Source organism: Callorhinus ursinus, unplaced genomic scaffold, assembly GCF_003265705.2.
Source record: "Callorhinus ursinus isolate GAN/ISIS: 27379988/994484 unplaced genomic scaffold, GSC_fseal_2.0 scaffold6, whole genome shotgun sequence".
NCBI classification, from domain to species: Eukaryota; Metazoa; Chordata; class Mammalia; order Carnivora; family Otariidae; genus Callorhinus; species Callorhinus ursinus.
This window is the reverse complement of record NW_027397068.1, coordinates 6940597-7012685: the sequence shown is the minus strand read 5'-3', so window position 1 is coordinate 7012685 and position 72089 is coordinate 6940597.

Sequence of the window (72089 nt, the reverse complement as noted above, 5' to 3'; positions counted from 1 at the left end):
AAATTTTCATATGGCTTCCATATTACATTTTTCTAAACATTCCTAAGGACGACTACTGACTTGGTAAGATACTTTCTCAGTGGATTGTGATTCTGAAGGAAATGTGTTTTGTGGTCCATAACACATCACTATGCCATCCTCTTCCCGTTTCTGGTAGCCCCTCCCTTAGATGTCCATCATCTTCTTCACTCCAGCAGCTGATTTGTGTCCAGACTCTCTCTCCACTCTGTACCTTTACAGCATTCTTCCTGGCTCTCCCATCTTGTTGAAGATCCTCATAACTCCTCTATTTCCTTGCCTTCAATAGCCTTTATTTTTATTATCTCAGCCACTCAACAGTACAGCTATGCGTGGGATCTAGAACTGACCTATCTTGCTAACATCTCAAGTGCTGAATCCTACCTCTCCAACCTAAATCTCTTATCCTCTTAGGTATTTCTTCCTTTGGTCTCATCAGTTGTTCTGGTCACATGACTTCCAGTCCCTTTTCCCAAATTCCCTCTGACTTAATGTGTCACCTGGCACCTTGTGCCTCACTGTTCATCTTTCTACAGTTCTTTAGCAAGCCCCTAGATTCACATATCCCCTTGACATTCACAATATCCCCTTTGCCAATGTGGTTAAAGCCTACTTTTCTTCTACATCACTTTTTCAGGTAGGGGGAAAAAAATCACATTTTCTAGTATTGAGTTCATTCCAAAGCCAAGTACCCTCCGTTAAGAGCGTGCAGGGGTGGGAATGGGGGTGGGGGTGGTGGGCAGTGCAAAAGTGGGGGATCTCATTGCTGCTGACCAAGCCTTTTATTCTTCTCTGCTAGAATTGTTTGGATTTCCCCACTGCAGCTGCTATAAATGTTGTTTTCTTTTCTTTTCTTTTCTTTTCAGGCCTCCAAACTTTTCTCTTTGACCCTTAGCAGGCAGCCTCACCTCTGGTTGGCATAAGCTATGTCACCTAATCCAGTAGTTCTAGACCTTGGCTGATGTGATCACTTTGGAAGCTTTAAAAATAAAATGCTCATGCTTAGGTTCCATTTTTAAAGATACTGATTTAACTGGCCTAGGATGTAGCCTGGCCACTGGGAATTTTTAAATCTCTCCAGGTGAGTCTAAGTGCAGCCAAAGGTGAGAACCATTGCTCTGGTCTTATCACTCCTTATCTCCTCCGGATTCATCGTAGTCTTAAGGAATTATGAATTCTCTGTTTTTCTTCCTTCTTTTCAAGGTTATATCCTCACTGTGATCTTGAACCTCTCCCTTCCCTTCATGAAAAGGGATTAACCTTGGTTAATCAATCATTCTCCCTCTCCCTCCTCACCTCCCCAATTCCTGTAATCCTCTCTTCTTCATCTACTAGTTCAATAATAGATGGTTCCTGTCCTCAGGAGCTTGACCATCAGAACTTAGTGATACCATCAGTCTTCCTCATTCAGGGGGAGAACTTTGGAGTCATACTCTACTCTAACCCATCTCCACACCCCTGACATCTATTCATTTAATTATTAAATCCTATTGATTAGGGGCGCCTGGGTGGCTCGGTCATTAAGTGTCTGCCTTCGGCTCAGGTCATGGTCCCGGGGTCCTGGGATGGAGCCCCACATCGGGCTCCCTGCTCGGCGGGAAGCCTGCTTCTCCCTCTCCCACTCCCCCTGCTTGTGTTCCCTCTCTCGCTGTGTCTCTCTCTGTCCAATAAATAAATAAATAAAATCTTAAAAAAAAATCCTATTGATTATATGCTCAAAAATGGATCTTGCCTGTGTTCTCTCCATACTTTCAATACTATTTTTCAGCATCTTATTATATACCTTCCACAGAATCTCTAGGCATCCTATTTATATGCTTTGCTTACATTTGCTTCTACTTCAGCCTTTCTCAAGTTCTTCTCAGCTTCTGACAGGTATTTTTATTGTTGCATTCTCAAGGTAAATAATCTTTATATTGAGCTCTATACTCATAGGTAAGTCCTCAATACTTGTATATAAGTTGATCCTAAGAGTAAAAAATAAATCAATGGCATTTGTATTTTATGACTATGCAAATATCCTTAATCACCATATCAAGTAACATCGGTGTATTTTCTTTCTAATAACTTATTATTCTTTTTCCTAGATTTCTAGTGTCCTTTTTTTACCATCCCTTGCATTATACACCTTTATCATATCCTTAACATTTTTCTGATGTTTCTAGTATGTCCTCTAAATTTGGACTTTACATTGTTTTTCCTCCAGAGACTTCTATTGTCCTCTCCTCTTGCTAACTAACTGCCTTCTAGTTCTTGCTAAGACTAACTCTTGCTGAGGACTAACTGACTTCTAGTTCTTCTGTGCATTGGTCAGTCATTTTTAGACTCCTTTCACTGCATTCTTGGTAGAATCTACTATTTACTGGAGCTCATACTTTCCTCTTTCCTGGTTTAGTAACAGACTCAATAAAGGGTTCTTGGGAGGTACACTTTCTGAGTTCTGCAAGTCATTATTCTGGCTTCACAATTAACTGATAGCTTGGCTGGTTCGCCATCAGGTTGAAAATAGCTTTCCCTCAAAACTTTAAAGACATTGCTTCTAGCACTCACTGCTGGTTGTAGCATATGGTTTACATGGATATGGTTATCTAATACTAGCTTGATTCTCATCCTTTAAAAAGTAATGTGGTTAAATTTCTCCTTTAAGCTATGGGAAGTTTCTTTTATCATTTCTCCATTCTGTCAATTCTCTCCTAAAATCCAGTTCTTCAAATGTTGGATCTCATGAATTACTCTTCTGTAATAGCATTTTCTCTCATGTTTTTGACCTGATTCCAGTGAAGTCTTCTCTAACTACCCAAAACTTCCATCTCCCACATAACTAATCTCCCTTTCCTGGTTTACTTTTCTCCTAATCACTCATCTCTTTCTAGTTTACTGTATGAGCCAAGTTTAAAAGTATATATTTATTCTATTTTTATTCCTACTCCTAGAGCACACTGTGTAGTCCTCTCGGTTAGATGTGGTGTGGTTCCTTGTGTCCATCAACTTAGAACAAAAAGACATGATATCTGCCATCCCTACCCCACCCTGCCACAAACGCATCTCCAATACCCAATGCTGAGGCAAAGACGGTTGGCCTGAAATAAAACTCCCATTTGGAAAAGGGAAGAAAAACCTGGAATGTACACAGCAGCCCACTGGTCCATGACAGTGACAAATCCTGCTGGCGAGACGTTACGAAGGTGTTGCAGTTTTTGAATAATGTCAAGGTCAGTAATGACCCAGGTGAAAAGGTAGGGGAAAGACGGATCTCTAGAAGAGAGGAGTTCAGGTCACTGAGAGACCCTAGTAGTGCAGGCATCATACACCTCGGTAATGCTGTAAAAAACACCAGCCAGAAAATCTTTTAAAATAAGCTCCTTTCAGGGACGCCTGGGTGGCTCAGTTGGTTAAGCATCTTCCTTCGGCTCAGGTCATGATCCCAGCGTCCTGGGATCCAGCCCCACGTCGGGCTCCCTGCTCAGTGGGGAGCCTGCTTCTCCCTGTCCTGCTGCAGCTCCCCTTGCTTGTGCTAGCTCACGCTCTCTGTCCAACAAATAAATAAATAAAATCTTTTAAAAAAGAAGCTGCCTTGGGGCGCCTGGGTGGCTCAGTTGGTTAAGCGACTGCCTTCGGCTCAGGTCATGATCCTGGAGTCCCGGGATCGAGTCCCACATCGGGCTCCCTGCTCAGCAGGGAGTCTGCTTCTCCCTCTGACCCTCTTCCCTCTCGTGCTCTCTCTCATTCTCTCTCTCTCTCAAATAAATAAATAAAATCTTTAAAAAAAAAAAAAAAGAAGCTGCCTTCATTATCCACGTGAACAAATAGCCCAAGTGTATATGAGGCACAACATTCAGAGTGCCTATGAGCATGTGTCCCCCAACTGCTATAAAAAAGAGAATCCTCAAGAGAAAGAAACTCATGGATCCTTTGCTATTTTCTATTGTAGTTTCTGTTGCATCACAAATTATCTAGCATTCCCTGTCTTTAGACTTGAAGCTCTTTGAGGCAAACATACCATATTCATGCCTTCTTCATTCTGGTATTCCCAGACTGAGTATCATATTAGGTGTCTAATAAACATGTGCTGGGGACTCAAGTAAAAATCCATGACAAAGGGTAACTCTAGCAACCCTTGCATCATCAATATAAGAAACTTACACCAAAATAATTTACCACAAGATCATGCAGATTTTAGAAAGATATTTAGAGGGGGATATTCCTCTAGTAATGGATATGTGAAATGAAGAGATCTCCCCATTTACATTACTTTGTTTTAACTTACTTTCTCTGTGTTTAGAACAGTTCCAAATCTTACTAATATGTGAATCCAGTTGTCACAATAGCCAGGGACCGTGTGTTGAAATGTCATGTGATTCCAAAATGTCTTACTCTTGCTTCCCAATGAGAAGTGTTCAAAACTGCTTTAATGCCAATTGGACCCAGTTATATTTTAATTTGCTATTTCTATGAGGGGCAGGTTCTTAGCAGCCGAACTTTTGCTAATATGAATGCTGTTGATTTCAGCAGTGTCCTGTTCAACCTGTGTGAATGCTATAGAAGGTAGGGCACTGCTTAGGTATGCTCATCTAGAATCCCAGCTGCCACCCACCGGGCTCTTCTTCTGGAACATTCTCGCTCTGCCCACCCAGATGCTCCTGGTCTCTCAGACTCTGCCCCACTCATTTCATAATGGGTTCCTGGTTTCTCCATTACTTTACAATGGTCTCTACAAAGTAGAAAGGAAGAGTTGGCAATGCCCCATTTAAAACAATCACTCTAGATAATTGGGATCTTGCTTGTATTTTCTTTCTTGGGGGGAAAGTTTACATGTAGGTGAAGGTTAGCTATACCAGAGACTACAGATTTATCTGAGACTCTTTTACATAGGAAGATTAAAAAGTAAAGTTCATAGTCTGGTTGTTGTCTTTTGAATATATTATGAAAAATAACTTCTCTTTTCTCACTTTATTGCATTTAATAGCTGGCCTGAATTATATAACTTGAGTGTCAGTTGTCCACATCACACTTCAAAATATTACTCTAGCCTAAAAATCAAATGCTGTTCTCATAATATTTGTCAAGACATCTGCAGAGGGAATTTTTCATCTTTCCTAATCTATCACCAAATATGAGCCTAGGGTTTAACATTCCCTGAGCTCAGCTTGTCCCAGGTGCCTGGACATTAGTGGTCATTTACTTCACTCTCTTCATTCAGCAGTTGAGGAAACCAAGGCCTAGGAAAGATGTCGGACTTGTCCTCCATCATACAACTGTTGGGTATTGGAACTGGGACCCTGTCATTCTACTTTTTCCAGCAGACTCACAATATGAATGCTTAGTTTTCTAGGCAAGCCCCCTTGAAACATGATGATGGGCCCTAATTTAATTATTTAAGTGATCTCGCCATACTTCATTTCTAATAACTACAGCCCAAGTCCTACCACTCATCTAGAACTCTCTAACCTGCAACATGCTTTCCAGGCCCCTCTCCGGGGGAAAAGCTGGGGCAGGGCACTACACAAATAAACAGAACAACACTGGCAGCCTTTGGAGCTCTGCCTCAAGCTAAGCGCAGCCAGGAGTGAAAGTCATTAAAGGCCCTTTGCAAAGGTTGTTAAGAAATGTGTAAACAGCCGTATAAACAACACCAGGTCAGGTCATGGAAGGAGACTGGCAACTGGGGAGGCCCAAGGAGAGCCTGCCAAAGTGTGAAATTCCCAGCAGGGAGAAGACATTTGGAAAAACAACTCCATCAAGTTTTATCAACACAAATCATTTCCTAAGTGGTATATTTTATTTAGAGTATGTGTGGCCTAAATTTAACAAGGGAAGCTTTTATCAGTCGTAGTTTTTTATCACTTCCAGATATCTTGGTTTCTGAATTACTGGCAACGTTTATGGTGTGCTCATTTTTCTAGGTTTTCCTGTCTAAACATACCACGGGTGATGCTCTCCGTGTGGAGAGTGGTGATGCCCTCCACACGCGCTTCCTGTTGGCCGTGCCGTGTGGTTCAGGCCCTGCACATGCTAAACTGTAAACAAACTTGGGCCTGGTGTTCTCATTTTAAGCCTTAGAGGAAACAGACATATTAATAATCACAGTGGTAGAGAAACACCCACAAATAGACTCGGTTATGAAATACCACTTTCTCTGCCATAGTAAAGCCTTTGGCATTTCCTTTTTGAGGGGGTTGATGCTGGAAGAAAATGATTTCACCTGTAACTTCCTTGACCTTCTCAGGAATAGCACCAACAGCCACAAACATTCAAGGGGGGTGCGTTGGATGCAGAAAAGTGGTTTCTCCATGTCCGTGACTTTGTCCACATGTGGAGAGCAATTACATGAAGATGAGCGGAGAAGTCTTATTATGCAGACTTAGGCCAGTCTGAATTCTCCTGCTTTCCCATCCAGATCCTTTCTTCCCTGGCCATTCAAGAAATTCTTTCTGTTTGGCCTAGTTTCTCTTCTTCTTCTGCCAGTGTTTTCTTCTTCTGCTTCCTTTGTTCACCAACAAAGCCCGTCTACACAGCCTGGTTGTTCAGATTTTGCCCTAATGTAGGAGGGCTGACTCTCTGAGTCCACTCATGTGGACTCCGAAAGCCCCAGACATACATGGAAGTTTCTTCCATAGCAGTTTCCCTATTGTTTATCAGAGCGAATACAAAGTGAATACATAGTGAATAAAAAGACAAAGAAGTCTTTTTAAATATCCATAAATTGAAATTTCTATGTCTCCTGAAAATAGTTGGAGAAACTTGTACCAAATTTAGAGGATGTGTTTGAGCTGCTCTGCTTTAAAATATAGACTGTGTATCCTATGAAGAATTGCCCTGTGGATATACCTCAAAGAGACATGCTGTCACCCTTCAGGACAGCTGAAAACAGAGTTCATTGAGGGGCCAGGCAATTATGGATGCCCTGGAAAGAGATATAAATTATGGTCAGGTCTTCACCATGAACCCCTGACTGGAAGTCACAATGGCAGATTTTCAGAAAAGAAGGCATTACTTTGTAACCACACTGCTTCTCACAAGTGCAAATCTGTGTGGCATTTACCAGAGTTGGAACATCAGAAATGTGTTTGTTTAGTGATGGCTTTTTATTCACCTAAGTAATACAAGGAAGGGCCAACATTTTACAAGTATAGCCCATATGGCATATCATGTTTTCTTTCCCTTCTAACTTGGCACAGAGACTGCTCACTCTTCCAGAAACCCATACGAAGTGTCAGTAAAATACTCTATGAATTATTTCCCCTGCAGAAATTTAGTTGTTTTTTTTTCCTTTGTGTTTCTTTTCTTAATGATATAATGATAGAATAAATCTATTCCAACTAATGATAACAACAAGTAACATTTGCTGAGCACTTAATATTTGTTAGGCAATGCCAAGCCTCCGACACCCCGCAACTACCAATCATCTTTGTGTTTCTATGTTTCTATGGATTTGCTATTCTGTACATGTCATACAAATGGAATCATATAATATGTGGCCTTTTGTGCCTGCCTTATTTCACTTAGTATAGTATTTTTAAAGTTCATTCATGTCATAGCATGTATCAATACTTTCTTACAGCTGAATAATACTTCATTGTATGAATACACACACCCATTAACCAACAAGTGACATTGGTTTGTTTCTACCGTCTTGGCTATTTGGGATAGTGCTGGTGAAGATTTGTGTACAAATCTTCCTGTGGTTATATGTTTTGTTGGGTTTTTTTTTTTCTCCTCTTGGCTATATATCTAGGTGTGGAACTGTTGAATTGTATAATACTATTTAACTTTTTGAGAAACTGCCAATCTTTTTTTCCAAAGATGCTGCACCATTTTACAATCCACCTGTAATATATGAGGGTTCTGGTTTCTCCACACCCTCTCTAATAGTTGTTACTGTCTATTTGGTTATAGCCATCCTAATCTATGTGAAGTGATATCACATTGTGATTTTGATCTGCATTACTCTAATTACTAAAGGTGTTGAGCATCGTTTTATGTGATTATTGGCCATTTGTGTATATTTTTGGAGAAATGTCTATACAAATCCTTTACCTATATTTTAATTAGGTACTTGTCTTTTTTATTGTTGAGCCATTGGAATTCTTTATATACTTTGGATACAAGTTCTTTGTCAGATATATGATTTGCAAATATTTTTTTCTCATTCCATGGGTTGTCATTTCATGATCTGGATGGTATCATTAGCTGCACAAAAGTTTTTTTAATTTTGGTAAGCTACAGTTTATCTACTTTTTCTTTTGTTGCCTGTGCTTTTGATGTCTAAAAAACTATACAATTTCAGAAATATTTCACTTGTGTATTCTCTTCTAAGAGTTTTATAGTTTTAGCTCTTATATAGGAGGTCTATTTTAGGTTTAAATAGTTCATCTTAGATTCATTTTTGTGTGTGGTGTGAGGTAGGAATCCAACTTCTTTATTTTACATGTGGAAAAGCACCATTTGTCTCAGCACTATTTGTTTAAAAGACCATTCTTCAACCACTGGCTTCTCTTGTCATCCATATTGAAAATCAGTTTGCTATGAATGTGTTTTAGACTCTCAATTCTATTTTCAATTCTGTTGATCAATATTCTGTTCTTATCCCAGTACTATTCTGCATTGATTATGATTCTCTGGAAGTGTGACTCTTCCAACTTTGTTCCTTGTTTTCACAATTGCTTTGTCTATTCTGGGTCCCTTTCATTTCTATTTTCATTTTAGGATTAACTTGTCATTTTCTGCATAAAGTCAGCTGGGATTTTGATAGGGATTGAGTTGAATCTGTCAATTAATTTGGCAAGTATTATTGTCTTAAAAATAGTTAAGTCTTCTGATCCATAAACACAGAATGTCTTTCCATTTACTTAGCTCTTCTTTAATTTCTTCAACAATGCTTTATAGTTTTTAGTGTACACGTCTCACACTTATCTTTGTTTATTTCTAGGTATTTTATTATTTTTATGCTATTGTAAATGGAACTGTTTTCTTAATTTCATTTTTAGATTTTTCATTGTAAGTGTATTGAAATGTAGTAGTTTTTGCATATTGATCTTGTATCTTACAAACTTACTGATCTCATTTATTAACTTAAATATGTGTTCATGTGAGTATGTGTATGTTCCTTGGAATTTTCTATATACAAGGCAATAGAAAATAGTTTTACTTCTTCCTTTCCAGTCTTGATATCTTTTATTTATTTTTCCTGCCTAATTGCCCTGGCTAAAATCTCCAGTATATGGAGCACCTGGCTTAGTCCATAGAGCACGTGACTCTTAAACTCAGGGTCATGAGTTCAAGCCCAGCACTGGGCGTGGAGCCTACTTTAAAATAAAATAAAATAAAATCTCCAGTTTAATATCAAATGGAAGTTGTAAAATTGAACATCCTAGCTTTGTTCATGATATTAAAAGGAAAGCTGGTCTTTCACCATTAAGTATGGTGTTAGTGTGAGTTGTTGCTAGAGGCCCCTTATCAGAATGATGAAATTCTCTTCCATGTCTCATCTATAGAGAGTATTTATCTTGAAAGGGTGTTGGAATTTGTAGATGCTTATTTTGCAATTATTGAGATGCCCATGTGGGTTTTGTGTTTTATTGTATTAAGATGATGTATTGTATCAATTGATTTTCAAATGTTAAACAACCTCCTCTTCCTGAGGTAAATACCACATGGTCATAGGTGTATAATCCTTTACATATGATGTTGGATTTGGTTTGATAATACTATGTTGAAGAATTTTGTATTTTATACAAGTATCCCTTGCTTTTTGAAAGTTTGTGTTATGCCACTTTGCTCTTTTGAAAGACTTACATTAGTACCTGGTTACAGAAACAGCGAAAATCGTGTTCAGCATTTGTTTTGCAGTGACCTGTTACAGAGGCAGTGCACACCCCAAGGAGAGAGAATGGCACCACCAAGCTCCTTCCTCAGGAACTGCACTCGGTGACTCGGCAGGCATCAAGCTGCTTTAGCTTTGAAGTGGTCTATGAGCATCTGTGCTTTATCTTGATTTATTTTGCACATCTGTTAGCAAGATATGTCCTAAGGTATCAGAAAAGCCTAAGAGAGGTTATTTTGGAGGTCTGAGAATGCTCAAAATTTTTTCCATATAAATTAATGGTAATTGCTTATTTACTTTATGTCATTTCAGCTTACAGAAGGTTTCATAGGAATGTTCTACTTTCTGATAGCAAGGGAAACCTGAATTCATAAGGAATATTGGTCTTTGGTTTTTAAATTTTTTTGTGTGTGATACCTTTGTCTTATTTTGGCTTCGAGGTAATAGTGGCCTCATACAATGTGTTGGGAAGTGTTCCCACCTTTTGTGTTTTTTGGAAGAGTTTGTGAATGTTAATTCTTCCGTAAATGTTTGGTAGAATTCATCAGTGCAGCCTTTCTTTTTATGGGAAATTTTATGACTACTAATTCAATCACTCCACTTGGTTATGGGTCTTCAGATTTTCTTTTTCTTTTTGAGTCAGTTTCAACAACGTATGTTTTTTTCTAGAAATTTGTCCATTTCAACTATATTATCTAATTTGTTGACGTGATGATTTATAGTATTCCCTTATAATTTTTTTTGTAAGGTGTGTATTAATGTTTTCTCTTTCATTTCTGACTTTAGTAATTTGAATCTTCTCTCTTTTCTTGGTCAGTCTGGCTAAAGCTTAATCAATTTTGTTGATATTTTTCAAAGGACTAACTTCGGACTTCATTAATTTTTTGTTGTTTTTCTTTATTTTGTTTATTCCTGTCTAATCTTTATTATTATTTTCTTTTTGCTTGGATTAGGTATAGTTTGTTCTTCTTTTTTAGCTTCTTAAGGTGGAAGAATAGGTTATAAATTGGAATCTTTCTTATTTTTTAATATAAGAATTTGTAGCTATACTTTCCCTCTAAGCACTATTTTAGCTGCGTCTCCTAAGTCTTGGTATGTTGTATTTACATTTTCCTTCTTCTCAAAGTATTTTCTATATTCTCATATGATTTCTTCTTTGACTCATTGGTTATTTAGGCGTGTTTAGTTTAATTTCCACTATTTGTGATTTTTCAGATTTTCTTCTGTTACTGATTTCTGATTCCATTCCATCTGTTCAGAGAACATACTTTGTGATTTCAGTCCTTTCAGATTTTTTGAGACTTGTTTTATGGCCTGACTTGTGGTCTGTCCTGAAAAATGTTCCATGGGCACTTGAGAATAATGTGTATTCTACTGCTATTGGTTAAGATATGTTATAGATGCCTGTTACGTCTAGTTGATTTATAGTGTTCAAGTCTTTTATTTTTTTTTCAATCTTTTATCTAGTTGTTGTATCTATTATTGAAAGTGGGGTTTGAAATCTCTTTTATAGCTGCATTGTCCGTTTCTCCCTTAAACTGTCAGATTTTGTTTTATGAATTTTGGAGTTCTGTTGTTTCATGCATATATGTCTACAATTATTGTATCTTCTTGATGGATTGTCCTTTTTATCATTATAAAATGTCCTTCTTTCTCTAGCAATATTTTAAAAAAGATTTTATTATTTATTTATTTGACAGAGAGAAAGAGAGAGAGAGCACAAACCAGGGGAGAAGAAGAGGGAGAAGCAGGCTCCTCACTGAGCAGGGAGCCCAGTGCAGAGCTCTATCCCAGGATCCTGGGATCATGACCTGGGCTGAAGGCAGACGCTTAACCAACTGAGCCACCCAGGTGACTCTCTCTAACAATAATTTTTGTCTTAAAGTCTATTTTATGTCTATTAGTATAGGCACTGACGCTGTCTTTTACTTACTGTTTGTAGGGCATATGTTTTATCCTTTTATTTTCAACCCATTTGTGTCTTTGAACTTAAGGCAAATCTCATGTGGACAGCATATAGTTAGGTCATATTTTTTAATTATTCTGCCAATCTCTGCCTTTTGATTGAAGTGTTAATTTGCATTTAATGTAATTAATGATAAGGTAAGATTTACATCTGCCATTTGCAGTTTATTTTACACATAAGTCTTATGAAGTTTTTGTTCCTCTATTGCTTTTTACTACCTCTTTTCCTTAAATGGATATTTTTTTAGTTTACCATTTTTATTCCCTTGACATTATTTTATTTTTGAGTTATTTTCTTATATATTACTTTATTTTTATATTTTGAGTTATTTTCTTAGTAATTTCCTAAGTGATTAACATTTTATAACAATCTAGTTCAGATTAATAACAACTTTATTTCAATAACATTCAAAAACTTTGCTTCTAAATAACTCCATTGCCTGCCTCCTCTCTAGTGCTATTATATTTATACAAATAACATCTTTATACAGCCTATGCCCATCGACATAGATTTTTAATTATTTCTTTTGGCAGTTGTCTTTTAGGTAGGAGAAAAATAAGAGTCACATAAAAAACATACATTTATGCTGTTATTGTCTTTGTCCTTTGACCACTCGATTATGATGTGCCTAAAGGAGGATCTCTTTGAGTTTATCGTACTTGGATTTAGCTGAGCTTCTTGGATATATAGATTATTGCTGTCATCAAATTTGGGGAGTTTTAACCATTATTTCTTCAAATATTCTTTCTGTGCCCTTATCTCTCCCCTTTGTTTCTGGAACTCCAATTATATGTTTGGTATGCTCCAGTGTTTCATAGGTTGGTGTTCTATGGGTCATTATAGGCTCTGTTTAATTTTCTTCATCTTTCTTCTTTTTGTTCCACAGACTTGATAATCTCAATTGACCTGCCTTTAAATTCGTTGATTCTTTCTTCTTCCAGCTCAAATCTGTTTTTAAGCCCCATTGAATTTTCATTTGAATTATTATTATTCTTTCAAACTCCACAATACCTACTTGATTTGTTTTTACTTCTTTCTCTTTGTTGGCATTCTCTGTTTGGTGAGACATCATTCTCATACTTTCCTTTTATTCTTGGGACATAATTTCCTTTGGTTCTTTTTTTTTTTAAAGATTTATTTATTTGAGAGAGCAAGAATGAAAGAGAGAGAGTTCATGAGAGGGGGGAGGGTCAGAGGGAGAAGCAGGCTCCTCGCTGAGCAGGGAGCCCGATGCGGGACTCGATCCTGGGACTCCGCGATCATGACCTGAGCTGAAGGCAGTCGCTTAACCAACTGAGCCACCCAGGCGCCCTCCTTTGGTCTTAAACATGTTTAAGATAGTTGATTTAAAATCTTTGTTTATCAAGTCCAGCTTCTGGGCTTCCTCAGGGACAGCTTCTACTGACTACATCTTTTCCGTTATTAGCCAATCTTTCTCGTTTTCTTCCATTTGTTTTGTTGTAGTTGAAAACTGGACATTTTAAATAATAAATGGGGCTGGAAAACAGATCCCCCCACCTTCAGGATTTGTTGTTGCTGCTGTTGCCATTGTTGTTGCTACCGTTTGTTTATCTAGTGAATTTTCTCAACTAATTCTGTAAGTCTGCATTCTTTTTCATGCATGGCCATTTGAAGTCTGTGTTCAGTTGCAATAGTGGTCAGCTAATGATTGAACAGAGATTTCCTTAAATACCTGGAATCGGTAAGACTTCCAGCCTTTGCCAAGGGTCTCTGAGGTTTTAGGGGGCACACATTCAACACTCAGAATGGCAGTTTGAAATTCTGCCTGGACTTTCACTTCCTGTTTGTGTGGCACCTCAAAGTCAACCAGAGGGACAGCTTAGGACTTTCTCGGGCCTTTCCCGGGCATGTGCATAGCCCTACACATGCATATGGCCTTCTAGATTTCCAGGAATAGTCAGACCTATTTAAAACCCTTTATGGACATCTCATTCTTCAATTTTTCCTTCTAAGATTTTTGGCCAGATTCTTGTTTGCTCCAACTATTATCACTGTCCCAGGCAGTGGCACTGTTGAAAAATTTTTGCTGATTGTTTTTGACAAATGCTCCCAGGGAAATATGCTGTTCACCCTGAGTAAGAACAAGCCCTTTGAGTGGGGGTTTCCAGGGAACTATCAGACAGGTCAAATAGTGACAGTTCTCTGAGACTCGTGCTTTTGGGGAGCTCCAAAGCTCCTAGGCTGCGAGACTACTGTTTTTCACAGCAACCATGGTTGTGAGACTGCTGCTGGCTTTCAAGGCTGTCACAGAGTTGAGAAGAGCATCATGGGAACAGGGCAAATTCAAACATCGCAAAGTCTGCTGTTTTCACCTAGATTCAGATTTTTTTTTAAAGAAACCCTCTTTGGAGAATTGTACACCTTTGGTTAATTTCCAGAATTCTGAAGAAGTTGATTTGGACAATTCATGTCAATGTTTTACTTGCTTTTATGATGGAGCAGCCCCTTGGAGGTCCTTACTCCATCATTCCCACTGATGTCATTCTCTTATTGCCTTATCATAAAATATTCTTGACCTAAAATTGTTGTTTAAATAAATCCTGACCATGAAGCTTTTAAATTATTTGCAAACAATTTTTGCCTAATCATTCAGTGTAACTGTATTATTTTTCTGTTTTGCCAAGTTATCCTTTGATTGTTTTTCCCTACGAAATGTAGTTTTTCTTTTTCTCTCCAGCATTCTGCAACCATTTAAGGATGACTAAAAACAACAAAAAGAACTAATAACATTTGCTTTGTGCCAAGCACTAAGACACTTCACAAATACTAACTCATAAGATCCTATGCTATAGGTGTTATAATTACCCTTGTTGTAGACCTGAAAAAAACCTAGGCATAGCAAGGTTAAATAATGTGTCCAAGGTCACACAGCTAGCAATGGGGATAGCTGAGACTTGAGCTGAAGCCACCTTAGCTCTTAGTGCTTCACCAGGACACTATACTGAAGACAAATCAACTAGCCTAAAGTTGATGTTCAGATTTTTTAAATACAATGCTATTAACTTGTGTTATTTTTAGGACTGCAACGACTTTGGCTGAACAAAAGGAAACGTAGATGTATTTGCTTCTTCCACATCACAGGCCTATAAAAATGTCCTCTGTGGAAAATGTAACGAAGGAGCAACATCAGCCTACTGATGTTATCTAAGATGTGATTGTGTTATGTGATCCAGTGTAAGCATACGCTATACACATTTTTTCAAAAACAATAAGAAGTCAAAGTTACAGATACAAACTTTGGCATTTGAATCTTGAATCTATTCCAGTCTTTTCACTTTATAAAGATATGTAGTGCCAGACCCATTCTGAATCTGTGTGTAAAATTCTACATGCTGCAGTGAGATTAATATTTTTTAAAGAGTGATTTTATAGAAAGTTGGCACCAGAAAATAAGGTTCTGTTTCATTATTTTGACATATAAAAGTTTATTGAGGTCACAACGTATTCTCTTTTGGAAAAAAATCATTAGCACATGGTGAAATACACAATTTATTGGCAAAGTCACAGTAGCACTTTTTCTGTGTAAATTTCTCACAGCCCATCCAAAATGTATTTGAGACGACTTCTAAATACAGCTAACTGATGAATAGATTAACATGAATAAAGTTCTTCATGCCAGTCTTTAAGTTTCTTGTTCTCAAATAACATCACTAATCATTTAGCCACATAGGGCCTGCTTTATTTTTTGAATTCCTCTAAACATACTTTGCAATCAACACTTCCCTTTCAAAGGCCTTGTTCTACTCCCTTTATTAAAATGCCCTGTATGTGATGGCTCACTAAGGATTTTCCAACCTCCCAAGCCTTTTCTCTTTAGAAGAGGGTCCACTGTACCTTTTTTTCCATCAGTACTAACAACATAATGGAAGTGTTGATGTTTTTCAAACACTAAAATTGAGCAAGTCTTGAAATAACTGATCTACAGTTGATTTTGGCCAACCAAGTAATTTACAGCTTACCTCTCTAGCTTGGTGTTAACTCACCATAAACCTCAAGGATCTTTTGGGTAGGGAGGCAAACCTGGAAAAATATTTGCACTTATAAGTTAAGTCAAAATTTGTACTCCCAGAGCCCCTCCCTTTGAGGAAACCCAGAAGTTTTACCAATGTCAACTTTATTTGTATGCAAGGATTATAGTAACTTACACCTGAGAAGGGCTTTATCCTCTAGTTCAAGGTCTATTGAAAAATGAGGAAACTGAAGGCCAGGGAGGTGAATGACTTGCCCATGTTTACACAATTCAGTCACACTTGGAATATGGGTGTCTGGGGCTAGCTGCCTAGGACACCTTTAGAAGCCATGAAGGCAACATTCCTCTGCTTTAATCATCCCAGGGCCAGCTACCAGGCAAGTAGAGATCACCCCTATAACCCAAAGGCTACCGAAATTATTCAAACCAGCCAACTCCACACTGCTCACTCTGCCCTCCTTGCCTTTCCCAAGAAAACTCCACTATGGGTCATGGCCTTAGCTCTCCCCCTTGTTTTTGTCTTTTGCCTCCTGATCACCCTGGGGTTTTTCCAGGTGGTCCTGTGTAGTGTGCCATGCCTCCTATCTCTAGGACCTGTGAGTAAAATACATTTTGTTTTTTCCTGAGCCTCTCCTCTGTCTCCTCTTGTGGCCACACGTGAATGGCCATCTCATACAAGAATACAAAACACAGTGTTTGCTTCTTAAAGATAGCATTTGCTGGAGTCAGTGGTTACATGTCTTCCTTTCGCCACTCATTTCCCCTTTCCCCAAGGGTCAAAAAGATAACGTGTTCATGCTCTCTGGCTCTGGGACCTGCTCACAGTTGTCATGATAGACCAGAAGTGAGAGTGGAGTCTGTCTAATGGTAGAAGGTGAGACCGCTCACCAGCTGGACTGATGGTCTTATGATAACCGGAGTGTGAACAAGCCAAGAGGCCCCGGTTATAAGAGAAATGGTGAAGTCCATGTAAGGTAACTACAGGGCTACTATCATCCTTGGCAGTAAATGCCCTCACACCCCCAAAACTCCCTCCCACACACGCACTGGGACTTGTCACTCGATGCCACTTGAAGGGAAGATGGCTCCTGTGTCTTGCTTGTGCCAACAGGGAGGGAACACTGCCATTGAGGCACAGCTCCCCACCAATTTCTGTTTTCCCCAAGGCTGTCGATGGGTTTCCTTTAATAGAAAAGAGTTATTATATGTAGCTCTTAGCAGGTCAGTGGCATTATTCTCCCGGGGATGGATGGATGTGTATCCTTTCGTGGTTTCTAGTGGGAAAAATCTTCTTGCCTACAGCATAATGTGTATGCAGAAGAAAGAGTATGGACCTTGCAGACAGGCAGACTTATCCACATCCTGCTGTGTGAACTTCATCAATTGTCTGGTAGCCTCTCTGAACCTCAATTCCCTCATCTGCAAAATAGAGAAAACAACAGTCTGTTATGGAGAATTACTATGTGCATTAAATGAAATGTTATATGGTCACATGCAATGTTATGTGGATTGTTGATTATGAATATAGCCCGGTACATAATAGGCCATTAATATTAGAATATTCTGTTCCCTTCCCACTGGTCATAGAGAGGACAGAGTTCCTTCCTATCCATGGGGGAGTGGGTGGGGAGGAGTCAGGGAGAGGGGTGAGGAAGAGAGCAAGAGGTTACTCCCTCTAAGGACAACTGGTTCCTATGACTTAAGGACATTGTCATTCCCTTTTGTATTGGCAACTTGTGTGTAAACTGAAAATCCTGACTCTCCTCTATCCCAATATGTACCAATAAGATAAACTTTGGGAAATTAAAAAATGCAATAGATTATCGTATAGGAAACTGTAGTAGTAGGAATGATAGTAGACTTACCACAGAAACACTAGGTATAATTAAATCTCTGTTCCATAAGTACACTAAAAACTCCTTACTTCACATATTTATGCCAAATATGCCTCACGAGGTAGGTGTTTATTTGTCAGCATATCTCCAAGATACAGAAGAGCAAAAAACGTTCCCATATAGCTAGAGAAGCAACTTCTCTTCCTACTCCGATAAAATCTTGAACTATTTTATTATAAAAATACTTCCACATTAGTTAAGCTTTTAATTTTTCCTTATTTTTAATTTTTAAAAAAGCAAAAATAACAAAATGGTAACCAAAAACTTACTTCATTGCATAACTAACTTTTTGTTTTTACTTCTTTAAAAGCTTTATTATTTATTTATTCATTTATTTTAGAGAGGTGGGGGAGGGGCATAGGAAGGAGGAAAGAGAGAGAGAGAGTATCTCCAGGAGACTCCCCCGGCTGAACGGGGAGCCCCAGGTGGAGCTCCATTCCGGAGATCATGACCTGAGCTGAAACCAAGAGTCCGAGGCTTAACCCACTGAGCCACCCAGGCGCCCTCATTGCAGAACTATCTTGAGAGTCTGTTCTTCATGTTGTATCCTTACATGTAATCTAGACTTTACATGTCCCTAACCACTATTTATTTACAGTTTGTTCATAACTGCCATATTTAAAAAGTAATCCCTCATTTGTAAATTTGGTTTTAAGAGGATTTTTCTCAAGCTACTCTTCTGGAGGGCGAAAGTCTGAGATTTTTTTCACCGAGATCACTCTCCAGTTCACAACTTCTCTGTTCTTTGTTGCCTCCAGTCCTTTCACGTCAGAACCTAAGTTAATTTTTACCACAGGAAACCTGTCTAGCTCGTTGTCAGCCCGTGAGACTGGAAAGCACAGCATTCCGTTCCCCCAGAACCCTGAGGCCAGCGCCCGGACCAAGAGCGACCGGAGACCGCAGGCCCTGGAGGGAGCCGGCGGGGCGCAGCCACACTGCCGCGCAGAGAGCTCGCTCAGCCTTGCCCTGGCCTGACCCTGACCCCAAAGGTGTCAGAGTCTCCCCTGGAAATGACATCTCGCGACCTGCCGTGGGCCACAGTGCACGGAGTCTGTCGAATGATCGGGGCTGATGACTAAATCCGGCAGGACCAGGCTTAGCCCAGGCAGCCGCGCCCAAGCTGAGGCTGGGGCGGAGAAGCAGCACCGTGGCACCGTGGGCGCTTGCGCTCTGCCTTGCTCCTCTGCTAACTGTGCGTCTGTCAAAGTGGCCCAGACAGGGCGTTGCCCACACTCTGAATCACAAAGACCGTATTATAGAGGGTTTATGAAGATCCCGTGAAGGTAAACTAATTTTTCAAAGCTTCGCAAAATTTCAGAGGGGAAATGACGGTTTGCTAGTTGGTTCTGGGGTGGTGGTTGTGCTTGGTGGTGATTGTTGGTTTTAATGCTGAAAATATGAGGGAATCCTGAAAAACAAGCATCTTGGCTTTGAACAAAGCCCAGGTCCAGGTTTTCTGAATCCGTACATTGTTAGTGATTGATTATGTTTTCTGTATTCCAGCTGTGAACGGCACTAACGTAGCAACAAGTCAGTAAAAACTTGACGGCGAATACTCAACATTATTTTGCTTTCGTGGCAAAGAGAAAATAGCCACGGAGCCACCACCAGATCCCATCACACAATTAATTTTGACACAAAACTATTTATCTGGACATTTTGTAGGTTCCATGTCGTTTAGCCATTTTTAATATAAGACTTAAAAAATTTGGTGGCTTGATATTTACTCTTATTTATAGTTCTTAAACGTTCTTTCTTCATAATCAATTGAATAATCAAGGAAAGTACAAGCTTTCACAGTTCTCCAGAGTCAATGAAAGTACTCTGAAGCTGGGTCATAAAGGAGATAGATGTGCAAACGTCAGTTGGGCACTTAGTCTGTGCAAGGCACCATCTGGACTTTCTGGGGCAGTGAAGGTGTAAAATACTTGGTTCCTTCACTTGAGGGGGATACTATCAAGTGGTGAAACAAAGCAACACATAAATAATGCTAATTTGATTATGGCAAAAGCCTCGAGAGAGGCACTTTGCTATTGTGTGTACAAAATGGTATTTGTTTCAAAGGAGACCAGAGAGCTGAAAGGTTCTTGCATCATGAGAGCTCTGACTCTACTACCCCCAGGGTCTCCCAAGAGATCAGAAAATATTCAGAATTAATGAGGCGGTCAAAGAGCGCAGTGATCTACTCCAAATTGCTTGTCTAACTGACAAGTTCTTGTAGATCCCGTTGAACACTAAACAACTGATCTATACTTGTTTCCTGATCAATTTTATTGACCTCTGATAGGCTGACAAACATAACTGGGGAAAGCTGTTATAGGACAAGATGCTTGGAAAATACTGACATAATGACCTTTAAATACTAGAACCGAGGCTGGTATATATGCACCACAAATAAGAAAACAAGGAAATTCCCTATGTGATTCAGGCTAAAATGACAGTTCTGTCTAAAGTCTCTGAATGTATTAGAGATTTCTGACTTGAATTACTTGGATTATTGATAAAGTCATATTAAGCCAGAGGATAATCCGCAGGTCTGTAATAATAATGGATTTTTTTATTCATTCAGCATGTAGTTGTAGAGTACCTATTAAGGGGTAAATGTTAAATAACTGGCAGGGTGCAGGTAGAAGGGAGCCCTGATTTGTAGCGTTTGCCCATTGCTGTGGTGTAAATACTGTTACAACGATCAATTTCAAGCTATTAACATGAAGTCATCAAACACAGAGTTGGATGAGACCCTTACTTAGTGGCACACCATTATATAGTATTTCTCCCTCAGATACAATAGGCATAAATTACAAGAACATAGATAATAAAATGTTGTAAAATAACTAGGAAATGTTGACTTTTCAGTATTTATTACCTTTACTTCAAATATAATTTACTTAATTTTTAATAATGGCTGTTTAACAATGGGGCTTGCAAGATCCCTGGTAATTTAACCATCATTTTCATGAACCAGCACAAGTAGGCTCCACTATACCACTGCTGTTAGGTGCCCGGCACTGTGCTACATACTGGTGACGTACTAGAGAGAGACATATTTCCTGTCCATGCGGAGTTCACAGTCCAGTGAGGTGGACAGATGAAAGATGAATGGTAATTGATAATAACAGTGGATGTTATAGAGGGAAATAATAGAAAGCCTAGCCTTTTATTGAGGGATGAGGGTGGGAAAGTGATCTTGGAGACCACACACTAAACATAGCAGGCCCACAATGTAGAAGGAGCCTTGGACTCTGTAGCCATCTGATTCCTAGTGAATAGCTATATAAGCAATAAATCATATTTGTGTTTGTTAAGCCACAGAAATCTTTGAAAAGAAGAGAGTGAGAAAAAGTTCATGTGTAGAGCCTTAATGCTCATAGGGAGAGGGAGAACTCTGGTGTCTCTTCCTATAAGGACATTAATTTCATCACAAGAGCCCTATCCCCATGATCTCATCTAACTCTAATTGCCTCCCAAAGACCCCATCTCCAAGTACATCACATGCAGTTAGGGCTTCAACTTATTAATTTGGTAGGGAATGCAAACATTTAGCCCATAACAACAGCCAAGTTCAAAAAGTTCTCCAAGAAAGAGGTAACTTTTTCAGAAAGCTAAGAAGTACTCAAGAAAGGTGAGGACTGAAATTGTCCATCGGACTGAACAACACAGGGGTTACTGGACACCTTAGCAAAAATAACTTTAGAGAAGTGGTAGGAATGTAAGTCAGCTTGGGGTTAACCAGGAAACAAATGTAGTATAAGGATGTGGAGAAGTTTGCAAGAAAAGGCAGAGAGAGGCAACTGGAGTGGTCTCGGAGACCATGGAAGATTTTGGTTTGTGTTGTTTTTTACATGGTGTATAATGTTAGAATATTCCCATAGTGAGGAGGAAAATATGGAAGTGGAAAATATGGGATTCACCCAGGAAATATACCTAAAACCCAGTGACTATGAGTATTGTTTCTGGCTGAGCCAAGTAGAATATCTAACCCTTGATAATGCCCAAAAGTGGAAAAAGAAAGAAATTCTTCAAGCATTCTGATAGGGACTGAAAACTCTGGAAAACTGCTAGAGGATTTGCTGCTTTTCAAAGAAAACATTTTAGTCATATATGAACTTTACAAGAAAAGTTGTTGCTGGGGTGCGCCTGGGTGGCTCAGTTGTGAAGCGTCTGCCTTCAGCTCAGGTCTTGATCCCAGGGTCCTGGGATCGAGCCCCGCATCGGGCTCCCTGCTCCACGGGGAAGCCTGCTTCTCCCTCTCCTACTCCTCCTGCATGTGTTCCCTCTCTCACTATGTCTCTCTCTGTCAAACAAATAAATAAAATCTTTAAAAAAAAAAAGTTGTTGCTGTGAATCATAAGGTGCTGGGCAATGGTAAATTTTGCTGCTCTCAATGCCTGTGTAATTGGCAGTACAGGCCACCATCTTGATGGGTCTTGATTAACTCCATCTTGGATTTTTGGCTTGGGTTGGTTTTGGTTTTGGTTTCATGGGGTCAACCTAAAACCAATTCTGTATCTCTTCTCATCCAGATTGCTATATATATGCCCAGTGGTCCAATGAGAGCACTTAAAAAATCAATTCTAAGAGTACCTGTGCTTGTAGACCACAGGAGTTTAGGGTAGGATTAACTCACAAGAGTTTTTATGCCAATAAAAGATAGTTTGCTGAAGGCCTGCTAGTCTCCCCTCAAAAAGAAAGTAACATGTTTTACTATATTCATACATATTTGCATATAGAATTCCTTCTTGTTTATCTCTTTACATCTGTCACCTATCATGTATTAAGAGTTGCTAAACCCTGTGTCATTATAACTTAGTTTTTGTCCCTCACTATCATAACCCCAATTCAGGCTCTCACTAACTCTCACCTGACTAGACACCTTGTTCTGAAAATTTTTCTAATGTTTAAAATATTCTGAGTATCGTACACATGCTAGAGTGCACAGTATTGTTCACTGTGAGAACCCTACTTTTTTGAGTGACTTGAAATCTTTGCCAAACTCTTCCAACAAATCTGCTGGAGGGCAACATCTCTTCAGCCTGATTATCTGCATGCCAGTGTTGGGATATACAGTAGTGATATATATTTGTTGCCTATACATTTTTTAAACTTAACTGAGGAAAAACAGACCTACTCTTGGAGGAGCTCCTGACTGGCAATCTCGGAGTCATGAGGAGTTGCTGCCGCAAAGGTTGGGGATGTGACAAACACTGCAAGTCATGTTGAGAAAAAAACCAACATAATTCAGTCAAATCATCTTCCCTCTGGAAAATAAGCCTGAATGATCTGATGCTTGCTATTGCTAGGATTACCACATTTAAGACTGCAAGTTGTGAAGCTCCAATTTCAATCCATTCTCTGATTTAAATGGTGAGTTATATCCGGTGTTCTTTTGCTGTGTGACAAAACACACCAAGACTGAGTGGCTCCAAACAAACCAAAAAACAAACAAACAAACAAACAAAATTTCCTTTTCTGTGAATTGGCTGGGCTGAGCTGGGTGGTTTTTCAGCTCCATGTGTGTGGAGTAGACCATTCATGCAGCTGCATGCATTTGGGAGCTCATCTGGGTTGGCACAGCCAGTACGACTCACTGATATGTCTGGGACTTTGGTGCTGGTTATCAGTGCAGGGGCTTCATTTCTCCTCTATATAGCCTCTCTCTTTCCGTGTGGTTTCTCATTATTTATTAAGAAGCCTAACCTTCTTACAAGGATGGTAGGCTTCTGAGTGAGAAAAAGTAAAGGCTACCAAGCCTCTTAAGATGTAGGCCCAGAAGTAGCACAGAGTCACTTTTGCTGCATCCATTTGATCAAAACCAGCCCAGATGGAAGGGGAGAGAAAGTGGGAGTGGCATGTATGAGCAGGGATAAGAGGAAGTTGCTGGCCATCTTTGTAGATCATCTACCACATCTAGTATTAGATCTTATGCTAATAAAACCCCAGTTAAATTTTTCTCCATGGGGCAAGAATATTTCAGTGCTTGAATAAAAAAGGTTATGATACAAAATTCTACCTAAAAATGGATTAGCCATCATGACTCAATGACCTAACAGGAGATGCTCAGCTATTCTGAGATTATCACTGAAGTTCTCTCAGTGCTCATGCATTTGTTCAGGGTATGAAAGCTTTTGCTATAGTGTACCACTGTGTTTTATGAGCATTTTGAATCAAGCGGATAGTTTTTGACAGTAAGTCATAGCAACAACAAACATAAATAAATGTTCCGTTATCTTTAAAGAACAGTCAACTGGAAAATTCTGTGAGTCTGTTATTCTAAAGTATTGTATAAACAAGTACTTAGGATTGCTTTTCAGATTTAAGCTTAGATATTTTAGATAATGTCTTTTTTTTTCTGCCTACTTTCTGTTTGACTTCAAACAATTGGAAATCTTTTAAAGACAGAGAGTTGTCTTATGTAAGGAAGAATGGACATTATGTCAATATTTCCTGTAGGGGAAAAAAAAAACAGATTAGATTAGTTGTCTATGTCATTTTCCCATGATTGGATTTTCATAGTTTTGCCCTTTTTTTCCCAGAGTATCACAAGACTTAGCTAAATCTCTAATAACTGAAGGGAAATGTATGGGTGTGAGAGCCTCTATCAGTGCTTGGGAAACCAGCTGAGAAATCTTAGGATGCATTTTTAAAGATGTAAGTAGTGAATACTTCCGCAATTAACTTAAAGGTATTTGGTGACTGAATAAGAGAATTTTGTGTGGGGAGGAAGCTAGGGCAGTTGATGAGGCACAGACTCTTCCCGGCACCATACAAGAAACATGTAACATTTCAACTCCTACAGATAAAGGAGGTTAGTGGTTACAAATTGTTGAAAATCTACTCTGAACTGTCTACCAGATGCCTTATATACATCATCTCATGGTAATTAATGAGGTATTCCTCCACTTTACAGATAAAGAAATTAGGATTCAGAAAGATTAATTATCATGCCTGAGTACCATCTAGCAAGAGTCAAAGCTCAGATTTGACCCATATATCCCTGATTCTAAATCCAGAGCTGTTTCAATTGTGGTATACTACCCTCCATGCCACAAATGAATTAAATTCATGATAATAAGGTTTCCCCCAAGTAGCTCTTATTTCCATCCTCACTCCTCAGTTGTGAGGTAGGTACACAATGAGACTCTCAAACAGAGCCAGGTAGAGAAAACTGGGTGATGCACAGGGAAGAAACTACTTCCGTCAAGCTTCTGATTTCTGAGATGAATCTTCTGATTCTTCCTCAAAATTTTTGTCATTAGCGCTGTGGCATTTGGAGCTGGGGAATGCCCAGGATTTCAGTGTATGACATCTAAGCTCTTAGACATCTAAGCTCTTAACATGAGTTTACACAAGAACCTCAGAACGACTGAAGGAATAACATAAACATGATAACCTTGAAGACCAAGCAAATAACTTCCTTGAACATGGGTCTAGAAATTACTGATAAGGATTTTCAGACAGTTTTCATATCAAAACACTATGTCTTCAGAGTCTTCTACCCTATGAGGTGGTTGCAACTGGTACCAAGGCCTAGCTGAAAACAGCAAGAGGTTATTTCACTGGTCACTAATCATACAGGGTTGTTTCCTTCTTGTTGAGTTCTTGCAATGCAAAGTCAACTTCCAGGGACCCTGTCTGGGCCACAGATTTTGCTTCACTACAATCCTGCCTATTCAATATTTACAATAATTCCTCTCACTTAACCCTCACCATACTCACCTAATAAGTTTTTCTCTTTGGAGGTGTTGTGTGTGCTATGAGTTTTCAGAAAGTTACATAATAATATGGCAGAAGGCCCCTAATAATGTTGCTGAGGTTGGGTCTTGACAGTGGTCCTTCTGCCTCTGAGTGTAACTTTTGAAAGCCATTCTGAGGATGTTGCCTGGCAACTCAGTGTGGTAGTGATCATGGTAGATTATGTATCCTGATGCTGTGATGACCAAGACTCAAAACAGAGTGGTGTTGAGTCAGGTTCAAAGCCAAGTTTCCTTCTCTTTTGTGCCTATATCCCTCAAAGGGAGGGAGGAACAGAATGAGAATGAAAACTAAAACATTGAGTACCATGATGACTTCAAGTATGGAGATTATTTCACAAAGGAAGAAGAAAGCCATATCTGAAATGATACAAAATTATTTCTTGAAAATCAAGTAAAATGTCTCTTTCAATCATAGGATTTGCAAGCACAAATGGTTTTTATTTAATGCACATCATATACTTCACATAACTATTGCTCTTGGTTTCATCTAATAACTCAAAGTGTATTTTCCTATGAAAATTTACTAGGTTTCTTTCTATATTCCCCACTGGAAGACTAGCTGACTACTGTAAAACAAGAAGGCGTTCCCAACCAAAAGTTTATATGAAGTTGGCAAGAGTGCATTCCTTCCTTCAAATTCAAGACCAGCACTGCTGTGAAATCAGGACTGTCTCTTAAATCCAGATTCACATGACTGAGGGCGGATTAAAAGTCTGTATTTAGCATAACTAGACAAATGGAAATACTGGTTCTTGTCCTTAATCCTCCTGGTCATGATGTGCCGTTCCTAGCCTTGATCCTGCCCTGGAACCAGAGTTCCCTGGTTGCTATTCCTCTCCCCAGAGTCAAGTTGTCTTGCCTTATTAGCCCCAAATCTTAGTAATTTCTCAATGATTCCTTCCAGTTGCCTTTGCTCCTGGGCCCCAGTTATGCCAGAGTGAGCCTTTCCTGGACAATATATTCAAGAGTGTTTGACTTGAGAAACCAGGGTGTTTATTGAACAAAAGCAAACCACATTCACTGTTTAATATGTGATGTGCACTTTCCTCTAATAATGATGATGATGAAAATGTATTATTTTTATGATATGCATTCTGGTTTTCATTTAATGTACATCTTCTTTTGATTTTAATCTTACAGAATGCTGTAATTAGTCTCATTTCACAGATGGGGAAGCTCAGAGACCTTACATGGCATGTCCAAGGTCACACAACTAAATATAATAATTGAACTGAACCCAGCTCTGATGGCAATCCTTGTGTTTTTCTCCCTGACAAAAGCAATATAAATACTCTACTGTTTTGTTTTTAGCAGGCTGAGATAAGCATATCTAAGGAGTTATCTCCGTAGTCACCAAGTGTCAATTTAACTGAAACCTATAGAATGGTTGTATACTGAATAGGAACCTCTTCTAATGGTCATCTAGAATAATTCTCTTAACTGATCATAGAAATAAGCTACGTAAGACTTCAGATAGACAGAACAAGCTGCATGAAAACTAATTTTAATGTTGGTTTAAAAACACTTGCTTATGCTCTCATTCAATGGTGTTTAAGCAGATTGGGTTGAATATCTATGTTTGATTCAATAGTAATTTTTGAAATATTTTTGTATTCTTATATAAAAGTCTTAGCTCCATATTATTAGAATATATCAAGGTTGGTCACCAAAAGCATAAATATCAAGTGCAGCTGTAGATTTTAATAAAACCAAAAGTTTGAGCTAACAAATGAAAAATTATATATTATTGGAAACTTGTGCTCAAAGTTGAAACTTGAAGGAAATATTTTAGCACTATCACAATATTACATTGCAATCATTATTTAATTTATCTCCTCTGAAATGACTTAAGGAAAGTGCTCGCAAAGCCCTATTTACCTCGGCCAGGAAGTAAGGCAATGGTCAGCAAGTAAATGAAGTCATGGAAGGCTGACAATGCCACTATTGTAAGAGCACCTCGGAGTATTGTTTGACGCGGACCAAATGAGGAATAAGCATCGGGGAGTTTTTATTTCATCTTAACAAAAGGGCAGGGCCAGAGCAATAATGTAAAACCAGCCTTTTCTTGAATTCTGGGGTGGTTTTTTTTTCCCCCTTTTAATTGAGAAGTATCAACTTAAATGCACCTGGAAGAAAGGAATGTCTTTTTAGTAAATTATGAAGATTATGGAGAACAGTTTTATATTTTTAAAATGTATCTTAAATAAATAACATATTTTAAACCTTTCTATATGTATATCCTATGTAAATATTCATAAATTCTATGTATCATATATGTGCATATATATACATACATATATATAAAATATATTTTTATATATATACACACATGTATATATAAAATTTATATATTCACCATTAAGTTTTTCCAGGAGAAACTTCAAGAACTCCTAAGCAACCTGTGCATTTCAATTGTCACTTTGAACTTTGGAACAAAGGAGAGACTGTAAAACCAGTTTATAAAAAGTATTATGAGATACCACAACTGGCATTTTTATGACCTTATTAAACTACATTCAAGTGGCATAAATTATATGTAATGAAAGTGAAAAGGATCTCTGACCCGATTTTAATATTGGGTGCATGCTTATTAGTTTGAGTTTTTTTCTGAATAGAAACCTCTTTTCAAACTTTAGCAGTTGATATTATGTGGAAGTCATAAATGTCAGATTACATTAAACTATTTTGGTTCATAGAATAGCACAGCCATTAAGTTACTAGAGAGTAATGAGTAGGTCTTCTTACAGAGTAAAGCCAAAGGTGTTAATTTAGATTTGAAACATTCCACCTCATTATAAAAGCCAAATTAATTTGCCATGTGTAGAAGCAACAAAAACCAATATTTAAAATGTGAAAGACCTCCTTTTTGTAGGAGAATGATAGAAAAGAGTATTACAAAGTTTCTATTTCGAAGAGTAGGCATACTGGTCCCTCAGAGGTTAATTATTAAGTGCTATGGAGTCTCTTATTAGGAATTTTTATTCAAAAAGTTGAGTTGATAGAATTAGTTAAATGTTAAAGATGAAAGGAAGTCTGGGGCATTTGGATAGTTTGAAATATATACACTTAAAGGTAAATGTAAAGTTGATTTAGTTTATCTCCTCTCATTTTTATAATTTATTATAAACAATGTATTTTCATCTGGTTTTAGAGATTTTGTTTATGTGTTAGTTATAAATTCTGAAAAAGAAAAAAACACTCCACTAATTTGAAGGACTATAGAAACAAAGCATAGAGCATCCTGAATTTCGAGTGTCCATTTATGAAAAACCAGGCCGAATGAAGAGTACCTGAAAACGTAAAGAAATTGGGATACTTTATAAAAAAATGTCAAAAACAATAGCCCTTACAAGCCTAGACAACATATTGAACAATGGTAAAGTAATAAGAAGAATAATTAGCTTATCATTTTTATTTTTTTATTTTTAAAGATTTTATTTATTTTTGCAAGAGAAAGAGAAAGAGAGCAAGCACGAGTGGGGGAGTGAAGGGCAGAGGGAGAAGCAGACTCTCCACTGAGCAGGGAGCCTGATATGGGACTCGATCCCAGGACCCTGGGATCATGACCTGAGCCAAAGGCAGATGCTTAACGGACTGAGCCACCCAGGCGCCCTAGCTTATCATTTTTAAAATGTGAGAAAAACAGAAATGCAAGAGCTGGTTGATGAAAGAAGAAGGCTAGCTTGCAGTAGCCTAGTACAGGGACAGATAAAAGTACTGGTCATGGTGTCTCCAGGACCAAGCGTACAGACAGAATGGTCACCTGAAGAGGCATTAAATGAAGTTATTCTTGTCAGGAGAGCAAGTGACTGAGTAAAGACCCCACAAAGATTCCTAGGAACCCCTCTGTGTTCTTATCAATAAAGGCAGCAGGCAATGATATTAGATCCTAAGAGACCTTGGGGAAATGAGGTCATATAGAATCATTTAAATTTAAAGTAAAAAGCAACCTTAGTCCCTTTTGTTTGTATTTTGCTTTCTAGCACAGGAAGTGCTTTATATCCTCACAGCAACCACACCAAATGACTGATAATTATATTTTATTTTCCATATTCAGAGAGTCTTGGTCACCTGCCCAAGATCTCTCAGCTAGTTAATGCTTGAGGCATTTATAGATGATCTGGCTGATGGCCATCTCATCTCTAGGTGCCTCCAGCAATCATGGTTTGTTGGGAAAATGTGTTTCACTGATGAAAAAGTTTTGTACAAGAAAGTTCTGTGATTTTAAAAATGCCTAGCTTTTACAGTTTCTAATAGGGCATTATGGATCAATAATAACCATAACTGGGGCGCCTGGGTGGCTCAGTCAGTTAAGTGTCTGCCTTCGGCTGAGGTCATGATCCCAGAGTCCTGAGATTGAGTCCTGCATCGGGCTCCTTGCTCAGCGGGAAACCTGCTTCTCCCTCTCCCTCTGCCGCTCCCCCTGCTTATGTTCTCTCTCTCTCTCAAACAAATAAATAAAATTCAAAAAAAATAATAACCATAACTAACATTTATGTGTCATTTTACTGTTTGGAAGTTGTTTTAATATATTTTACCTTAGTTATAACATGTGAGATTGAGGGTTCTCCTTTCACACAGCAAGTTTTCCAAAAACATCCAGGCATCTCCCTTAACTTTCTCACATATCCAGACTTCACTCTTCTCGAAGGGAGCTCCAGTTTGCCTGTCTTTTAAAATGTGGTTTCAGCTACCAGGATAATAGAAGCACTCTGAGCAACGTGGAAACAAAGTAAGAAGAGGGACAGAGTTTGTTGATCAGATACAGGGAGGGAGGAAAGGAGGTAGAGGGGTATATCAGCTTCCTGTGGCTGCCATTATGAATTACCACAAACTGGGTAGTTTACAACAGAAATTTATTCTGGAGGCCTAACGTCTAAAATCAAATTGTCATTTCCTTCTAGGGTTTGGTTTCTTCTAGAGGTTCTGAAGGAGAAACAGTCCATGCCTCTCTCCTACATCCTGTGCTTGTAGGCAATCCTTGGTGCCCCTTGGCTTGCAGACACTCACCCAGTCTCTGTCTCCATCTTTCTATCACTTTTTCTCTGTGTCTCTTTTTTGTCTCTTATAAGGACACTCATTGGATTTAAGGGCCACCCTAATCTGGTATAATCTCATCTTGATTCTTAACTGATTACATCTGCAATACCCTGTTTCCAAATACAATCACATTCTGAGGTTCCAGGTAAACATGAATTTGGGGGGTGAGTGGGGGGACAACTGAACCTACTATAAGGAGGAAGGTGTTTTGAGCATTTTTGCTTGCGCTAGTTCTCAGGCACTGGGTGATTTCAAAAACTATTGATTATTGCCTTTGGTGGAAATGAGCAAGTTGACTAAATTGATGTTTTGGTGTCTTAAGGACAAAAAAAGGAGAGAGAGAGAGAGGTTGGAGATATGTTTCTGTTCAGTAAAGAGATTTTTATTAGTAGAGATGGTACAGTCTCAAACAAAGAGGAACTTACTGCACCACATGGCAAATTTCAGTGAGGTGCCCAACATTCCATTGGTAAGTCACTAGATACTCAGTCACAGTGCATGGAGAAGGGCCAAAATGAAATGGAGGAAGTGTAATAACCGAACATATGGAAGTAATGTAGTGATTCTATTAAGAAGTGACAGATAAAGGCCATGGGGATTGCAAATCCATCACCCAGTTTTCAATGATATATAAAGAACAGAGATCCTAAAACACTGTTCATTTATAAGTGATGTTTTTCCCCTCGTCTAAATTCCCTGAGGACCTTGGCTAACAGTATGGAATGTCAGTGGAAATTGAATGTGTGAACTCAGAAATTTCAATGAATTTAGGGAATGGAGAAAGGGAGCATTGGTGCTCAGGGCACTAATTGAGAAAACTGTGGGTGCCAAACAGCTGAACATTCTCTGGATGGATCTTGCCAGGGAGATTGGTTATGAGTTTGGGATCTAGACAGTGCATGAAAGTAACATGGTTGGGTTTACTTGTGGATGAAAGAAGAGATGAATTCTGTAGATGCCTGTATCTCCTAAGAGGTAGATGGTGGAGGGAGAGAAGTGCTAGAGTTACAACAAAAGTGCTAAGAATCATAGTCTAATGGAGGAATGACTTTTATTGCTCTCTGCACTTCCTCATTATGGAGCTGTCTAGCCTCAAGTTTGGCCTGAGCTTCTCTAGAGAGGTGTCATTGTTAGGAAGTACAAAGCATTCAAGCATGAGATGATGGTGTGAGGTGGAACACAGGCATCAAAAACATCCATTTCCTCTTTAATTTTACTTCATATCAGTGTTACCCAACTCGAGCTCAGTAAAAACCGTATGACAAATTAGAAAATCTTACAAGAAGCCACATGTTCTTTATTTAAAAATGACCTGTAGCATGGCTGTATTCTACACATCAAGAAAAAAAATCTTAAGAGCTCCTTCTTCATCCTCAAATGGATAGTTAACATACTCGAACTCTCCCTGAGCTCCCCCCATGTGTCCGTAGGTGCTGCTTCGGTGACTATTGCTCAAGCCTGAGCAGTGACTTGTTCAGCAGCAGACCAAGTATCATACAACACTAATGGATGCTTCAGGATCACTCAAGGCAAAAGCTTTTTTATTTTTCCCAAAGAAGGAAGACAGAGTTGCAACTTATTATTTCTAGAAACATGTCCGCTCTGTTCCTTTGTAATGCAACCAAGTTTTTATGATGCTTTTCTTAAAAGTATGGAAGTTTATTACGTATGTCTAATAATTTATGTTAAATTGCCTTCCCAAGTCTGACCCTACTAGAAGCAAGACAAATAGTCTTCTGATCCCGAGTATCTGCCATAGAATAAAAATATGTTTAGAAATAAAGATGCAATTTATTCCTCTGAATGTTTACAAGAATAAGAGGGTGCAAAATGGTGACCTCCAAGCAAATTGAGTGACTGGTTCACAATGGGAATGAGTCAAGAGCAGGACAGGCTTGTGTGTTCTGTTAACCCAGATGATTAGTTGACTGCAAATTGGAAAGTTGTTTCCTACTTCATCCTATGTGCTTGAGATTGTCACTAATTGGTCTTAGAGTGGCTAGCCTTCCCAGAATGCTCTGGCTCTCCATCATATAAAAAGCACAGTGACTACACCCGGTTGTTCATTCATCTGTGCCATAATAAAGAAGATGCTTCTCATACTTACTAAGGACCATGTTAGTTGCCATGATTGCAGAAAGAAGGGAAGTAGCACCTAGCTTCATAGAACTTATTCATTTATCCAGTCATTCAGTATATTCACTGAACACCCAGCAAGCACCATCTGAGGTCCTTGGGCCATGGCAGTGAACAAAACAAAGATCCCTGCCATCCTGGTGCTTATATTCCATGGCAGGACAATAAGCAATAGCTGTGTAATAAACATGTAAATCCTATAGTATGTTTGAATGTGGTAAGAGTTATGAGGAAAGAAAAGTAGATCAGGGTAAAGGGGGATCTGGAAGAGCTGGGGCCAAAGGAGGGGGCCGGACAGTGTGAATTGCGATTTGGAGTCAGGATGGTTGGGGTCGACTTCATTGAAAAGGTAGATTTGGGCAAACTCTTGGAAGAAGTAAGAGAGTTCATCTAGCAGGTGTCTGGAGCACAAGGATTGCATGCACAGGAAGTAGCCAGTGCCAAGACCCGAAGGCAAAGCATACCTGGGATGTTGGAGGAAGAGCAGAGTCCAGCTCATGACCTTGCACGTGAAAGAGAAATACATACTCTACCTGGACACATTTTTGTAAACTAATACCCATAAGTGTCAGGTCTTTTCTCCTAAATTATTTTAGACCTATGCAAGGTTCATTTATTTTAGAAGGTTAAATTATTTCTTTGGATAGTGTGGAATCTATATGCTACTATAATCTAAAACCCCTTTTTCTTGAGTTTTAACATATGAATTTTCCAGTGCAGTTATAAGAAATGTATTTGGCTATTAAGAGTAACATACTGTAATTTCTATAGTTCCCTTTAATAATTTTCTTTATTATCTATAGAGGTAAACATTTCAGCCTCTCCCTTCATGTGGCAATCAATGTTCGTGGCATTTGGATTCAGCTATAAAACCAATTCTCCACCCCTGATGTTAACCTAGACAGGAATTGACATCAAAACAGCACCTACATTGGCTTTATTAATTAACAGATATAACTCTGGTCAGGCATTTTTATCACTCACCACACAATGAACATTTTATATTCATAGTGATTTCACATGAAGCTGACTTGTGTTAGCATCCAGTCCTCTTTCGACCACATGTAGAGTTTCAGCAATATATCTGATTCTTCAGCAAAAAGAATTTTCTTGTTGGGCGGCTTTCACTGCTATTTATAAAATATCCAACTAGCACTAAGTATAAGACATTTAAACCATGAAATTATAGCAAAACAAGCAAACCTTCAAGGAAAGATTAAGGTTTACACTTTCTTTCAAAGCAAAATGTCTTCCCTTTTGCCACCAGGACAACCTAGATCCTGGGCCACTTTTGCTCTGTGAAGACATTTCACAAGAATATGATTTCAAGTATCTACACTCAAGGACAATTTAGTCGTGGAGATTCTACTGTTTTCCTTTGGAATTAAAGGCAGTAGGAACTGAGACCTTTGCTTTAATATCACAGCTCAGCAGATGTCTAAATCTTCAGGGAAAAATGAATTCCAAGTGTCTGTCAGCCAGTCTTTCACTCCAGAATGGAAGGTAGTAGAGACATGTCTTTAAAGCAAGAGCTGATGGTTTCCTTTGCACACCTGTGTAGAAGGAGGCTCTTGCATGGCGGTGGCACACTCCCAACATCTGCTCCTTTCGTTGAACTGAGCTGTAAATTGAAATTCCATTGCAGTGTTTTTAGAACCAGTTGAAGTAAGGAGACTGTCAGAAATCCTCTTTAAACTCACCCTTATCCAAACAGGAAACTGACCCTTGGCCCCTGGACGTAACAGTACACCAGTGGAAATTTCATTATCCCCGTTTCAGCTGAACTAAGTGAAAATTAATTGTGTAATTATCTGGATGAGCGCATGTGTAAAATTTTACAATGTGCCAGTTAGATTAAGTAACGTGTTAGTGGCATGGTTTAGTGCAGAGTCAAAGCTGTCCTATAAAAATGGAATAAAAAAATCCAACAAAGTTGGAAGGAAAAAAAACATATGTCAGAACAAATGCTTAACATGAGAAAGTAAGTTTAAGCTTAATTCCATAACCTGATGAAAATCTGACCCTCCAGACCATAGGTAAATCCGGCAAGGTTGGAAGAGGCGCGTGCGCGCACACACGCACACACAGGGACATTTGTATCAATGACATCTCCATTTGTGGTCATTTTAAAATGAAGCTAGTATTCAAATGTTTAACCTGCCCACTATTGTATTTTTTTATGTAGGTTTTCTTTACCAACGACATTAGAAAGGATAGGCTACATTCAGTAGATGGGATTATTTGTCTCAGATGTACTTTGTTCACCTGTTCAATGCACCTCTCTGACTCTAGTTACAGACTTAATTTTTTTAAAACAATCATGAGATAAACGCTGCATCCTGACTTAAGATCATTTCATTAAAGGGTGCCTGGGTGGCTCAGTCGTTAAGCGTCTGCCTTTGGCTCAGGTCATGATCCCAGGGTCCTGGGATCGAGCCCCGCATCGGGCTCCCTGCTCGGCGGGGAGTCTGCTTCTCCCTCTCCTACTCCCTCTGCTTGTGTTCCCTCTCTCACTGCATCTCTCTCTGTCAAATAAATAAATAAAATCTTTAAAACAAAAAGATCATTTCATTAAAATATATAAGCAAAACATGACTGGCTTTAAACATCAAATGCATAGGATATTTCAATTTGGAATTTCATGCTCTTCGATACAGATTTTTAAGGGACATTTTTTTTTTCCCTGAGATTTTTGGCCTCCCCCCTTAAAAAAATACTGCTTTATGGAGACAATTTCCATTTCAAAGTCTCGGGAATATTTAGATAGTAGAATTTCTGGATGAAAGATACAACTTGGGTAGACACTCTTTGAAAGTGAGGACCATCTTTAAACATTTGAGTGGTGCATTGAGATTTTCGCAATTCTGAATGTCAGATTTCACAATGTCAGGGCTATCTTGGCACATCCAGATACTAATTTTTGTATCTTGCCAATGAAACAGTTCTCCTGTTTTTCTCATTCCTTGTACTACACGTTGTCTCTATACAGCTATGTTTATGGTAAAACTCTGCTGAGAGTTTTCTTCCACCACTCCCCTCAAAAATGAAAGTTCCAGTAGACAAAAATAGTAACATTCTCAAAGAAAATGTATTCAAAATGTGTTTCAATTTTTTTTTAACTTGGCTTAATATAATGCCATTAGATGTTTGTACTTTGGGTTACTAGTGCTTTAAGAGATTGTTAGTACTCTAAGAAAGCTGTAACGGATATGTATACATTTAGTGGAAAACATTCTAATGTATATAAACATGATTAAAAGAAAGAAAGCACCAATGTGATTTATAGAACAGGGCAGTCAAAGGGCATTAAAAAATAATCGAGACCATTCAAAGGGAAAAGAAGAACTGCATATCAGGGAACATTAGCCTCAAAATGAAAATGAGACTGTGGTATGAAACCTACATTTTACCATAGATTAATGATTAGGAAGGTTTTGGAACAGGTCTCTTTACTTTGAATAAGACACAGCCCCTCCTTCACCGGTTTTCAAGTGTGGGGAGTTGGTGGGGAAGGGTGGTTGTTTGTCAAACTTTGGAGAACAAAATGGCAGCCAGGGGGTGGCCTTGCAGATGCTGTATGAGGTCCCCCCCCTCAGAACCCAGGGTGGTGGTGCTTGTGTTAGGGGTGGGGGGGAGGTGGTGTCCTGGTCATGTGACCTGTCAGGCACACTGTGCCCCTTCACAGAAGTGACAGTGTTTGCAGCCTTTCCTAAAGCCTGGCTTGGGATTACTTTGGGCCTTGCAGGAAACAGTAAAAATCAGGAACATCCAGTCAAACTGTTCGTGTGTGTGTGTGTGTGTGTGTGTGTGTGTACGCGTATAGCATTGTGCAGTTGTAAATATCCTGACTAATTTAAAATTAAATTTTTAAAAATATTTTAACCCAGATTTAAACTTATGACCATATTTGATATGAACATTTGCTAAAATTTGTTTTAATATTTTCCTTCCTTTTGAATAATGGAAGAGCTTCGAATATAGGTTCCTAGCACTGAACCACTTATATTTTAAAATTATATTTTATTCTTATTGATTCTAATTAAGATCATTGTATTACCATAGAATGTCAGGGTTGAAAGAAACATGGAAACCTTCCTTGTAAATTCGACAGGTAAGAAAACCAAGCCCTAAAGAATACTTTCTCTCTTAGTCCAGTGCTCTTTTAACTAAACATGTAGGGATGCCCCTGCCCCAAATAAGATAATAAATAAATGAGATGACTATGTGGAAAGTCCAATGATAGGTTTAACAGAGAGGGGGAGGAACACAGGATTTAAAGACAAGATGATCTAGGTTTGAATTCTGGTTCCCACTCTTGCTTTCTGTGTGACTTTGAGTGTCTAACTTAACCTCTCTCAATTTTAGAATCCTTCATTTCGTAAGTGGCATCTGCTTCTTAAGTTAGTTGTGAGCATCCCACTAAGCGATATAAATGGAGCGGCCCACCGCGTGATGGAGAAGCAATAAAATTCAAATATTTGAAGAGCAAATTTTCAAAGTCAAGAAAGCAATTTATTAAATTTATGGTCAAAAGCATATGAAAAAAATCTTTGAGAGCAATTTGGAAGGAAATCAGGTTAGCAGAAATTTCCTTTTAATAAGATTTATTATATATATGTCCCCTATAGAAAATGTTCAGTATGCAAGTGAATTTTTCATTTGGGCCTTTGGGGAACAGAGTTGAAGAGGAGAGGTACTACCTGCTAACTCAGGAGGACAATGTGTATGAAAAAATATATATGTGAACTTTATTATGATTTGTTACCTGTACCCCCATATGCTTCCCAAATGTGTTCAATGTGGCAATGTTATTATATTTTTATTTCCCATTTTGGAAATATTTATAACATTTTTAATTTCACAAATGGTAGAAAGCTTTGGATTCTAGTTTTGCCAAGTGCTGATCTACTTTATAATAGCAGATATTCCTGCAGAATTGCGGAAAAAGCCAGAGAAACAAAGTGAAGCCCTGGGTGCCAGGATATGAAAAGTACAGAGAACCCAGTCCATGGATGTGAGACACTTAACGCTAGAGCCCCCCCCCCCTCATGGGTGGGGGGGGGGTTACTTTCTCTCACTTCAGGAATAAAAGTGAGGTTACAGATTTTTTCTTCTTTCTCATTGCTTGTGGAATTTGTGAAATATTTTATTGCAAAGCTGAGCCAGAATGACTCAAGATGAGAGCCTAAGAAATGGAATAATAGAGTTTTTGAAGCCAATTTAAGGTTGAAAGTCAGCATTCAGTTTTCTTTCTTTATTTTTTTTAAAGATTTTATTTATTTTTTGAGAGAGAGACAGCGAGAGAGGGAACACAAGCAGGGGGAGTGGGAGAGGGAGCAGCAGGCTTCCCGCCAAGCGGGGAGCCCGATGCAGGGCTCCATCCCAGGACCCTGGGATCATGACCTGAGCCGAAGGCAGACACTTAACGACTGAGCCACCCAGGCGCCCAGAATTCAGTTTTCTTTAAATAACAAATAAGGTACTCCTCCCTACCCTAGGATGATGTGTTCATTCATCATAGGGTTCTAGAGCGGCCAAAAGTATAGCAGAGATAAAACCCAACCCTTTCATTTATGAAGATTCCATTCTAGGGAAGAGAGGCAGACAATAAATAAACAAATACAATGTGAGGTGTTGAGTGCTATGAAGAAAAATGAAGCAGAGGGAAGGTGAGAGGGGCAGGGCGAGTACAGAGTCAGAAAGGGTGGTCAGGGAACCCCTTTCTCAGAAGCTACCAAGTGGGTAACTTCAACTTTATTCTCACAGTCTACACCTCAAAAATGTCTAGTATGAACTGTTTCAGGGTGTACTAGAAAGTGTACTTACTTTGTTAGTTTTTCATTGTGATTATAATTTCTACTTGGGAAATACCTGCGTACTTTGTGTCTACATCAGTCCGTAAGCCTAAGACGTGTGAAAGACACCCCCTATGCTTTAGCCAACGGTGGAATCCCATGAAATGATCCAAAACAGGAAGGAGCAGAGGGGGCAGATATTCCTTTGAAAAAAATAGGGACTGGGGGATGTAAAATAATACAGCTACCAAAGCTAAAAATAAACGGCAGAGTATCTGATCTCAGAAAACATAACATATTTTCCTGGGGAACAGAAATCTAAGACAGCAAAGGGAATTCTTCTTCTTACTGTCCCACTTTTATCCCAAAGATCTGAGGGAGCCAAATGAAAATTTCCTGGCATCCTGGGGCAATAAAATAATCTTGGTCTTCTTGTGAAACCACATTAGTATGGAGAAGGAACAGAGGCCCTTTGAGCACTCCTAAGTGCTGTGTAAGCTGCGTTTTTTCCCCAGGAACTCAAAGCTTTGTTTATTTGCAGAATGGTGCTACTAATGCATGGCGGCCGGGATGGCCCAGGTGACATGCTCACGTCTGAACCCTTCTCAGAAAGAAGCTCTCAATTAAATGTGTGTTCAAGTGCCTGGAGAGATGAATGCATGATTACTATTGGGTTTTGTTTTGTTTTGTTTTTTCCAGAGATCTTGGTGAGAAAGCAAATGGCATTTCTTTGGGGAAGATGGACTCAAGATCAAGTGTCCTGGGGAAGATATAGCTTAATGGAGCCCCGGGTGATCGGAGCCAGTGCTTCCTTTCACCTTAACCAGCTTCAAGCACTTAGAGCAACTGACTTTCCCATTAAAAAGGATGTTAGTTTAATTTTGAAGTGACTTCACTTGTGAGTGTGTGTGTGTGTGTGTGTGTCTGTGTGTCTGTGTGTCTGTGCGCACGTGTGAGAGAGAGAGAGAGAAAGAGAGAGACAGAGGGAGATGGGGTTCTTAGGCCAATAATAAAACTTTGTGGGAGGGAGAAGAGTTTCTTTTATTTTAAAGCTGCCCCATGCAGAGGCACTATTTATAATCCAAATGGTATAACATCAAGTCCTCAGCTGCAGGAAGCATGTGGATTACTTACCTCCTCAGGAACAGATGTAAATACATACAGTCACTGGTGTTACTTAGAATCTGGTCTCTATTATTTAGGGCCTGGGTTACCCACCCCCATTCCTCCTTAGCCATAATGTTTGAGTTGAAGGTTTAACTAATGTTTTGCTGATGAATTTAGGGCCTGTAAAGGAGCTAAATTGATGTCCCACAGAGCAGGGCCCTGTGTATAAAAAGAAGCTTATGTTCTCTCCTCCAGTCCTGCTACTGAAAATCATCTACGAAGATACTAGGATACCACATCATCCTACTGGGCCATTGGAGGTATGAGCTGTGGGAAAGGAGGTATAGATTCGGTCCCGAGTCAACTCACTTGTTTAGGATTAAACTCAAATGCTACCTCTTCCTACCTGTCACCTCTTTCTCTGGTCACCCTGCTCATAACTTACCTGTGACATCTTTCTCATGGTGGCTTTTCTTTTTTGCAGAACACCTGAAGGTAGTTTAACATGCTGAATATTCAAGAAAGAGGGCTGTGAGAATGCCTACCACATAGCCTACATTTTCTACCATAGTTGTGGCTTAAAACCTTTTGCCCCGTCTCAGACCTGTGTCCCAACCTTGGTTTAGAAAATCTACCACCATAGTACTATGTTGCTAACCTTAATTTCCCCACAGACTTCAGACTCTCCTAACTTTGCTTTGTTCTGACTTCACTGCACAGTCAGCAGACATTTCCAAAGTGACTTTAGTTCCACGTGAGTTCTTAGATCTTCCATTTTCCAGAGCTGGCTTTTTCATTTCCTTTTTTTTTTTTTTTTTAATTTATTTATTTGAGAGAGAGAGAGGGAGAAAGAACATGTGCGCGTGAGTGGGGGGAGAGGCAGAGGGAGAAAGAGAGAATCCCAAAGCAGACTCCACGCTGAGCGTGGAGTCCAGCTCAGAGCTCCGTCCCACGACCGAGTTCATGACCTGAGCCAAAACCAAGAGTCCGAGGCTCAACTGACTGAGCCACCTAGATGGCCCGGCTTTCACATTTCTTAGCTGGCCGATCAGTAATGCTTCTTGAGCTCTATCTATATCACTTTTAAAATTTCATTTCCTTTATCTGCTAATTGCTCTTATTGAAATCCTTCCAGTAATAACATTCAGGTTTGAAAATAATCCGCTGTTGAGATCCCCAACTCTTCTAGAAAGAAAAGAATGTGTATAGCAGGAGGTCAGAAGCCGGCTTTCCTGATCATTATGTATGGTGTTCACCCATTCCCAACACATTCCCAAAGGGTACTAAAAGATCTCAGAGGAATCTCTGTTCCATCCTTGGCCTGCTGACCTCATTCTCTGTGTGTTTCCTAAGGAATTTGATCCCACCTCCCGTTTGTTTTTTGTTGTTTAACTTTTTTTCAGTTGTAGTTAAAAAAAACCCAACAAGATATAACATTAAATTTGCCATCTTAACCATTTGTAAGTGTACAGTTCAGGAGTATTAAGTACATTTACATTGTTGTGCAACATATCTCCTCAGTAACTGTTTCATCTTGCAACACTAAATCTCTATACCTACTAAACACTAATTTCCCCTTCCCCTAGCCCTTGGTAACCACATTTCTACTTTCTGTTTCTTTGATTTTGACTACCTGAGATACTTCATATGAATGGAATCATACAGTATTTCTCCTTTAGTGACTGGTTCATTGATGTTGTAGCATGTGACAAAATTTTCTTCTTTATCTTATTCTTTCTTAAGGCTTCACAATATTCTGTTGTGTGTATATACCATGTTTTATCCAGTCATCTGCCAATGGACATTTGGTTTACTTTAGCCTTTTGCCATTGTGACTAATACTGCAGTGAATATAAGCATGCAAATATCTCTTTGAGATCCTGTTTTGTTTTTTTTTTTTTGGATACGTACCGAAAAGTGAAATTGCTGGATCATATGGTATTTCTATTTTTTAAATTTTAGAGGAATCTTCATACTGTTTTCCATAATGACCACACCATTTTGTATTCCCACCAACAGTAGACAAGAGTTCCAATTTCTCCATACCTTCTCCAATACTTCTTATTTTCTGTTCTTTTGATGGTGGTCGTCGTGATGGGTATGAGGTTATATCTAGTTCTGGTTTTAATTTGAATTTTCCTATGATTAGTGATATTGAACATCTTTGAATGTAATTGTTGGCCATTTGTATACTTTCTTTGGAGAAATGTCTATTCAAGTCCTTTCCATATTTTTTATTTGGGTTATTTGGTTTTTTCATTGCTGAGTTGTAGAAGTTCCTTATATATTCTGGATATTAACTCCTTATCGGGTATATGATTTGCCAATATCTTCTACCATTCCATAGACTGCCTTTTTATGCTGTTGATTGTTTCCTTTGGCATGCAGAAGTTTTAATGTTTGGTGTAGTCCCATTTGTCTGTTTTTTATTTTGTTGCCTGTGCTTTTGGTGTCATATGCAAGATGTCAGTGCCAAATCCAGTGTTTCATGAAGCTTTTTCTCTATATTTTCTTCTGTGAGTTTAATAGTTTTAGAGTTCATTTAGGTCTTTAATCCATTTTGAGTTAATTTTTGTATACAGTATGAAGCAAAAGTTCAACTTCATTCTTTTGCACATGGATATACAGTTTTCCCAGCACCATTTATTGAAAAGACGGTCTTTCCCACTTTGTGTAATCTTGGCACCCTCGTCTAAAATCATTTGGCCATATATGCTTGCATTTCTTTCTGGGCTCTCTATTCTGTTCTGTTGGTCTGTAAATTTACTTTATGCCAATACCATACCATCTTAATTACTATTGTTTTGTAGTATGTTTTGAAATCAGAGAGGGTGAGGCCTCCAACTCTGTTCGTTTTTGTCAAGATTGTTTTGGCAATTCAGGGACCTTTGAGATTCCATGTGATTTTTAGGACTTTTTTTTCCATTTATGCAAAAAATGCTGTTAGGATTTTGATAGGGTTTGCACTGAATCTGTAGATCATTTGGGGTAGTATGGACATTTTAACAATATGAAGTCTTTCAATCCACAAACATATGTCTTTCCATTTATATCTTTTTTCATTTCTTTTACCTAGCAGCAGTTTTATAATTTTCAATTTTTCCTACTTGGTTAAGTTTATTCCTAAGTATTTTATCATTTTTGGTGCTGTAGTAAATGAGATCATTTTCTTAACTTCCTTTGCAGAATGGTCATTGTTAGTGTATAAAATCACACTTTATTTTTAGGTGTTGGTTTGGTATCCTGCAACTTTGCTGAATTTTTAAATTAGTTCTAACAGCTTTTTGGTGGAATCTTTTGGGTTTTCTGCATATAAGATAATGTCAGCTGTGAACAGAGATCATTTTACTTCTCCTTTTTCAATTTATATGCCTTATATTTCCTTTTCCTGTCTAATTGCTCTGGCCAGAACTTCCAGTACTATGTTGAATAGTAATGGTGAATGTGAGCATCCTTGCCTTATTTCTGATCTCAGAGGAAAAGCTTTAAATATCTCCTCCCGGTTGGCTCAGTTAAGCATCGGACTCTTGATTTCTGCTTAGGTCATGATCTAGGGGTCATGAGACTGAGCCCTGCATCAGGCTCCATGCTCAGCAAGGAGTCTGCTTGAAAGCTCTTCCTCTCCTTCTGCCCCTGCCCAGCTCTCACACACATACACTCTCTCTCTCTCAAATACATAAATAAATCTTAAAAATAAATCTCATTGAGTATGATTGCTGTGGGCTTTTCATGTGTGGCATTTATTATGTTGAGGTACTTTCCTTCTATTCCTAGTTTATTGAAAGTTCATCATGAAAGGGTGTTAAATTTTGTCAAATGCCTTTTCTGGATCGATTGAGATGATTATGTGGTTTTATCCCTCGTGTGTTGTTAATCTTGTGTATTACATTGATTGATTTTCATGTTGAATTATCCTTATATCCCATGTATAAATCCCATTTGGTCATGCTCTTTGATCCTTTTAATGTGCTATTGAGTTTTGTTTAATAGTAGTTTCGATTCATCAGGGAGATTGGTTTTTATAGTTTCCTAGCTTTGTCCTCATCTGTTTCGGGCATCAGGGTGATGAGGCCTCATAGAATGAGTTGGGGAGTGTTTCCCCCTTTTTGATTCTTTGGAAGAGACTGAGAAGGATTGATGTTAACTCTTCTTTAAATGTTTGGTAGAATTCCCCAGTGAAGCCCTCTGGTCCTGGACTTTTATTTGTTGGGAGGTTTCCTTTTATTGCTTCAGTCTCCTCACTTGTTACAGGTCTGTCCAGATTTATTGCTTCATGGTTCAGTCTTGGTAGGTTATATGTTTCTAGGAATTTATCTATTAACTCCGGGTTATCCAATTTTTGGCATATAATTATTCTTAGTAGTCTCTTATAATCCTTCTTATTCTGTAACATCAGTTGTAATATCTCCTGTTTCTAATTTTAGCTCTTTGAGTCTTCTTTCTTTTTTTCTCAGTCTAGGTAAGAGTTTATCAGTTTTTGTTGATTTCTCCAAAAAACCAACTGTTGGTTTTGTTGATTTTTTTTTCTATTGTTCTTCTATCCTCTCTTTCATTTATCTCTACCCTAATCATTATTTCCTTCCTTCTGTTGACTTCATCGTCACGTTTTTAATCAGATTTATTCATATGCCAAAATTTTAAAATATCTATACCTCTGGACAAGCCCTTTCTCTGGAACTCCAAATGAATATATCAGCCAACTATTGGATGTCTTCACATGGATTTCCAATACCAAAATCCCTAAAACTGAACTCACTCTCTTTCCCTTTAAAACTTGTTCCTTTAAAACAAAACAAAACAAAACAAAAACTTGTTCCTTTCCTATAATACAGATGATAAACACTTCTGTAGAACTTTCTATGTGTCAGGCATAATTCTTGGTACTTTATGCTCATCTACTTAGTTGGTCCTCTTTCTTAAGAGGTAATATTATTAATAAAATTCCCATTTTACAGATGAAGAAACTGAGGCACAGAGAGATTAGGTTATCTGCTAAAGGTTACATAGTTAGGAGTGGCAAAGTTGAGATTTGAACTCAGGCCATATTGTCCCTGAGGCAGTGCTATTAAGCACAGTGCTGTCCCATTCTCACACTAGTTACCCAATCACCAGGAACCAGCTTTATCACCTCTTCCCTTCATCTCTACACCTAAGCAATTGTGCATACTACAGATCCATCCCCCTCCTCTCAGATATAATATTCCATTTTTGCAAATCTACTCAGAATTCTTCAATAACGCCCCAACCTGAAGAGAATAAAGTGACAATTTCTTCATATGATCTGACCCTGCCCAACTCAATTAGTTTACCTGTGTTTCTACAGTGAAACACTGCTCCTTTGGCAAGAACATGAAGAGCTACCTCCAGGATGAAATTAAATAAAGAGGTACATGAGGATATATGTAAAATCACTATATATTCACCATGTTTCAAGTAACCATGCTCTAACTTACTTTAGTTGGGTTTCAAAGGATGACTAGTTTGACCATAAAAGGAAGCTAGCATGGGGAATTATATTTCATGATGAGGAAACAGAGATGAGAAAGAACATGGCCTCATAAAGAACTTCTGAATATTTGGTAAAATGAGAATAGAAGGTTCAGGTTTGCAGAATAAGCAGAGAACAACCATTAAACTGAAGGCACTAAACAGTTCATGACAGCCAAAACTAAAGTTGTAACAGTGGAGAATAAGAGGAGAGTTGTGGTTTGAGAGACGTGTAGTAGACACAATGGACAGACCCCAGTGCCTGAGTGGGGGGATAGGAATGAAACCGATGGAGAGGGCCAGATGTTGCTCGGTCCCATCTGTGCTTCCCAAACCACCCACCACAGCCAACTAAATCAGCATTTCTAGTGAGAAACCTTGTAATCTCACTAACGAGTGTTGCCAGTGATATTTATCATCTGGGAAGTTGTGGAAACACTGGATAGTGGGTAATGATTCCATTAATAATGTATTTTGGAAATAATAAATTTGATCCAAGTGGAAATGTTTAACACATAACTGGATATCTGAAACTAAGGAAAGGGCCATGATGGAAATTTTTAATTTTTAATTTAGGAAATTATCCAAGGATAAGTGAGAATGAGTAAAATCACCCCATGGGAACAGAGATTGTGATAAAAAGCAGAAACCAAGAACAAAACTTCAAATAATGGTAACATTTAAAGAGCAGATGTAAGAGAGGAAACAATTAGAGAAAGAGATGTTTTGAAGTTCATAAAAGAACCAAGAGGAGGTGATATTAGAAGCCAAAGAAATATGTTTTTCAATCAAAAGGGAGTGGTCAGCACTGTCAAATGCCACAAAGGAAAAGAAATTGAATTTTCCCTTGAAATTGGAGATTAGGAAATCACTGGTAAATTTACCAGAGTAAGTACATTACAGTGAAATGGAAAGTGGGAGCGAGAAGGTGCAGACAAGCCACATTAGCTACACTTTCTAAAATCTTGATGGAGAAGGAAAACACTGGAGACTGAGAAGATGATACCTTCACAGGGATTTTGGGGTTGAGGGAGAGCTTTTCTTTTTTCAAAGGCTGATCAGCAGTTGTCAAGGAAGTAAGAGATGGAGACTCAGGTAGAAGAGAAAGAACAGGAGAAGACCTTGGCTTGACACCACACACCCAGTAGATATTATTTTATACTAAAGATACAAAATCATGTCTTTAGCCTAAGGGAAAAGAATCATGAGGAATGAGAAGGTCAACGTGTAAGAAAGAGCAGATGATTAGGGCGCCTGGGTGGCTCAGTCGTTAAGCGTCTGCCTTCGGCTCAGGTCATGATCCCAGGGCCCTGGGATCGAGCCCCACATCGGGCTCCCTGCTCAGCGGGAAGCCTGCTTCTCCCTCTCCCACTCCACCTGCTTGTGTTCCCCTCTCACTGTGTCTCTCTCTGTCAAATAAATAAATAAAATCTTTAAAAAAAAAAAAAGAGCAGATAATTAATTAGTGGGCAAATGGCTATGAGGAGATAGATGGAATAAGACCAAGCTATAGGTCGAGTTTTTTAGGTTGAGTTTTAAGAGTAAGAATGCATTGTTCTCCAAGAAAGGAGTAAAGAAGAAAGAATGGGTGAAATCAAGATCTTTTTTTTTTTAAAGGATGTTAGCATTTTATTTTATTTTTTTAGATTTTATTTATTTATTTGAGAGAGAGAGAATGAGAGATAGAAAGCACGAGAGGGAAGAGGGTCAGAGGGAGAAGCAGACGTCCTGCTGAGCAGGGAGCCCGATGTGGGACTCGATCCCGGGACTCCAGGATCATGACCTGAGCCGAAGGCAGTCGCTTAACCAACTGAGCCACCCAGGCACCCATATCAAGATCTTTTTGATGGACAAAGAAGAATTCAAATGTAACACATGCCAGGTGGCCTGGTTTCCAAAAGTAGAAAATCAGGCCATCCATTAAGAGAGTGGTAAGGATTGGATCAAAAGCCAATGTTGGCAGCTCCAGTGAGGAACCTTCAGAAGACTATGGCAAATGGACACTTTGAACTCCTTGGCTCAAAATCCTTGCCTTGCTGTGTCCACCAAACCTTTATTATGATCCTAACCCAACCATAGCCAAGCTCCACCTCCCACACTAAACCAGAGTTTAAAATGTCTAAAAAAATCTCAGTTTTGCCCTTACCCTTCTGAAATGCTAGTGAGACTGTTGAAGTAGTGCTATCCTAACATGGTAAGCAGTAAACTCAGCTTTCCTTTATCCACAGACTGTTCTGGCAATATTTTGGAAGGCTAGCATTTAACAGTTATTTCTTAAAAAACAAACAAGCAAAAACAAAAACAAAACAAAACAAAAACAAGGGAATTAGACCTCTTCTTGGTGAGTAGGAGCCAACCATTCATGTGATAACACTAGATTTCTACAAATGGATTTTTCAGAAATGCAAATACTGAAGTTTAGAAATTTTCTGATCAAATATATACATTTTACAAATGAGGAAATTGAGACTCAACAAATACAAACAATATGGTACAAAAAAGATGAATAAATAGAAACCATTGAAGGGACCCCACAGGGTTTTTCTTATTAAGGAATCTCTCTAATCAAGGAAGCTGTTTTCCTTCCTCTTCATCCCTGGCTCTCTGATCCCCTACAGTCATTCCGGTTAACAAGTCCACAGGCTGCCACTGCTTCTACTCCACTGGGCACGTCCCCCTCCCCTAAAAGGCAGGCATGGAAGAGGTGGGGAGAGTCCTTAACCAGCAAGCGCAAGTGCTTACAGATGAGAGTGAACTTTGAAATATGTCAGAATTCTAAACTCAAGCCAAAGAAGTATGTCCAAAACAAGTTCTCCATCTAAGAGCATCCCCCACCTCACCCCCAGATTTCTCTGTTGTATATTGTTCTGTCTCTTTTTGCCATTCCTCAAAATAGCTCACCTCTCGTAGTACCAGAGTGGTGCTTCTGTTCACGTCGTTAAGTTAATCAATGACAGCATTATAAGCATAATCTTTATTTCTTTCACTCTTCAGGATAATTTAGTTGACTTTCTTTTGCTGGTTTGCAAAGACACTTTTTCATTTGCTCTAGTTCTTGGTTTGTTATCTCTTTATTTGCTATGGTTCAGTAAATCTAGGGGTGCCTAAAGTTTGGTTTAATTTCTAGGTAAATTAGTTATCCATCTCTCCGTCTTACAGATCTAAACACATAGTTGGTGTTCAGTAAATGCATCTTGGATCAGAACAGATATTTTCTTTCGCTGGACTGACATAGAAGTCTATTAATATTTAACATATATGACCCATGCACCAAATTGACAGATGCTAGAACTGTAACTACCAGTAACAGCTTGCAGTGACAGAAAATTACTTTGTGCCAGGCATTGTTGTAAGATCTTAATCTAGGTTAACAAATTCAATCCTTACACCAATGGTATAAGGTAAGTTCTGTTATTATCAGCAGCAGTTTTCAGAAAAGGAAACTGAGGCACAGAAAGTTTGAATAATTTGTCCAAAACCTTCTGAAGGATACAAATAATTTAAGAAGCAACAGAGCTAGGATTTGAGCTCGAGTCATCTGGCTTCAGTCTCAACCACTGCACTAGCTAAGGATCATTATAATTTTTTGTGAGTAGAAAATGTAAAATAAACAAATTACATCATTAAATTTGGAATTAATAGTTAACTTTAATTTTTTCCCTTGGAATAGATTGGCCCATAGAACTTTGCATAAATGAATGGCCATTTTCGATCTAACAACTTGTACAGAAATATAGGATTCTGAAAAATGAAAGATGAGTAATTTTTAAATTCTATGGATTATATTTGTGCAAACCTATCTGTTTGCACAAATGAGTCAAAGTTCTTTTCTTAATTATGATTAAACTTCACTACTGGGTAACATACAAAGAGAAAGAGTGTTTGTGTTTGATTTATTCTCCTAATTGGGCAAGTTTAAAGAGAAAGTAGAATGCAGACATTATGACTAGTGGCAGAAACTTTTGGACATTAATATACTTGCATTTTTAAGAAAAGAAGTGCTCAAGATGAGAAATTTTGTGAGCTCCGTTTCTCCTCAAGCCCTGGGGTATGTTTTCTCTACCCACATTCTGTTTCCACCTGGGGAGGGAGGAAAATGTGGGCAAGTGGCTGTGAAATTCCATTTTATTTTTCTTGAAATAAAATGTGTCTTCTTTGTTCTTTAAGGCACTGCCTCTGTGCTTGTAATTCTTAACAATTCTTCCTTTACAGAGACTCTAAGTGGCATAGAAAATGGTTGCCAAGAATTCAAAACCATCACAAGTCGTAAGGGATTATATTTGAGTGAGAAGCTGCTAAAATTGTTTCAAATCACCCAATTTCACGTAGTTGAAATGTGAACAGGGGAACAGAGGTGAAACGTAAGCTTTTAAAGGAATGTTAACTGCTATCATCAGGGAAAGATATCAAAAAAAAAAAAACCTACTGTCAGTAAAAATATGGATATATTCACTGGGATATGGGGGAAAAATCCAGATGGGGAAAACGATGGAACAGAAAACAAAAGGGCAGACAATGTGAAATCTCTGTTTAATAAACACAGCTGGGATGCAGCTGAAGTTGAGAAGACATTGGAAGCTACCTTTTTACTCACAAAGAAAATCTGCTAATGGTGGAAGTGAAATTGAATATTTGGTGAATGAATAGACATTTTCATGCCAAGAAATAGGCATGATTATTTATTCCCAACAGCTTGTAGGACTTAACATTAAAGAGAAATTGCAAGAAGCGATGACTGCCAGGAGAGCATGTCTGCCGGGTTGCATGGGAAGCACATTGACTGTAAAATGAAGAAATGTGCAAACCTTTGCAGCCATAAATGCACTCCAAAAGGCAGCTATCCTGTTGTACTTGGGCATTATAATGCATGGAAGATAAGCATTTTTTTTAATTCCATAGGTAAGATTTCTTTTAGGACCCAATGATTTTAATCTATGAGACAAATCAGCCAAAAGTAGTGACTTATTGAAATATATAGCTGTTAAAATATAGCCTCGTAGATACAAAAGTTGTAACTTTAGTAGATATACAGATCTTGAGTTAGGCTACTTTGAGTTATTAAAATGTTGACTGGAATGTAGAACTAATTCTAACCCTAGCTATGATTCTGAGACATGAATTTGATTTTTACCTACCTTGATAATTTAATCTAGTAGGCTCTGTTAGCAGCATGAATTCAAAGTCTTCATTCATCAACAGTTATGAGATATTTTCATTTTTCAGCAAGAGTACACATCCCCTTTGCCCAAATTACCAGGCTTTCCTCTGTTAAGCCAGTAATAAGGATTAAACAAAACACATTTGCTCATCATTCAAGATGATAGCTGGATTTTGCATTAGCCTCAAAACTGGTTTAGTTTTCCAGGAACCTTAACTAAAAATTTCTTTATTCAGGGGGCACCTGGGAGGCTCAGTCGTTAAGCATCTTGCCTTCAGCTCAGGTCATGATCCCAGGGTCCTGCGATTGAGCCCCGCATTGGGCTCCCTGCTCCGCAGGAAGCCTGCTTCTCCCTCTCCCACTCTCCCTCCTTGTGTTCCCTCTCTCACTGTGTCTCTCTCTGTCAAATAAATAAATAAAATCTTTAAAAAAATTTCTTTATTCTGATAGTATAGGTCATGAACTATCTGGATAAAGAAATTGTCATGCCAGCCCTTGAAACCCTGCCTTATAAAGATGCCCACTCTTAGAGTCTACCAGATTCTGTTCTTGCAAATCGAGAGCAGAAAATAATGAAATTGTGATTTCTTTCTTAGATAGTAAGCTCCTATTTAAAATAATGAAATCGTGAATTCTTTCTTAGATAGTAAGCTCCTGTTTGTCTTATATAACATTTATTGAGTATCTACTATAAATGAAACACTATTATAAGCCCCTGGTGGAATTCAGAGATGAATAAACCATAGTCCCCATCTTCAAGGGACTTATAATTAGTAATGACACAAGGATTGAACAAGGTATTTGGAAGGGGTAAGTGTAGAGACTAGAAGCTAGAAGAGCTTACTGTTGAATATAGTAGTAACCAGCCCCCAAATCTCAAATTGGTATTTTGCTGAGGTAGTGGTTGGTTTTATTTTGGTATGGGTCATTGTAAATTACTGTTCCATGATCAGTATTAAAAGCCATTTCTGGGAAAGCACCCCCCTTAAAAAAACCCACAAAAAATAATAACAAAATAACAACAGGCCCCACATCCTTGCAGAGGAGGTACTTATAATAGTATAGGTGGAAATAAATGGAAATAAATCCTGGCAGTGTGGAGACTGGGAGATCGGTAGTCTGCTTCTGACTTCCTATTTAAGACCGAAGTAGCCACTTAACCTCCTTGGACCATAATCTCTCCATCTTTGAGATGGTGTTAATGGTATCTACAAACAGGGATGTCAGGAAGACAAAAGTGGTAATATTTGCTTATGTAATGAATTCTCCTTGCCAGGTTTAAATGTGTAAAATGCTCCACATGCATCATGTGACCTTGTGTTCTATGTGAATGGCATTTCCCAAAGTTGCATGAAATGCCTTTCCCAAAGTAGTAAACTAAAATTCGAACCCGTGGTTTGGCATGAGGACTTCTGGTCTTATCCACTAAGCAACACTGTCCCTCAGAGCTAAAGAGATGATGCACACAAAAATGGCAGAAATGCTAAAAATACTGGAAGTGTTGAGACTAAAGCCCACTTACTTCCTAGTGTTGCACGGCAGAGAAAAGCCATCCCGTGTGAAGATTTCGTTTACGACTTCCAATTTTTTTTTTCAAGGTTTAGTCCCCCAAAGCAGTGCTTAGAGAAATCTCACAAATAAAAGCATTGACAAGTTTCCACGGAATGTTACTGTATGAAAGCAGTGATACTAGGATATTATAGTTCAGGAATGGCAGGGAGGGGATGAACATAATGGATTTGGGGGGCCAGAGGACAAGGAAAGGATAAACCGCCTCTGATGGAGCCATTCACCCAACTGTAGGTGCACTCATCTTTTAAGACACCGCTCTATTCTTTGATGTGATGTAATAAACATATAAAGAGAGTCCCCCGTTTTAATCATCTCCAAGTGAACTTCATGGGGTGGTTAGGGAAAGTAAGGGATATTCATCCATCCATCCATCCGTCCGTCCCCCGTTTACTCAAAACAAACTTGTATTTACTATAAGCCCAGAGCACTCTATGTTCTAGAGTTCAAAGGTGATTATAGCTACCTGCCTTCAGGTAGCTATAATCTGATATGGGGGAAAAAGAAAGCAGAAAGTAATTAATATCTTGTGGCAGGGGCCAAAATTTAAAACAGAATCACATGAAATGAGAATACAGAGGGCCAAACAGCTGATAGAGTGGAGGCATAAAAGGGAAACAGGGACCTCTGATTTGGGTCTTAAAGGATGGGCACAGTCTATTTAGATAAGCCATTCCTTATGCGGAAAAAAGCTCCCTCCAACCCCCATCCTGCCACCCAGCCGCCCCAACAAATTAAATAAAGCAAAATAGCCTTATCTATCAGTTTCTTTTAAAGGACAGGTGAAACCTATTTATTTTCTAAAATGCTAAGTGAAGAACTTAGATTAGTCAGTGTTTAGTTAGTAAGACCATCAGCCCCCGTCAGAGTAAATAGGACACTCTGAGATAATGAACACATAAGTGGACAGGCATGGGAGACCCCGTTTCAATCCCAGTCTATACCAGTTTGTAGTGCAATCTTGGACAATACCATATATGTATGTATGTGTGTATATATATATATATATATATGTAACTGATGAGAAGGGGGAAAAAAGGTTTTTAAATTGCAATTTGAGCTAAATCCCTAGAAGGTATTAAGAATGACCCTTTGGAAAGAAGCGCTCCTTCATTCAAAAGGAAAGAAGGGAGGAAATCAGGGACCACGTGTGTTGTTGGTGTTCTGATTGTTGAAAAGAGGTTCCTTGCGCGGAGTCTGCAAGGATAAGCCTTGAACAGAGAGCAAGGTAAATCATCCTTCATTTGGCAAGTCTCCCCCGGGGGACTCCTGAGCTGGGAGGTGCGGGCCTCTGCGGAGGACTCCTAGGGGAGAGGGTGGGCCACGTGGGGGGAGGATTGTAGAGGCAGCAGAAGCGAGATGTCTCATATTCAACTTTGAATTGTTTCCTGCGCTGTGCTCTCTGGTGTGTTGTGTTGTGGTGCTTTTGGGGATTGGGGATGGGGGGTGGTGTCCGGTAGGAGCCAAAGCTGTTGCAGCCGGAGAGCAGGGCTGCACCCCGCGGCTGGGCGGCTGGGTGGCGGCTTGCGAAAGGAGGAAAGAGTGCGGGTCACAGGCTTGGTGGGAGCGTGCGCATCGGGCAGCGTGGAGTGGCGTACCACTGAGAAATTAATTTGGTACTATCTATTCAAGTAAAACCACCTATGCCCTTGGACACAGCAGTATCACTTTTGAAAAACTATTTGCCAGAAATAAAATGGCCAGTATGAAGGCATTTCGTACAGAGAGGTTAAATCCCAGCGTTGGTGGGCGGTGGCCAGGAAATAACCACGTGAGTGTCTATCGCGAGGAAGCGGCTTGTTAAATTAAGTCCTACTGTGCTGTCGAATACTACGCAGCTGGTACGCGGGTATATCTGAAAAGCGAGGCGTCTATGTTTGTTAAGCCAGAAAGAATATAATCGAATTTACGTGAAAGAAGGCAGGTTTCAAAGCAATGTGTGAATAGCCCGTGTCTTAACGGAGGAAAAGAAGGAAGAGGAGTAGGAAGGACTGAGGGAGAAGTCAGAGAAAGGTGGAAATCCAGCTCTGCAACAGCCTCCTTGTGTTTGAATCCGAGTCCCACCGCTTGCTGTGTGGTTTGAGCCCCACCACTTACTATGTGAATTATTTGGACTTCCTGTGACTCAGTTGACTCATTCATATATTGATAATGATAGTATCTACTTCATACATTTGTTATAAAAAGCAAATGAAATAAATTCACGAAGAGCACTTAGAACAATGCCTTGCACTTAATATTCTCATCGTCCTTATTACGTTCTCATAAGAACACAGATAAAAGTGCAAAAACATATTCACCAAACTATAAGCCTTGTTTTCAGGGCAGAGTGGGACTAGAAGGGGGGAGGGGAATTATTAATTTGATGTATACACCATGCTCTGCTGTTTCATTTGTTATAAGGAGCATGTGTTAATGTAGTGATTTAAAAATCAATACAATATTTTAAAAGGTTAACAACAAAAAGAAAAAAAAAATGTTAGAGTCAACCAGCACTGCAATACATGAGGAAGTACTAATGAAACAGTGACTCCAGTAATTAAATACTACCCCAGTGGATAGATGGGAAAGGTCTGCAATGGATCCCAGCAGATATAAAATTTTATTATAGGCTAAAAATCAGTATTTCTAGTCATAGAAAGGTGGGATAATTTTTAAATGGTACAGAAACTATTAATTGGCTCTTTGGAAATAATGTTGAATTTCTCTTGACACCTTACACTGAAATAAATACCAGAGATAGCAAAGAATTATTTTCAAAAAAAAAAAAAAAGAAAATGTAGAGGAATATTTTTATGAGCTTGAGGTAAAGAGAGCCTTTTTAAGCATAAAAACAAGCTAATCAGAAGGCATAAAAAAGAAATGGCAGGGGTGCCTGGGTGGCTCAGTCGTTACGCGTCTGCCTTCGGCTCAGGTCATGATCCCGGGGTCCTGGGGTCGAGCCCCGCATTGGGCTCCCCGCTCGGTGGGAAGCCTGCTTCTCCCTCTCCTGCCCCCCTGCTTGTGTTCCCTCTCTCACTGTGTCTCTCTCTGTCAAATAAATAAGTAAAATCTTTTTAAACATTTCTTAAAAAAAGAAATGGCTATATAAGCATTTAAAACATATGTACATCTCTCCTTTGTCCAATTAAAAACAAAACTATCGAGTAAAAGGCAAATGACAATCTGGAATCATATTTTTTAAATAATATGTAAAAGGTGAAAACTGCAGTAGGAAAAGAATGGGCAAAAGAAGTGACAAGACATTTGCAAAAGAAATACAGATAGAAATATGAAAACTGTTCAGTGTTCTTAGTAACCAAAGAAATATACATCCAAACAAGAACGTAACCCTTTTATTTATCAAATTGATAATGAGTTTTACAGATTAATTTCTGAAAGACGGCTTTAAGTTAATTCCTTCCTAAATGCAAGTGACACCATCCATGTGGCAGTCACTGCCATCTGTTGGTGGCAAGCAGGGGTGACCCACCTTTGCTCTGAGGCATGGCTTTGTTCCTCTCCACCTTATAAATCAAAAGTTTGGAAGTAGAGGAATGTTGGTACCTGTGGGGTTTTGTGTGTGGGGAAATGGCTTTCTCATTTTACGCTGTGAAGGGGATAGAATGGTACAATCTAGGGAGGGCATTTAGCAATAGGTATAAAAATCATTTAATATATATATGCATGTACATATGTGTATATGCACACACTTTGATTTAATGGCTTAATGTTAGTTTGTATGAAATGATAATAAATGATCTCAAATGGGGAAAATATTAATCTGAAAGCAAGTCCATTGAAGCACTGGATAGAATAGCAAAAAATGAATCTATCAAGAGCAGACCTGTTAAATAAATACATCTAATTTGATGCACTTGTCTATAGACATGAAAAATATTCACTGTACCAAGTTAAGCTATGGTGAGGGGGAGAAAAATCACAAAGTCCCTTTTCTTATTTAAAAATCTGGCATTCTACATGCTATAAGCTGAAAGTTGTCAGCTCTGGAGACCGAATTAGAAATATTTTCATGTTCTTTTTTCCTCTGCCTGTGTGCTTTATGTGTTTTATATTTCCTACAATAAATACATGTGTACTTTTGTAATCCGAAAGGAACATTCTTTTTTTTTTTTTTTTAAGATTTTATTTGACAGAGAGAGACACAGCGAGAGAGGGAACACAAGCAGGGGGAGTGGGAGAGGGAGAAGCAGGCTTCCTGCTGAGCAGGGAGCCCGATGAGGGGCTGGATCCCAGGACCCCAGGATCATGACCTGAGCAGAAGGCAGACGCTTAACGACTGAGCCACCCAGGCGTCCCTAAGTAATGGCCAAAGTTGGGGGCAGGGAAAGAGAGCAGTCTACAGATTTGTTAAATCCTTTTAATCAATGTGATAGGTGAAAGTGACAAAATCAAGTTGCTAAATGCTAGCAGCTCCCCTGTGGTCACTCATGGCTGCCTCCAGCCACCCTGGAGTCCCCCACCAGCTCTGTTTCTCTCATTTCTCCTCCACCCCAGGCTGTGCCCTTGGTTCTCCCCAGTTCCGTCTTACAGAACTGTGTCTCCAGCATCTGTGCTCCTTGTCCATCTGCCTCCATGGAGCAACAAGCCCTCCCTCCTCTCCTGCTTGCCTTTTATTCCCATTTCAAAGCTGATCTCCTCGAAACGGGTTTTCCCTAAGTTTGCCCAACTGTTGTGTGCTAATGCACTAGGACAGTCTGTGATCCTGTGCAAATTAATTAGCCTCTCTGTGAATCGGTTTTCCTATAAAATGGGAATAATCAGAGGACCTAGGTGGTGGAGTTGTTGTGATGATTAAATGAATTAACACATGTGAAATGTTTAAAATAAGGCCTGGGGAATGGGTGAGCCACAATCAGTACAGGTTATTCTTATTATTTAGCAATTGCGCTCATTTTACCATTTCTCCAGAGTTTGTCCCATAGCACCTTGGTTCTGCAAAGTATTGATAGGTAAAAATAAATCCAAATAAGTGAGGGAAGCACCAGCTAAACAAAATTTATAGGGTTCTCTCCGGCAAAATTAATAGGATCTGTACTAACTCCGAATGAAGGAGAGAGTGTAGAGAGTTTTCCAAAGTTCTATTTTAACAAAATCCCTGGGCCACTTTCCTCAAAGCATCTTAATAAATAGTTCTTTTGGAAAGGCTCATATGTCTGTTGTTTATTGTTTATCATGGATTTGTCTTTCTCCCTCTGTTAACTTCTGCTCAGCAAATTGAGGACAAAGACCTGGTTGCCTTCATTTTCTAAATTCTGAATCAATTCAGTAGTTCTTTTTAAAGCACTTTCACATAAAAACGTAATTGCGAGGTGATGGTTCCTTTCAGAACGGTTTGCTTTGCTGAGGCATGAAATCTTGCTTGCCTGGCTCATGTGAGTCTGAAATGGAAAAATGAGCAGATGAATGCAGAGAAAGCAATTCCAGAGTCTAAAATAATGACTTAATTCATTGTTTTGGAGAGCTGACTAAAGCAGTGGTTCTGGGGAGGGAGGCTGCGTGCTAATATGAAATGTGTGTATTACATAGATGATTTACGCTGTATTACTCTATGTTTTTCGGAGTTGAACTCAAGGAAGGCTTGTAAGCAAGCAGAAATACAGCAGCCCATTTTTGTCAGAAAGAGTACCCCCAAAGCCCATCCAAGTGCAGACCCAAGAGCTGATTTAGGCAGTGACCTTGGCTGTCTGCTCTGTTTGGACTCTTGGCGTATTGTGATCAATGAAATGGAATCGTCCGCTGATTTGCAGTAGTTCTGAGTAGGATACACGCAGGTGGTCTGGGCTTGTAAAGTGGGAGGCTCCCCCAGTCCTCAGTTTACAATTCACACTCTTGTTCTGCCCATAGGTAGGCTTTTTGGTCTGCTGACCCTTGGTCACCCACACAACTGTGTTTACACCCGGGATAGGAGTTTTATCTAAATCACAGGATGCTCAGACTGCCCGCCCTTGGCAGATGATGGCTGTAGATGAGCTGATCTACACAATTAGTTAAGGAACAATCCGATCCCTGGTGTCAGTGAGGATGTTTGAGGCATCTTGCTGACCGCTGTGATGACAGCCCACGGACAGGAACACTACCTCTCCCCAAAGTCAAGATCCTGGGTCTTTCTGACTTACAGGCAGGTTTGGGGGCTTGGGGTTTGGGCTTGGGGGGTGGTTGTTGTTGTTGTTTCTTTCTGTAGGGGCTTTTTAAGGACTTAAAAATGCCTGACGGGTTTGCTACATAGTGAAAACGCTGAGAGGGCAACCTGTAATTCTAGCTAAGTCGTTTCTCAGCTCTTCAGAGGATTACACTGACAGGAGAAAACAGAAAACCGACACCTTAAACTTTCCCTGAAATAAGCCCATTTTAATAGGTAAGGCAAGGTATTTTCAGAGACAGCACATGGTGGGGAGGGAGCGGCGTCTTTTCGGTCCCCTAAGTATGAAAGCGTTCTGCAGCTTATGGAGCCGTACACTTTCAACCTTCACTAAATACATTTTAGAACAACAGTTTAGAGAAAATACTCTAGTTAAGGAATCTGGAAATGCTACGATGCCAACAGAGTCCTACTGTTCTGCTACCATGCTCAAAAAAGGAACATTTTCATTATAAGTGCTCTGAAGAAGGAATTCATTTTTTCAATTTATAAACACTTTTGTGTGTTTACATAAGGATCTTTTCCCAACTCTTCCATTGATGGAATAAGCCTGTGGATGTGCTCCAAGCTGGCTCCTTCCCTACAGAAAAGAACACATTTCTCCAGAAAGGATTTGCAGGAATGTGTTCAAATCCTAAATCCCTTCTTCCCCGTGAGAAAAAAAAAAAAAAAAAATGGGGAGGGACTGGGGACATGGATTTCTATTTCAGCTCTTCTTTCTTAGATCTCTGAATTAGAGGATACTACAAATGAACCTGGAAGACGTTGCCGTGAATTTTTGGAGCAGCTGGAGAAGAAACCATAAAACGAGTGATTACAGTCAGCAAAGTGTGATAACAGCTGAATGCATTAGACGCATCCTCAAAAAGCCAGACCCCACCTCCTTCCCCTCCTGCACCTTTTGACAGAGAAGGGGATGTCACAGAATACAATCCAAACACGCTCTCTGTCTATATTGGGTTAAGAAAATATAGTGCCGGTCATTGTCCCCAAATGACAGACATCCACAGATGGAGAACAGGAGGATTCGACTTCCACGGGGCTGCTCATTCCACCAGGCAAATTCTGTTAGAGAAACACCTACCTGCATCAGGCTCTGGCCTGGGTACTATAGGGAAAAAATAAATTCGTCATCGTGGTCACTGTCCTCCTAAAGCTTAGATAATTTTTCATTGCGCATCTTCCTTTGGCTATGATAGTAAAAGGAAAGCCCTGAGAGTATGTGACTTTTCTTGCCTTCGGGAGAGTTCTTACTTTCAAGGGTCCTGTTCCCTTTAAATGTAGAACCCTTAACAGTTGTCCTTTTGAAGAACTGCCTTTTTTTGACGTGTGAATATGATATTTCAACTTCCAGACTGTTATCTGAGTGCAGTTAAAAGTTCTTTAAGTAACAATGGGGGGAAAAAAGGTAAAGATGAAATTTGGTTCAGTGGAAACAGTGGTAGGATTTTGAAATATCTGCTTGAACCATATTAATTAGTTTTAACAGCCTAAGTGTAAAAATGTAGTTGCACAGTATGGTAATTCTCTTTTACTATCTCATTGGCAAAGTTTTTTAAAAAAGGAAAAGTTTCTCTTCACTATGAAATTATGACCATGAAGTGTGTAAACAGAAAGTCAAAGAAAAAGAGACTATGCTTGAATACCTCTGAAAAAGCTCATGCCCAAATATAGAAAGAAAATTTCAAAGCAGACACCGTATGCTTAACTGTATATTCAAGCGCAACCCTTTGTATCTTCAGTTTTCACCCATTGTTTTGAGATCATAGACAAATGTCCTCTGTATTTAGCCACCTCTAAACGGGGAAGTCATTTTCAATGCACAAAATTAAATACACAATCCTCTCAAAAAGAAGGGCACTCTCTTAGGGTCAGGGGCATCAAAGTTTTTCCCAGCGTAGGTCTTGGTCTCCTTTTCAAATCCAAGTACTTCTGTATTTATAATAAATAACATAAGCCATCAACATTTGAGTATTAAATGAAATTTAATATTTCAGATCTGTTGAGTGTGTAAGCCTGTCATTAACTGAGATATTAACAAATAATTCCAGAGGTAGCTTTTATATTTCTAGAAATGTGGCATCTTAAAATGGATCCAAGTTGAGCTGGCATCAGTGTACCCTTCTTAGGGACTTTAACATCCAGACCAAAAAAACCCGTGTCTGTATTCAATTAATTTTACATCGTATAAGCTGATATTGGACTGATTCTGCAAAGAATGGTTTCTTTTTAAAAAAAATTTTTTAACGTTAAGATCAGATATATTCTTTTTATAATAAATGAAAACTTTCTTTGAAAATTAAAGGCAGTTGCTTGACAAGAATTTATATATATATATGAAAATTTTATTTATAATTAAGCTGTTACTTAGAAAAACAGAAAATAGGCTGCCCAAATCTTAATAAGCAAATTGTTGAAGCAATTATGATGCAGAGATCAACAATCGGATTTTCTGAGAGCATTTAATAATTTGGGAAAATGCCCATTGATATGATATTAAGTAAAATGAGTGAGATGAAAAATGGTTGATATGGCATGATCCCAGCTGTGTGTATGAAAGAATATTTTCTTCTTGGCGATGGAAGATGCTGATGGTTGAGCAGACCACTGTCTTTAAGACGGCTTCATTCTGAAATGAATCCGACATATTTGGTTTGTAGCTGTGAACCTTATCCTCTGTGCTTCTTTCCTTTGAAAATGGAGTGCTTTCTTTTTTCCCTTTGCACAGAGCAATATATCTGTCCAGTTAAACAATAAAAATGATTGAGATTATTAGGGGAACAGAGTTTAATTTGTAGTTTATTCCAAGACTTCACATATTTCATTAATAATTCTCATGGGTGGAGTCCAAGGTGCTAAACTAAAAACACGCTGCTGGCTTGAAGTCTTCATTATTTAAAATGTAGTCGTCTTCTTTTATTATGAAAATATAGATACACACTATCTCTGACTTCAGTAGTAACTTCGATTCGCTTTGAGTCACTGGATTTTAAAACTGTATGGTATGGCATGATTTATTAAAAAGTTAAGAGTGGATCCCTGGGAATTTAGATGCGAAGGTGGCTTTATTTTTTATCTACTAAAATATTTTCAGGAAAAAAAATTTAATTCGAAGTTGGAAATTATAGCGCTACTCTTCCTTTTTTCCAAAACCTTCATTTCCATCACCTGTATAAACATAGCTGGGATAGCTAAGTATACAAATGTCCAACTGACTTCTAATTACTTTGTTATTTTCATCAGTTCTGGACGGCCAGTGAGTTCTTACTGTAAGTATTGCACATGTACAGTGAGAAGAGCCGCAAGAGTGAGAGCTTGAGGTTTGTTCTCTGCCGCCTACAATGGCGCAAGGAGGGCGAGAGCCGGCGAATCTGGGCCTTAGAGCGCCACCCCATGGTAAAATGAGCAAAGGGCACCGCCGGGGTGTCTCTTCTTTCCACTCAATGCTCCCGCCTTAGTCACGGTGGGCTTACAGGAACATTTGTTCACCCACTTTATTCAAAACGTTAACAATTCTGAATAACTTACTTTTTGAATACTGTGATACTTTGATTTTGAATACTTTTAGGATCGTTGAGTATGTTGTCCTCTAACTTAAAGAACAGCCTTTTTTTCCCCTTCCCGATCTGAGTAAATACATACTGGCACAACAAAGAAAGCCTTGTGAGCCTGTGTTACCAAATTCACTCTTACAAAAACTCTAGTTTAATTATCAGCTTCAATACCTTAATCAGTACTCATAATGGTTCTGTATTATTACTTTGCAAAGGAATCATAAGGTTTGCTAAAATTGCCAAAACCAATACACAAGAATACATGCAATTAAACCTTCTGGGAGTCTGAAAGCAGAATTTGAATATGTGAGTCTTTAGATTTATGGATAAGAAAATTAGGAACAAAAGCGAGCTATTGTGAAATGGCAAATTCTTGCATGATTTAAAAACAATTTTTTTTTACAGCTGCACATCCTGTCCATCTTCACCCCAGTCATCTTTTTTATGTTAAGTAAAAAGGAATATTACCTTTCCTGTGTTCATTCCAAAATTACTTTTTTTAGAGTAAAAGGGAAGAATATAACTGAAATTCTACTTTACACTTTTGTATCCACATTAGCAAGGAAAAAAAGTTTTAATGACCCTAACTCGAAGGCTATTTGTGTTAACTATTTTTAAATTTTTTACCGTCGTTGCATTTTTCAAGATTAATAAGTCCTCAAGACTCCCACACACAATGGAAAAATCCATTTACAAATGTAACAAGCCCTGGCGGTGACATTTCTGCAGGCGATTCCCAAGAAGCAGAACTGGGACAAGGGGCTGGATTCAGGAGTCGAATCCAGCATTTCTGGGTCCACACACCCCCTTTTTCCAAAAAACCTTCCAGTTGACTTCACAAATGGCTTTTGCAGACATAATTGGGGTGAAAACCAACAACAGTTGTGGGAGGGGGGGATAGGAACCCCGTAAAGAAAAGAAAATGCTAAATAATGGGAAACTTCCCAGGAAAAGCACTGGGAAAACTGGACAGGAAGACTGGTTTAATGGCATTTTTCTGCCTGCGCCCCAACCCTCTCTTCCAGTGACTTATTTTTGTCAACCGAACTGCCACTTTTACTTATCTCTGAGGATTTCTCTTTTGAGAAAGTGTGATGATAATGGAGTATTTTTAATGAGCCGAGCCATTGTCTGCCCTGCTCTGTCCTGATCCCTGAAGAGAACTTCCCTTGGGTTTTTAAAGATGGGAGTATGAAAAATTTTTCAACTTAAAGATGTTGCATGTTAATGGAACTGTTGTTTAATAATTGACTTACGGGGCGCCTGGGTGGCTCAGATGGTTAAACGTCTGCCTTCGGCTCAGGTCATGATCTCAGGGTCCTGGGGTCGAGTCCCACATGGGGCTCCTTCCTTAGCAAGGAGCCTACTTCTCCCTCTGCCTGCCACTCCCCCTGCTTGTAGCCTCCCTCTCTCTGTCTCTGGCAAATAAATAAATAAAATCTTTAAAAAAAAAATAATCGACTTATAAATGTACAAATCAAGCATACCACTGGAATAAAAGGTCAGATGAAATAAATGAGAAAAATAGTCTTTTTTATACTCCATAGTCCAGGTTAATCCTATCATTTTTTTAAATTGTGGAAGATAACTTACTTAGAAAAGAATATATAAGGCATTTATTGTGTAAAGAATAAACACGTATGTAACACGTATGTTACCATCTATCAATAGAACGTTGCTCTACTTTAGAGACCCTCTACTAATTATACCTGTTATATTAACTCCCTTCTGTGATATGCTCTTGTTTTTTAAAATACAATTTTGCTATCTATATAAGTATACAGTGAATGATTTTGCATGTTTTTATTAATCTCCCCTAGGATAGAAATTTTGGAGAGTCCCTATACTCTCACCTCTTTTTCCTGGCCAAAGGATTCAGGTTTCCTGGGATTTATGTCCCCTTCCCAAGCAGACTTTAGTCGCCTCAATTCCAGTGTACTCTCTGAGATTCTTAGGCTATAGATGATAGGGCGCATGTAGATAGCTATTAACCAGTGCATTCTGTGGGTGCTCCAAAATTGCCAGCCCTGGGCATAGGCTCATATGTAGGAAAAGTAGGTGAACAGTTAGGCTGTCTGATTTCAAGACATCAGACCCATCATTCTGTTATCTCAAAATACGTCTCCAAATCTAGTTAATGCCTAAATACTACACTGTGGGGCTTCATTGCTTTGACCTAAGGCTATGTTTTGAAAGCAGATAACCCTGGGATAGGCACCCTAGTCTGCTTTATCAAATATACATTCTATTTATTTATTTATTAGATTTTTATTCATTTATCTGAGACCGAGACAGAGAGAGAGAACAAGCAGGTGGCAGAGGAAGAAGGAGAAGCAGGCTCCCCACTGAGCAGGGAGCCCGATGCGGGACTCGATCCCAGGACCCCAGGATCATGACCTGAGCCAAAGGCAGATGCTTAACTGACCAAGCCACTCAGGCGTCCTATTTTTTTTTATTTTTAAATAGGCTCCACACCCATTGTGGAGCCCAACATGGGGCCCGAACTCACAGCCCCGAGATCAAGCCCTGAGCTGAGATCAAGAGTTGGATGCCTAACCAACTGAGCCACCCAGGTGACCCATATACATTTTTTATAGTAAAAGAAGGTCTTGGGCTTGATTTCTGGGCTTGGTGTTTTTAGAGAGGACAATGTGAAGTCGTCAGGACAAAAGGGATCACTTGAAAATGTGCGTTTGATGGCTGAAGGGGCGAGTCAGGTAGAAAAGAGCAGTGCCTTGAGTATAATGTGTGTGTCAGCAGGGGCCCATTGTGTTTAAGCTTTGGCTGTTGGTGCTGTCTTCCTCAGTCAGGGGGCACTATACCAAGTTTCCTTCCCAAGTTTCTTCTAGAGTTTTGCTGTGAAAGAAAATCTGCAATCCATCGGAAGGTCAGCATGTGAAACAATGTTGAAAGAGAAAAACTGAAAGAAGAGTTTACTAATATTTTGGACAGCCAAACCCAGCGAACATCACCTATGCCAATTAACACCTCAAGAATTCTTGCAAAAACAAAAAAAAAACAAAAAACAGTGTGGTATCTTTATTAGCAAGGTGTGATTAGGAAATTTCGAAAAGGATTCTTTCAGCAGTACCGTGTCCCCAGCAGCACCCAGAGCCATGGCTTAATTTAGATTTGGAGACAAAGGCTATGTCTAACTAGCTCCTTTGCAAAGAGTGCTCTTGAATCAACAAAGTCATGAGGTTGGAGCTTGGTTTTCTTACAAGTTTCCATCAAGTCCTGCTTTAAACCCTTCTATTAAATTCTCCTACAGATAAGGTTTGACATAAAGCACAGGCAAAAATGACGTGTAGGAGTCAAGTACCATGATTTGCATGGGTGAGCTGATGAAACAATAAATTCCTCTGTTTCTATATCCCAGAATATTAGATTTGTTGAACAGATAGAACCCAAAAATTCTGTTTTAATCTAGAAAACCTAAGGTCTCTAAGAGCGGCCTCTAATTGCATCCTTGTCCAACAGTTCTTACCACGGTGTATTGGAATCACTTGGGGAGCCTTAAAAGGACAAATACCTGGGGCGCCTGGGTGGCTCAGTAGATTAAGCTTCCGACTCTAGATTTCGGCTTAGGTCCTGATCTCAGGGTCCTGGGATGGGGCCCAGGTCGAGCTCGGCACTCAGCGGGGAGTCTGCCTGTCCCTCACCCTACCTACCCCCCACCTCCCGTGTGCATTCGCGCTCTCTCTCTTTCTCTAAAATAAATAAAGGGAATCTTAAAAAAGAAAAAACTACAGACACTTGTGTTCCACCCCCACCAAAGATGCCCCCGGTGATTCTCATGTGCTGTTAGAACTGGGAACCACTAAACTAATCACTCTAGAATTGACCACATTTTATAGTCCAAATCAAGGGTAATAGCAATAGGTGGTATCCTATGGCACCCAGGCCCCCTATGCAATGGATTGAATAGTGGCCATCCAAAAAGATACAGCTGCATCTTAATCTCCAGAACCTGTGATTGTGATCTTATTTTGAAAAGGGTCTTTGCAGATGTAATTAGACTAAGGGTCTCAAGATGAGATCAGTGTGTGGGCCCTATATTCAAGGACAAGTCTGCTTATCAGTGAAAGGCCGAGGTAGATTTGAGATGGGGACAGAAGAGAAAGCCACCTGAACAAAGAGGTAGAGATGAGAGTTATGTAGCCACAAGCCAAGGAACACTTGGGGCCACTAGAAGCTGAAAGAGGCAAAGGATTATCCCCTAGAGTCTTTGGAAGGAGCCCTGATGATACTTTAATTTCAGGCTTCTGGTGTCCAGAACTATGAGAGAATAAATGCTGTTTTGGGTCATCCAGATTGAGATAACGTGTTATGGCAGCCCTGGGAAATTAAAACACCATTCAACTGCTTTATTCTCATTAGCTCATTTACTCCTCGTGGAAATCCCTACAAAGCGAGCTATGATTACCCCATTTTAGAGATGAAGAAACTAAGGCTGAGAAAGACTGGACAGCTTGCCCAGATACAGAGCTAGCAGTGGTACAACTAGCATTTAAACTCGACCAGAGCCATGCTGGGTAGAATCAAACTCAGAACGGGGACCTCCAGGAACTTGATGGCAACTTTGACTTGGATCTAATAGGTCCAAGTACATCCTGGTTCCAGCCCCACATCTTATCCCCAAAGTCAATATGCTCCATCTGTAAAAGTTTTCAGATACAGTTGTGTAAATGATTCTTTTCTGTTCAAGCACATTAAAATTTGCAGTTGGAATTAGGTACCTGGGAAGAAGGATGTTAAAATTAATTTATACTGTTGCTTGCTATGAAGGTTTTCCAGGCCCTGGGCTGCTGGCCCCTCTCTGCATGTTTTGTGGTATTCAGAATCACTACCTCTAAGCTAGGTGTCTTAAAACTTGAATTGCATTTCCTTCTTTTTATTAAGATTTTATTTACTTGAGAGAGAGAGAGAAAGCAAATAGACAGAGCATGAGTGGAGGGGGAGGGGCAGAGGGAGAGGGAGAAGCACACTCCCCATTGAGCAGCGCACCCAGTGCGGGGCTCGATCCCAGGACCCCGGGATCACGACCTGAGCTGAAGGCAGACACTTAAACGACAGAGCCACCCAGAAGCCCATTGAATTGCATTTCCAATTCAGTTACTAAAATCTAGAATCTAGTGGAGACTCCTCAACTCTTCCATATCTCAGTGGACTCACCTGTACAGCAGCATGGAAACTGCCTACCTCTCAAGGTTCGGTGTGTGAAAATGCTTTGAAAATGATAAAGCTTTCTACGGATTTATGTTGTGCCTATGTTTGCCATGGGTACTACTGAAAGCCACAGAGGCTCCATGATTTAAGTAACTGTGGAGGTTGGAGAAATCGAATGTCTTTTTTTAATTAAGAACTGCATGTTGAAATGGTAAAGAACACGTTGCAATCCACAAAGTCATTGAGTTTTTATAAGGCTTCAATCCCTAGAGAGTCTCATACAATTGCCTTAATATGATTCACAATAAAAAAGAACTTGTTTGAAAAGGAATTGTCATGATTCTGGTGGTTTGTGTAAGGAATTTATTTTTATTCATTTTTTTCTTCCACTACCCCAAATCGTTCTTTATTCTCATCTATTTTGAGTTTAAAACCAATAGATACGTTGAGTTCGTAGATAACTTAAATGGAATGCTTTTTCCTTATGTACCAAGAACAGTAGGATTTTACACACACACACACACACACACACACACACACACACACACACACACACACAGATTTTTAAAATAATCTTCCAATTAGAGGACAATGGTAAAAGAGCAGATATTCTTTAATGAATAGTACCTATTGTAATTGTAAATAGCAACATAAATAGACAACATATGATTTCATAGAAAACTAAATATTTGGGGTGCCTGGATGGCTCAGTCGTTAAGTGTCTGCCTTCGGCTCAGGTCATGATCCCAGGGTCCTGGGATCGAGCCCCGCATCGGGCTCCCTGTGGGGCGGGGGCTGCTTCTCCCTCTCCCACTCCCCCTGCTTGTGTTCCTGCTCTCGCTATCTCTGTGAAATAAATAAATAAATAAATAAAATCTTAAAAAAAAAAAAACTAAATATTTGATTACAATTTTGACAAAATTTTCCCAGAATTTGGTTCACAAGAGATGGTAGTACATAATTTTATTTATAAAGTTACTCATCTATAATGGGATTTGCTTGACATACTATTGTTTTAAATTAAGATAGTTTTAGGTGGAGATGATGTCTGTCTATCTAAATGACAGAGTTCTAACGTCCCATTAGAATTATGTAATATGTTACTAAATGGCATGAGAGAGGAAGGGATGGGAATAAGGTCTATGAACATATATAATAGTTCGCATTTCTTTATGACACTTTGGCAGCATCTGCATGACTTAAAGTTAGAAATAATCTACATTTTGTCTATTTAAAGATTAAAAAATAAACATCACATAAAACAACTGTTTTTGTTTCAAATGACATTTTCATTTATGTGTAATTCATTTCTTTTTCAGATACAGCCTACATACGATCTGATTAAATTTTGTCAAAATAATATCATAAGAAAAACATTACTTGTCATGTGAAAACAAATGCAACGTTTTTGGCTTAATTTTTTGTTTTGTTTTGTTTTAAGATTTTATTCATTTGACAGAGACAGACACAGTGAGAGGGGGAACACAAGCAGGGGGAGCGGGAGAGGGAGAAGCAGGCTTCCCGCCGAGCGGGGAGCCCCGTGCAGGGCTCGATCCAAGGACCCTGGGATCATGACCTGTGCCGAAGGCAGATGCTTAACCACTGGGCCACCCAGGCACCCTGTTTTTTGGCTTAATTTGATGTAGCAAAATAGAAAACTCTAATCATTTTCTCAAGAAACACTGCATTCTGTTCCCTAGGCAATCACTTTACTTTTACTTGTGCAACATCAGACCCCAATTTTCTTTCTAGAGGAGTCCTTCTTTGGGAAATACCCAAATATCTGGCATTCTAAAATCCCTGGAGTACAGTGTCTTTAACCTTCTTTACATATAGGGACTTTTTTTCAGAAAGTTATCACAACACAGTAGAAAATAAGTAGGAAAGAGTGCGCTCAAAAATAAACACTGATCACATATGAAATAACTATGCTCTGATTTTCGTATCTATTTCTAGCCAATGAAAACATGGCAGAACATGATAATGAACATGGATCGGAACCTCTTAGAGAACACTGGGATTGCGCAACAGAAATCGCGCAGGTCCCTAAAATGATCCAGGTTTTATTACTCCCTGCTTCCCATCCAGAGACTTACAAAACTACTTGTTGTTTCATGAAATACACTATTTGGAAGTCTGAAAAGTTATGTGATTTAAGCAATCAGTGTTTCAGTTAGCTGTGAAATGGCCTGTTTGCCTTTTCAGGGTCTTGGCTTGATGGTGGTGGAAGCCTGCAGTGTGAAAACATTTTATGGTCACATTTAAGCCTCTTTTATGTTGCACCAGCATTAATTCATAAAACCACATTTTACTTAAAATCAGGGGGGAAAATCTACTTTTTATGAGAAAATAAATTTACCTTTGGATAACACTCCCTTTGCTGTGATCTGTGTAGGTTTTGCTCTCCAGCGTCTTCTCTTTTAGCTGGTTTCAGATTTCAAAGCCCCTGCAGCCGCTCCTTCGGAGGAATCCCTGGGTTCCCCACAGCCAAGCCCGCACACACCTCCACCACCTCCACGGCCTTCTCTGCTGCTGAACACAAGGCCACGTGCCCCCAGGCATCTTTCAACAATAGTATCAGATTTGCTTGTAGTTCTGAAGTCAGTGTTTTCATGGTCTGTCACCTTGATTTTATTAAAGGTGTTGGAACTAAAGCATTAACCAAGGTTGAGAAAACTCATATAAAGGTTCTGAAATGTTTGGAATTTATAATCACCCATCTTTTTTCAGCCTTATATCAATTGTTTTCACATGGGCCGTATCTACAATTAATCAGAAGTTAAGTAAGACACCACAGATGTTTTCAAGTACGTAGCAATTCATTTCTGCGCCTATAAATGCTTAGATTTTAGGCAAGGCAGCTAGATGTAGGACTTCTTTCGTCATCTGAGGTGGAGTTCTGCCTCACTTGCTCTGGTTAGGATTAAGGGTTTTCAGGGTATATGATTTGAATATAAAAAGTCCACCCCGTCGATGCCAACCCCAGTGATTTCACAATCTCTTTAAAAGATTCCATTTCCAGAAAGCAACTGACTAGAAACTGATTTTATTAAATTTGTATTGATTTTCTAGGCTCTTGCAATACAGAAATCTTGCTTTAGTCTTACTTTAGTGCTTCGTTAAATGATATGCAATTTTTTTAAAGTGCTCCAAAATAAAAAAAAATTGAGAGATGTATATGGAATTGATCCATAGATGATATATACTCCAGTGTGTAAACTCAGAACATAAACCTAGCTCTTTTATTTGCACACTGCCCCTACCCGCCCCTCCCTGGGCTTATTTCTTCTTAAAAGAAACATCCCTTGGAAACTGAGCTACTTGGAAGAAATATATACTTTTTAACAACACAGATTCTGAGTCGCTGAGCTAAGTGCAAAATTTAATTAAGTGGCAGGAGCCATCTAGTCCCCATGTGAAGCGCTCCCAGGCTGCTGATAGGCGGTGAAGCAAAACAAGTGTATTGCGGTCCCCCCCCCACCCTCCCCGTGCAACGCAGCTGAATTGTGTGTGGTCTTGGGTGGACGTTTTCTGTCATCCTGTTTGGGAACCAATTCAGGATCTGTTTCTGTTGGCACTTTCCTCCTGTTGTGAATATATTAGTACATTTCTCAAAGTCTCTGCAGACCTGAGAAGCTGGTAATTTAAGACCCGTGGCTATGACAGACAGTTCCCCATCAGTTCAAGCATGGGTGATGGGATTGCTCAGAAAGCAAGACACAATATCTCAAAGCAGGAGAAATACTACTGGTGCAGAGTTAGCCGTGGGTTCTTATCTGCCTTTGAGTTTTTACCATAAATGTTCAAGAATGCTTTATCTTTGGTTTGGAAAGTTATGAGAAAGCCATGCCTCACGCTCCGGTCCTTCAGCTGATTTCTGAGCCCCGTCTTGAAAAATGAGATGAGAAACGTGGAGTTTTCCGTAGGCCATAAAACTTCACATCATTGTGAAAGTCATATTTATGCCTACGCTCATGAGCTGGGTTTTGTTCTTTCTCTTCTCCGTTCTTTGGTACAGCCATTTGAGGATTTCATTTCCATCCTATTGTACTGAGCTCACTATATGCAGCTACGTGGAAAGATTCTCCTTTATGAAATAAACTCACATTTGTACTTAAGATCGCGGTTTTCCCCAGCAGGAAGGAAAAGGAAAAGAAAAACCATACAGATATTCAGCTGATTTCGGCTGTTATTTAATGTATTTCTAACATATTTAATGTAAAAATCAAGTTTTATTTTAAATTCCCTAAGGTTTCCTTTTGTATGTTACAGTTAAACATCTGATAACCCCCAAAATCTTGGGATCAAGTGAATGCCAACTACTCCTTGTGATGCCTTTGTAGTTTTGTTTTTGTTGTTTTTGTTTTTGTTTTTTTTTTGTAGATCTGTGTATTGGCTTACTTTGTGCACAATGATCTACACATATAGTGGCATTATTCTTTGTGTTTTCGGGAGTTAACAGCAGCGAAAGATATCAATCAAATGGGCAAATCTTTTATTTTTCCAAAATGGCTAAAAGCAGCACAGAACATTCAGGTATCAGTCCTGATGGTTTTCTGTATGTTCGTTTATGTGAAATTTCACAGTCACTGAAATTAACTATTCACCTGATACCGTAAAACAGTACAACCGGCACATAAGCCCTTCACACTGGCGACATCTGCAAATATTTTTTCCTCCAAATTTTAGTTCCATTAATGAAGATGTGATTGTTTCTCTGTGACCTTTTAGCACACTCCAAATCCTAGGAGACGATGTGCTTCTCTTCCTAACCCTACTGAACCACAGATGTTCCCATTCACACCGAGTGTCTCTTATCTCACAGATGCTCCCACCTCACCATTTAAGAGAACGCCGCCTCCTCCCCCAGATTCAGGACTGAAAATGAAGCGTAAATCTTACAGGCTAATAAGCGCGGCAGTTACTTCAATAAAATGTTACTTAAAAGTCAATAGGCTGCACATGTTAAAGACATTAGAGCTGTTAACAGACCGTTGTAAAGTAAGCAGAATCTTTAATAACCTGCATGCAACGTTGAACCATTCCAGTTTCAGCTCAGGGCAGGCTTAGTTCTGGCACTGGGGCACGGTGTCCGTGGTCTGAGCCACTCTTGCATTCTCAAAATTAACAGTCCACCAAGACTGGATCAAGGACTAACATCCCAGGCCTCTGGGAAAGCTTAAAATCCACGGGCACCTGGGGGGCTCGGTTGGTTGGGCATCTGCCTTCCACTCAGATCATGATCCCAGGGTCCTGGAATCCAGCACCCCCTCCCCACCCTCCCTGCTCATCTGGGAGTCTGCTTCTCCCTCGCCCTCTGCCCCTCCCCCCATTTGTGCTTTCTCTCTCACTCGCTCTCAAATAAATAAAATCTTAAAAAAAAAAAAAAAGTCCAGAGCATTTTTGCCTTCCCCTCTATCGCGAGCCTCCAGACAAACAGCTTGCTGCTCAGCCTCAGACCCGGCACATCTCTAACACCCGAGTC